This window comes from Sceloporus occidentalis, unplaced genomic scaffold (assembly GCF_023333645.1).
Source record: "Sceloporus occidentalis isolate IW3139 unplaced genomic scaffold, rSceOcc1.0.p SCAF_22, whole genome shotgun sequence".
Lineage (NCBI taxonomy): Eukaryota > Metazoa > Chordata > Lepidosauria > Squamata > Phrynosomatidae > Sceloporus > Sceloporus occidentalis.
This window is the reverse complement of record NW_028317002.1, coordinates 2,020,272-2,092,360: the sequence shown is the minus strand read 5'-3', so window position 1 is coordinate 2,092,360 and position 72,089 is coordinate 2,020,272. Positions and strand designations below refer to the sequence as shown.

The window sequence follows — 72,089 nt, the reverse complement described above, 5'->3', positions numbered from 1 at the left end:
AGTACATGTGCAGATTATTCCAGATTTTATATTTTGCTGATAGGTTTGGAAGACTGATCTATACCTACAGGGTATTCCAAAACAAGAATGGATTGTACTCAATCCAGGTGAGCAAATGACACTCAAAATTATTATATTTATCTCCTCTAATGTTTTCTGTGTGCATGTTTTAGTTCTTAAACTCACATTAAAATATATTTTTTTTATATTTTCTCTTTCCTTCTGGTCACCTGGATGAAATACTTACATACTTTGTAAAAGTTCTAATTCAGCCTCACTGTACCGTCCCTCTAATATTATGTTGGACTTGAAATGTCTTAATCTGTTACTTATTTATCTATTACTTCTTGCAAGAATAAATATTTTAAATTACAAGTTAAAATAAGTAATACATTTGTCTAGGAAATATTCCAAAATATGCATATGCTTATTCGATATAGTCTTGCAAGCAACCCAAAAGCCAAACTAAGCAATATTATGTGCCTACAATTGCAGACTGCCAAAGGAGTTGAAGAACATATGTTTAAAGATATTAAAGATCTTATTTCCAACTATGAAAAACCAAATCAAGGTCTGGCACACTGTCTTCTTTATCCAGTAAATAAACAAACATCTCTGAAGCTTTCCTTGGAATCCAAAATCTTTGCAAAACAATCAAATGAAGTAGAAGAGACCTATGCAGGTAATTATAGTGTGCAAAGTAGGGATCAAAGTTTATGTTATCCTGACTCAATAGAAGTATGCAGCGGTATAATAAAATGGATTTTCATGTCATTATGAAAAGTATTGCTGAAATATTGTATGCGCTTGAGCAGGCTCGTAAAATATTCTAGGACCACACAGACCACTCTTACCCATGACATCTAATTTCTATCATTTTTCAGATCTGAGGCTAAAGTTAAATGTCCCAGTAATAGGGTGACCAACATATCTAGGAACTTGTGGGCTCCGGCTACCCAGAACCTATTATTGTGGGATGTGGCCAGGACTGCCCACTGACATCAGTGGACGTTCCCACCGATGTCAGTGCGCGTTCCCACCGACGTCAGTGGGCGTTCCCACCGATGTCAGTGGACGTTCCCGCTGATATGGTGGGAAACTCCCCCATTTAAAGGGGAAATGGGCGGGGAGTGGAGCATGTCAAGACCCCAATCCCACGACCTGGAGGATTTGGGTGTTGACCCGGAAAACCAGTAAAGGGGCGATTCTCCTGGCCCAACCTGGAGAGTTCTCAGGCATGGTGACCAGATTAGCCTTGATTTCCAGGACACATATATTGTTCACATATAGTTTATAAACACATGTAAACTGCTGCCATGTATAATTTGATATATAACTTGATGTATTACTTTGCATAACTCGAGTAACTGATTCCCTTTCATTCCAGATACTGCATAGCAGCACTTTATCTGTGCTGGTCAACAGTATGTAAAAAGTATGTTTCCTGGAAAAGTCAGCCAATGTGGTCAATATGTGTGGCCAATGTGATAGCCTAAAGTCATGTTAACAGTGCCCATAGCTCCCACCTACCTGTCCAGCTGAGCTGAATCACACTCCTGCTTTTACAGGATGGTGGGGGCTTTTTTGCAACACAGACCTCAATCGCAGCTCCAACAAGGCTGCTTTGTGATGCATGGAAACGTGTATACTGCGTCGCTAAACAAGTTACATGGCTTAATTAAAAATTCTGATAAAAATAAGGAGGCACTCTAAATACATATAAATATATTCTGGCTGCGGTGGCAATGTCCAATATCTACAGGGCCGGCCCAAGGCAAAATGCCGCCTGGGTCGAATTTTAAAATGCCGCCCCCCCCCCCCTCATCTACCCTTCCTCTCCCTCCGTCCCTGCCCCCCCCCATTATCTACCCTTCCTCTCCCGACGTCCCCCCCCCCTTGTACTTACCTTTCAGCAGTCCTGCGGCGAGTCTCCCTGTTCGGTCTCGGTGCCGGCTTGTAATGCTGAGCGCCGGAAATCTTTCGGCACTCAGCATTACAAGCCGGCACCGAGACCGAACAGGGAGACTCGCCGCAGAGGAGAGAGAGAGGGGCGCTGAGTGGGTACTGACAGCTTGGTAAGCGAAAACCACTCGGCGCCCCTTTCTCTCTCTCGCTTTAAAAAAAAAAATACTTCAAAAGTGCCGCCTGGAGCGGTTGCCCCACTTGGCTCCATTGTCGGGCCGGCCCTGAATATCTATCTATCTACTACAATACAGCTATTTTCGCATTAGATATGACTTGCATTAAGGTGCTTTTAGAGTTGCACACAAGTAGAAATATAATGGGAGAAGTGCAAACACTGTAGTTGCAAGTGATGTGAACAAACTGTTACAGACATGATATGTAATAAGCAAACTGTTACTATTGATCACAGAGATGTTTGCATGCAAAAATATAATTAGTGCATAAACTACTGTATTTGAGTTCTTCAACTAAAACAATTACATAATATTCTATTTTTAGAAATTAGTTTTGACCAGTTTCCAGTTTGCTTACCTTTTTTTTTTTGCAGAAATTGATGAGCGGGAATATGTGGATGTTTTGCCTTCCTAGGTTATGGATTGCCGCAGTAGACATAAATGGCAGAAGATCCAGCTTAAAGGAATATTAATGTGTGATGTAAAAAACACAATTACTGCACTTGTTTTGATGCAATCTTTACTATGAGCAAACAGAATGTCCTGAAGAGCTTTACATAGGGGAAAATACTGTTTCTTTCATATTATTGGATCATGTTCCGCAGAACGTGTTATTTCAAGTGTCTTTTTGTTGTGTAGATCTGTCACAAATCTGGCAAATTTGGCAATTCAGTAAATAAACCTATACAATATTGTTTTCAGATTCAAGTATGCAATGTCTATATTTTTATCAATAATAATCCCCTTAATACTGGACTGAAAGAATGTTCCCTTCTAATTACCAATGCTTACTGTGGGAAAATAAAAGACATGTTTTAGAAGTAGACGTGATACAAAATATAGATAATATAGGTATGTAATGTATATTTTTTTTAACAATTATGTGTCACATATGGTAAGAAGGAGTGCATGATTTGCAATGCTAACAGCTATTAGAAAAAACAAAACCAGTTTCTGGCACGCTCTGCAGGGGACCTGGATTCTCCACCTTGCAACTGGTGAACATCTGCGCAATACGCACATGCAACCTCCGCTTCTACCCGGTACTTCCAGCTGCCAGAGAGGAGGATCCAGGTCCCCTGCAGCGCTGTGGGGGATCCTCCTCAGTGGCAGCCGGTGAACGTCTGTGCTATGCGCACACACAAGCTCAGCTGCTGCCTGGCACTTCCGCTGGGGCTTCTATGGGGGAGCACCAGAAAGTTATATCACACCAGTGCGCCGTTATAGAAGTGCCGGACAGAAGCGGAGGTTGTCTGTGCACATCACGCAGACGTTCGCCGGCTGCCAGAGAGTAGGATCCAGGTCCCCTGCAGCGCTGCGGGGGATCTGGATCTTAGTACTATAGTCAGACCTCTATTTGAGGTCAGATTATAAGACGAGGGGTATTTTTCAGAGCATGTGCTCGGAAAAAAAACTCGTCTTATATTCGACCTAATATGGTAATTATTCCTGGTTTATGTTTTCTTCTTTCACATCTAAAAAACACTTAATCACCCTTTTTGTTAACCTTGCAATTTTCTCCTCCGTGTTTGTTTTGGCGCATCTAAGAATGTGTTTTGCCTTCCTAAGCTTAGTTTTATATTTGCTCCCACCTTCCTCATTTTTACTCATAAGTCTACTTATAGTTCCTAAAAGTGACTTTTGTTTCCTTCAATATATTTGCCACATCTGTGGAGCAACACAGTCATTTCCTTTTTCTTTAATTCTTACTAACATTTTTAATGCAATGTTCTGCTGCCTTTAGCAGAACATCTCTTAATAGATCTAGTTCTCCTGGACTCCTGGATAAATCTTTCCATTTTTGAAAAATCTATCTTTCTTAAATAAAAAACCTTAGTTTTAGTGTGGTGCAATGGATCACTGGAACCAAAACACTCTAGTACAATGATATCTCAAATCAAGTCTCCATTTGTAAATACTAAATCCAGCACAGCATCCTTCCTGGTTGGCAAGATTGCAAGCTTGCAGGCCCTCTTCTCCTTGTGTACCAGTTTTTTTATTGTTTGCGACTTTAAATTATTCGCTGATTGTAAAAGCGCTACAGAATCTGTTGGCACTATATAAATAAATGTAATGTGCTAATTATGTAAGAAGCGGTTCCTTTAAAGGAATTTAGGATGTCTCTACTCGAGGATGGCCCAGCTGTTTGTTTTTTCCAGTCTACATCAGGGAAATTAAAGTCCCCCATAAAGATAACCTCACCTTTCATTGACATCTTAAACCACAACTAAATCCACAGTATCACTTTGTTACCAATGCCGTAGGTTTGGGGATCTTATTCCCTAAATTGCAGGCATTTCTACACGTCATGTTGTAATTTAGCTTTTTTTATATCTATGCTAGAGTAGAGTCACTCTTCCATTACTGTGCCCCTGGTGTTGACATATGCAGCTATGGGTAGAAATGGACTGTGTTGCAAACATTTCATTACATGTCCTTAGGCACCAATGACTTCCAAAGGACTTTCTACAGGTTTGGGCAGACATTTTGCCTATGCCTGCTCTGAATAAGGTTGTGAAGAACCATGTCTGATCTTCACTGTTATTATTATTATATTTATTTGTACCCTGTTTGAATGTGGCTGCAGCTCCAGCCTTCAAAGAGACGATCCTATAATCTGGCTGGGGCTCTTAATCAGCCAGCACAGCCCTGTCTGCCCAGATGGCACCCGCACTATAGGGGGGATAACACAGATGGGGGAAACCCATTGTATCCCTTAATCCCCTCACCTGATACATCCCCTGTATACCGATGGGATTTGTGAGGGGATGTGGCTGATAGGATTGGGGGTTGGGTTCGGTGCACAGTGAATGGAGATTGTATATAAGTTCTGTGTGTTTGTAATAAAGAGAGTTCTGTTTTAACTAGACTTGGGCACCAGGGGGCTCTTCGTGTTCGTCTTCGGGGAAAAAAAAACTTCGTATTCCGCGAATATTCGCCTGGTCCTGTCTTCTCTTCGGCCGAATATTCGTGGACATTCTTCGTGTTCGTTTTTTCTTCGTTTTCCCCAGTTAAGGGGTTAATACGGGGTTAAAGCCGCTCTGGCGCCAGGAGTTTAAATGTCCGTATGAGCAACTCTACTGGTCGTCAGCAGGGGGCTCGTCTGCCATTGGTTGATGGCAGACGAGCCCCCTGCTGGCGACCAATAGGGTCGCTCATACAGACTGCTAAACTCCTGGTGCCGTAACTTGTCTGGCAGATCCCACTGGTCTCCCTGTTCTAGCATTTATTAACTGATAGAACAGGGAGACCAGTGTGATCTGCAGGGTAAGTTGCAGCATTGGGGTTTTAAAAGTCTGTACGAGCGAATCTGTTGGTCGCTCGTACAGACTGTTAGGCTCCTGGTGCTGTAACTTACCCGGCACATCCCACTGGTCTCCCTGTTCTATCAGTTAAATGTCCGTACGAGCGACCAATAAAGTCGTTCGTACGGACATTTAACTGATAGAACAGGGAGACCAGTGGGATGTGCCGGGTAAGTTGCAGCATTGGGGTTTTAAAAGTCTGCACAAGCGACCAACAGAGTCACTCGTGCAGACTTTTAAAACCCCAATGCTGCAACTTACCCTGTCGATGCCACTGGTCTCCCTCCCTGTTCAATTAATTAAATGTCCGTACGAGCGAACAATAAAGTCGCTCGTACGGACATTTAACTAATTGAACAGGGAGGGAGACCAGTGGCATCGGCAGGGTAAGTTGCATTTAAAACCCCAATGCTGCAACTTACCCTGCAGATGCCACTGGTCTCCCTCCCTGTTCAATTGGTCGCTCGTACGGACATTTAACTAATTGAACAGGGAGGGAGACCAGTGGCATCTGCAGGGTAAGTTGCAGCATTGAGGTTTTAAAACCCCAATGCTGCAACTTACCCGGCACATCCCACTGGTCTCCCTCCCTGTTCAATTAGTTAGTCTGTGCCGGGTTAAATGTCCGTACAAGCGACCAATAAAGTCGCTCGTACGGACATTTAACTAATTGAACAGGGAGGGAGACCAGTGGCATCTGCAGGGTAAGTTGCAGCATTGGGGTTTTAAAACCCCAATGCTGCAACTTACCCTGCCGATGCCACCGGTCTCCCTCCATGTTCAATTAGTTAGTCTGTGCCGGGTTAAATGTCCGTACGAGCGACCAATAAAGTCGCTCGTACGGAAATTTAACTAATTGAACAGGGAGACCAGTGGGATGTGCCGGGTAAGTTGCAGCATTGAGGTTTTAAAACGCCAATGCTGCAACTTACCCTGCAGAAGCCACTGGTCTCCCTCCCTGTTCAATTAGTTAAAGACCAGTGGCATCTGCAGGGTAAGTTGCAACATTGGGGTTTTAAAACCCCAATGCTGCAACTTACCCGGCACATCCCACTGGTCTCCCTCCATGTTCAATTAGTTAGTCTGTGCCGGGTTAAATGTCCGTACGAGCGACCAATAAAGTCGCTCGTACGGACATTTAACTAATTGAACAGGGAGGGAGACCAGTGGGATGTGCCGGGTAAGTTGCAGCATTGGGTTTTTAAAACCCCAATGCTGCAACTTACCCTGCAGATGCCACTGGAAATCCAGAGGTTCGCTGTCAGGGGTTAACTTACAAAGACTGTGCGAGTGAGCCTATTGGTCACCTGCAGGGTCTTCCTCTGGCATCAACCAATTGGTTGATGCCAGAGGAGGTCCCAGTAGGCGACCAATAGGCTCATTCGCACTGCCCTGTAACCTGTGATGGCGAACCTGCGGATTTCCACTTCCGGGAACTGCCGCGATGCCGCGAAGACAAGGTAAGTTAGAAGGGGGGGGAGAATGGTAGACGAAGACGAAGACAATCACGAAGATCTTCGTGGTGTGTGTCTTCCTCTTCGCCTACGTTTTACCGCCGCCGTCTTCTCTTCGGCGTGTCTTCAGAACGAACACGAAAACGCACTCTTCGTGTTCGTTTTCATGTTCGCCCGAAGACGAATGCACAAGTCTAGTTTTAACCTCAAAGCATGAAGTCCTGTCTCATGATTGAGGGAAGTGCTGGTCTCTGACTGCTTTCTTCGGACAGCCACAGCGTGTCCGCTTACTGGGAGAGGGAAGGAGCTGACGGGCGGATGTGTCCAGTCTGGGGCACAGGACGATCCGTCACAGAGGTATATATGTAAACAGTAGACTTGTGCATTCGTCTTCGGGCGAACATGAAAACGAACACAAAGAGTGCGTTTTCATGTTCGTTCCGAAGACACGTAGAAGAGAAGACAGTGCCGGTAAAACGTAGGCGAAGACGAAGACACACACGAAGAATCTTCGTGATCGTCTTCGTCTTTGTCTACTAATCTCCCTTCCCCATCTAGCCTACCTTATCTTCACGGCATCACGGGAGTTGACTGAAGCGGAAATCCGCAGGTTCGTCGTCAGGGGTTACAGGGCAGTTGGTTGATGCCAGTGGAAGACCCTGCAGGTGACCAATAGGCTCACTCGCACGGCCTTTTTAAGTCCTGATTTTCGCTCCCGTTAACCCCTGCGATGCTGCGTTGGATAACGGGAGCAGAAATCAGTAGGGTAAAGGGTCGTGCAAGTGACCAATAGGCTCACTCGCACGGCCCTCCGTGCCAGCGACCAACAAAGTCGCCAGTACGGACATTTAACTGACACTGACGTTAGCCATATGTGGCAGTGTGCTCATTTGCATTTATTCAAATAAAATATATTCCCATGATCCTTTCGTCTAACAGTTTAATACAAAAAAACCCCAAAATAAATAGAAAAAAAGAGTTTGCAAGTTCGACAGAATTAATGTCTGCGAGTGCGGACATTTAACTGTTGCAGCGGGGAGACCAGCGGATCATGGGAATATATTTTATTTAAATAATTAATAAATGAAAATGAACACACTACCACATATGGCTAATATATCATCGGACAGAATGCTGACTTCTGTTGGTTTTACATTGAGTAGCATAATATTCTGCCAGAGAATATATTAGCTATATATGGTAGTGTGCTCATTGGTCGCCAGCAGGAGGCCCCCTGCTGGCGACCAATAGAGTTGCTGATACGCACATTTAAACTACTGGCGCCAGAGCTGCTGCGGTACGCGTTAACCAACATGCAGATTCTCTCCTTCTGTTACGTGATTACTCCCTGCTGTTCATTGCAAAGCTGATCTCTGACAGCAGGGGTCCCAGATGTCCATATTGTACTGTCATATCCTCGCTGTCAGTGTTCCTGTGTGTGTCTGTTTATCTTAATAAAGCATGACCCTCCAGCAACACATCTAACCTCACATCCTAAACCCAAAGTGGCCCTCTTTGGTCATGTCAAATGTTGGGAAGTATGGATGGGGTAACGGTTTAAGCTTATAGAAATACAGTACGATGGCGCTATATAAAACAATAAAATAATAATAATAATATACTCTGATAAGAGCAAGGTTATGATGTCTTAACAGTTTTGGGTTATAATGGACACAGCTGTTCTTTTAAAAGTATAAATTGATTTATTAATTTATATAATTCTGCATATTATCTTCATCGCCAAAGTGATTTTTGTGGTTAGAAGTGACTTTTTTCCGTTGTGGTTAATAGCTATAAACGCAAACAAAGAAGGATATGATAGTAATGACATTAATAGGCATTTCTTTTCCAGCCAAAGATACATTACATTGAAAGCATCAGAACATTCAGTACAATATTTATTGAATAGACCAACATTAGTATTACATATAAATACTAAATACATATTAATGAAACATAGAGCTTTTGAGATTTCAATAAACATATATGTTTCACTAGCGCCATCTCGAGGTTGCCCAGTATTGTTAACGAGTACTACCTCCGAATCTCTGGTTTCAATGTAAAACTTCGTAGAAATGTGGGCATTTGTAAACAGTTGGTTTTTCATCAACGCCGTTTACAGTGAATTACATTTTCATCATTTCTCCCCTTTGCAACTTATCCCAAGGGACAGAAACGGGAACCGTCCGCATGAGACACCTTTCTGAGCCCGGCTGGCCACCACCGTTCTACGCGTTTGACGTCATATCCTTCGCTCAACCAAAATGAAGGCTTAGGGCGCCAAATACGATTTGCCTGTCGCCTGTTTTGCTTCTAAGCGGGACCGGGATCCTGAGGTTTGCGTTTTAGTCATGGATCCGACTTCCTGTATGAAGACTCTCCTGATGGCTGCCGCGCAGTATAAGAGTGTAAAAAGCGACAACAACGCGGCAGCTCTGCAAAGACAACTGGAGGTATCGTAACGGGGCCTTAACAGTAATCATTTTATACAGTGACACAACGAATTCACCGCGATACACATGCACAATATACACACTGCAGCGAGGGTCGTGGGGACCGTTATTGTGACTCCTAAATTCTCCTTTTACCTGTCATTTACTACGCGGTTCTTTATACTTCACAAAAACGAAGTACTTTTAACATCTGACCGTGTAAACAACTGGCTACAGCATTAGGGTTTCTAGCATCTCAAATATTGGTCAAAACTGGTCCTTGTGCGGTTTACCTTTAACTACCCTCTAACATTTCAAAAGGGACACTTTTTAATCGCTCCTGCGGAACTCATCAATACAATTGCACTTTACAGTGCATCGCTACTTAAAACACGGTACATTTTTGTCAGCTCAGCCATGCATATTAAAAATAAAGAACACATCAAATTCCCAGTAGGCTCAGCCAGACATACTACTTCCATGATGCTGGCTGAGCATCATGGGAAATGCAGTTAATAGTAGATGTTAGCTGTGAATTACAATTCCCATGATGCTCGGCCAGCCAAGTGTCCACCATAATGCTGAATATCATTGGAAGAGTAGTCCACAACAGCAGAGATTAAAAAAAAAAAAAGGCTAATGGTAGCCACCCTTACACACTGCCTTTACACACACCTGCCCATAAACACACATACACTGTCCTTACACACGCGTATAAACATATACTGCCCTTACACACAACTGCCTTTACACATACACGTGCATTGTGCTTACACACACATATACACTTACACACAGCTTACAAATACCTATACTGCTCTTACACACACCTGTCCAAACAAACACATACATTCAATACACTGCCATTACACCCATTTCTCCCCATCTCTTACCTCTTCCACCATCCTTTCTCCATCCTGTGGTGGGAGCGCGAGCCCTGTCACTTCAGACCTGACTGTCGGGGCTGTCCCACCCCAATTGGGACAGTTGGGAGGGGCATGAGTTTGTCAGGCCTGGATAGTCGTTAATGCCCATGCCCCTGGGAAAAATATGTGGCCCTGGTTATGCCTCCCCTAATGCTCCACACCTGGGTACCACTTATGATCTGCAACACCAGATGGTGAACGAGTGCTCTTCGGATGGCCTGTTCTGGGGCATACACAGACCTAATAGCATCATTGGCGGTTGCTGTGGGGACCCTACAGAGAACTTCTGAGAGTGAACCAGGGCATCTGTCCCCTTTTGCCCACGAGGAGGCATCCCCTGTGCCTTATTGGCAACTGGCCCTTTAGACTTTGGAAGTCTGTGCCTAGCCCCCCAGTCCTGAGGAAGAATGCAGGGGTATGAAGTGCCCCTGCGCAGAATACAGAGAGCACTAGGAAGAGAACCTGGTCCAAGGTTAGCTCTACGGTAGCGTCACTCGGAAATATACTACTTTCGAATTAGGGGGAAAAATCCTTATCTGTGTTTATAGTTGTTTACATAGAAATCTTATATATACACATGTTTTATCACTAAGCACCAAGCTAAAATGAAACATCAAATTAAAAACACATAAATAATTAGTAAGATAATGACTTAAACAGATTTGGTACTTCGGGCAACTGTTTGTACTGGGGATCTGAACAGCTAAATTGTGTTTTGTAGGTTTAACCTATTGTCTGTAATTTATTTCTAGGTGATTATTGGATTGAAACTGAACAAATTATTTGCGTCCAGTCAAATATTACCAAGTGAATGTTTAAGCAGTCTTGTGGAACTTATTGAAGATCCAAACACCAGTCCAGCAATAACTGTGAAGACTCTTAATCTGCTCTCTAGTTTAGGTATGCTCTCACATAGTGGTCGACCAACTTGTTTTGGATCTATGAGCTAGCCAAAAAATACAGGAGCCAGTGGGTTTTTTTTTTCCTGTTCAATCATGTGTTTTTAGTTAACGTTTTAGTTATATCATATCTTTTCTAAGGTATGCTCCGCCGTCATACCTCCCATTAATATAAAATGTTATATAAATTGTAATGAATGGAAAACATGTTTGATAAATTTGTGTTTAGCTGCAATTTTCTTTCTCGTTTAGTGCATTCATACAAAAAAAAAATTCAGGCCAAGAAGGGCTTTCTTTAGATACCATTATTTTAATTATATCTAATTTACTAATAAAAGTAAAATAAGGTTAAACATTTATAGAAAAACACTTGTTCTGACTTTTTCCACGGCTACAAAAGCTAATGAAAAAAAACATGCTAAATAGATTCTAATATCAATCCTGATTTTACAAATACCCAATGTTTTTATTTTATTTATTTTTTTTGCAGTTTATAGGGTGATAAGTACAAGTAGTGTATTCCTATTGCAAAACCATTTTTTCCCAAATCTGCCCATCCTTTGCCCATTGTCCCCCCCCCTTCCACACACACATTGTAATTTAGGTATGAGTTATACTCCTGCCAAACACCAATAAGTGGTCAGCAGCATCTCCTGAGTACAGTGATACCACCCATGCATAGGTTTGTGAGGTTGTTTGGGGCTTTATAGGCCACATTTGGTATTTGCTCATTATTTCTGGTGGTAGAATTAGTGCCTGGGAATCGTTTAAAATGCCACCATTTTAAATATCTGGGTGTCTAGTTTAAAAAAAAAATATGGTATGTATGATATTTCTTCTTTAATTTGTTGTAATATGTTTAAAACACCTAAAAAAAAAAAAAAAAACCCTCAAAATTCACAGGCAGCAAATGCTGGGTTAAAACTCCATTCCTTGCCAATAATCACCATTAGATGTTGCTAGTTGCTTCCAAAGTTAATGCCAGGAAAAGGGCAGCACCATATTTAAAAAGGCAATATGGCGCTTGTGATCACTCTGGAGATCACTTTGGGTGGGTGAAGAAAGCAATCTTTGTATACACTCGAGTACACACATGCTAACACTATACACTAATATACCCTCTCTAACACCAGTGTGCGGTCAAATTCCACCATTTGGAATATCCTGGTGTCTAGTTTTCAAAAATATATGGCTGGTTTGATGGGGTAAATTGAATTGGCTGCCTTCAAAGATAATAGAAATAGGACATGGGCAAAGGATGACCAGATTCAGGAAAATGGTTTTGAAATAGCAATATGCTACTTGTACTTTTTGCCTTTTAACTGGCAAAAAAAACCCCAAAAACATTGGTTATTTCTAAACTCAGGGCAAGTAATCTATTTAGCCGTTTTTTCCCCATAAGGTTTTGTAGATAAGTAAAAAAAAATATATATGTATATATTTTTACCATATTATACTATTTTTTTAATTGGAAATTAGATAATGGTATCTGTCTTCTTGTCCTGGAAAAAAGCCCAATATATAATTTTGTGTTGGTTCAGTAAACGAGAGAAGGAAATTACAGCTAAACACTAACACTGCAGGAATTCTAAAACCGCCATAGCCATGAAGGATACAAAAATTTGAAAAACGCCCGGTCCCTAAGGGGTGGAATTCTTTAACACAAAATTAAAGGATGGCAAATATCACTTATTTAATTTGTTGTCTTATTCAGCATTTCTTTTCCCTTTAACAGCTTCTGACATTGAGACAAAACAAGCACTTCATTCAACCTACCATCTCACCAATGTTTTAGCTGGAGTTGTTCATCGTTATAGCTGTATACTTAATGATCCTATTTTGTTGCAGGTAGGACATACACTTTGAAAGTATCTGGACTGTACTTCTCCATATTTCCATATTGGACTCTAGTAATTGTTGTCATGACACACCTAGATTTTTCCTTATTTTTTTTTTCTTTTAAATGAAATAATGTACTGCCTAGTTGCTTTAACCTTGTCAGTGCTGTCCACATATGTCCCCTTCCTGAACTAAAATTTTTAGTTTGTAAGCTATAGAGAGCAGGGACTCTGTCTGCCCGTGTAAATATTTGTTAAATGGGGGTCTGGAAGCATGGGGATCCACAGCAGGATTGTTCTTCTCCCATACGTCATGTCTACCTTTTCATTACTACCTTTTTTCCTTTTTGTTTCCTACCCTCCCCTCATTTTTCTGATCTCTCCTGTCAGTACATACATAGTTATATTTCATAACAGCCCCAGTACTTAAGTAGATACAAATTTAAGAAACCTATTAAAATTCCTGACGGTGGGGAGTGTTCCTGTCTCCTATAACCTTTCATTGCTTGATACTGAAAGTGTTATAAAAAAACTTGTTCAGATTGAGTATTTATTCATTTCAGAGTATTCAGCTGCTGCAGAGATTGACATATAATGTAAGAGTTCTGCATGCAAGTGTCAACATCGAGGAGCTCATAGTATTTCTGATGAACCGTATGTAAGTAAACTTACATAAGGGATGTAACTATTTTATTTATATTGTTACTTTTATGTTAACACAAAATAAAAAAAACATTTGGTAGTACGTAAGTTAAGAACTGGCTGTTGCAGTATGGTGTATCCCACAAGGTACTTCTTCTGTGCCAGAGTGCTTGTGAAAAAACACTTGTTCAATCAGTGGCAAGGAAGCGCTCCCAGTCTGCATATTCAAAGACACAGGTGGACTAGAAAAATATTCTAATAAATAAAATGAATAAATGAGAAATAAATTAAAAGCAACATGTTGCAATTTTTATGGTTCTATTCTCTTAATGCATTTCCATTTTATGTTATAAACTACTAGCACTACTTTGCACTATTTAAATTAAGCTCACTGGTGCGGGTTTGTAGCACAAATGAGACTAAAGTTCTGGGTTAGGTTACCTGAAATCAGACCTGAAAGTCCTGATTTTGTCTGACTAGAGTAGACATTTTTATGTATAAATGTGGTTAGGAGAAAAAAAAGTGTTAAATTGGAATCACTCTTTCATTAAGCAGGTGGTTTGTTGAAATTCAGTGTGTGTAAGTTTCTGGCTTTGTACATGCTTTAAATGTATTGGTGCATTTTTCACGGTTTATCCATGCTTTCTTTTGCATAGTTGTTCTGCAATCAATTATATACTTCAAACCCTTTGTTTACTAGACAGCAGGACCAGTTTATACATTTTTATATATTCATTCACGTTTTTTTTTCCTTTTTAGTCAGTCTTCAGAAGATGAACTAAAAATGCCATGTCTTGGTCTCATGGCAAACCTTTGTCGGCATAATATTTCTGTCCAGTCATATGTGAAATCTTTGGTAAGAATTTGTTTAATTGAACAAGTATTGAACCCCCCCCCCCCCATATAACTCTATATTAGCTTAATTGTTATGGCTTTTATTGTGCCATCATATACTAATTTAAAAATAAATTTAAAAAATGTGGGTTAGGCTTATTTGCCTGATTTGTAAGCCTTTACCTGTATATGTATAAAGCTGTCTGGATTGTACACTTGTGAACAAAAATACAATTGCAAGTTTTCAACTTAATTATTAATAGTAATGCTAATGTGAGTCTGTTCTCACAAAGCACTGAACAGATAATGCTAGTAAGACTCTGGGACTATGCCATGAACACATGATCGCTCACAGAACAGAAAACCTAGCAGTAAGTTCTGTTTGATAAAGGCAATGCATTTTTCAGTGCTAGTCTCTTTCCCTATGTGAGCAAAATCAGGTGATTTTGGTGGGTATTCTCTCAATTATTCAATCACTGCAAAATGAGGTGCTATATATATCGCTATAATCATAATTACTGTGATTAGGAGTGCTGGTCTGCAGAGCCTTATTACAAGTGACCAAATCAGAATGATAAAGGGGGATTTAATAAAAATAAGGGAAAAAAATGAATGTGATATGATTCAGGGATTCCCTCTAATTACAATAGATGCCAAGAGGATGTTTAGTCTTTAATACTGCTTTCTGAAAAAGAGCAATGCAAAAAAAGCTGAACAAAATGTAAACTTTTGTTCTTTAACTGGACAACTTGTACCCCTCCCCATAGATGTATAAAAATATACCATTTTGAAAAAAACAGAATGTTTCAGATATGACAGCATGGTATATGAAATTCATTGCTAGGTCATATGGAACATGGTTTACCATATTTTTTGAAATAGTTAAGCCGTAGTTGCAATTATATCAGACACTGATATTATATACTAATATAATAGAATATATATATATATAATAGTGGAAGTAGCATCATTGTTTTATTTCCAAAACCATGTGTAGCAAACGATTATCGGCTGATTTTCTAGTTATTTTTTGCCTTCTTTTGTACAGAGTAACGTAAAGGCGTTCTTCCGAACGCTCATTAGCTTCCTGGCACACAGCAGTTTAACCATTGTGGTGTTTGCTCTCTCAGTACTTGCAAGCCTCACGTTAAATGAGGAGGTTGGTGAGAAGGTAAGATCCACATTTCAATATTTATAAAGTTGTCTATAGACCTGAATAAACTTATCTAGCCTTTCTGAAACACAATTATTTCAGTAGCCGCAAAGGTGATGTTTGATATTAGGAGCTATTTCTACATATCTTTTTAAATTTGGTTCTGCCGAATATAAATATCAAATGTTTGCATGTATGTATAGATATGTTACTGTGCATGAAAATAAATTTTATAAAACAAATGGAAGAATACAGCTTGTGACTTGTATCTGTTGGCTTGGACTCCAGGCTTCTAAGCACTGCTGTTTATTTTAGAACACTGGCCAGTAGCCTATCTACAAGGACTTAATTCTAGGTATGGGGAGCCAATGATAAACAATAAGGTACTTCAAATTTCTCTATTTCTGGCAGAACTTTTAAGTTCTTATTTTCCAGATTCATTAGTTTAACTTAATGCTCCTAACAGATCTGAGACTTGGTATAGGTATATATTTGTGTGTGTATGTGTGTATGTATGTATATATATATATGTGTGTATATATATATATATACATAATCATTTACACATGCAGTGTTTGTGGTGAGCAAAAACCTGATAAAAGCCCTACAGCGTACAGCAATCTTAAAACAATCTTGCGTGTCTCCAACTGGAATTACTTACCTAGAATAATGCGTTGGAAACTGCTCTTATGAATTCGGATCATTTAAATGAAGCTTCTTGGCAAAATTTGAAACTCCCTACATGTTCTGGAATGCAAGCTGCTGTTATTATATTGTTGATAGCAGAACACTGTGTGATAATTTCTTTTGGCTTTCAACTTGCTTTCAATTGTTTCTGTAAAGCAAGTGTTATGAATTGGAGTGAGTGGAGACTGCAGACAGCTGTCACTATAAGGTCAAGCCTCTCTTCACCATCTTCTCTGTTACTGTGCATAGGTCGCTTGTCTCCTTAATGTCAAGGAGTTTGAAGTGATTCTCTATTAATTCATCTTTCGCACTCACGTCGCTTGCTTCACAAAAAAAAAATGTTTTTAGAAATTGAGCCCTTGGACATTTAAAATGGATTTTCATAGTCTCGTAAATGTTACGCTCCCATTTAACAATGATGTTTAGGTGTATTGGACTGCTTTACGCAGCATTGCAGAATGAAAAAAGCTAGTCACTACAGAAAATAAAGTAATTTATAATTTTTTATATTTTTTTTAGCTTTTCCATTCAAGGAACATCCATCAGACTTTTCAATTAATATTTAATATTCTTTTAAATGGAGATGGAACGTTAACTAGAAAGTACTCAGTGGACCTACTGATGGACCTCATAAAGAACCCCAAAATTGCAGATTACCTCACCAGGTAGGAAATATTGCTTTGTGGTTTATATAGTTACAAGTGGTGGTGTTGTGACAATAGCAGCTGTTTCTAGCCCATTCTTGCCTTATAATAACAATTTATAAATCACGGACTAAAGGACAGATGTGGTTTAAGGTTGAAAGGGCAATTTGAATTCCAAGTCCTTTTAGTAAATATTTCCTTTGCCTTGGCTTTTGACAATGAAATCAATGTGTAATTGTATGTGTGTATATATAAATTTCTGCACTAAAAGCAGCTTAATGCATGCTAGTAACCGTTTCAATACATCACAATTGCACACAGCAATAGGCAATGGTCTCTGTCAAAGTCTATGAATTGTTTTTCCTTAGAATTAAGTCTGTCTATATTTACTATTAAATTCATCATATTACAGATGCCACCCACATAGGCCTTTTACTTGTGATGTCTTCCATTGAATAACCAAATCTCTCAGTGCTTTACCTTTTGATAACCCCAAAACTGCTCTGTTTGTGTTTTCACATAGATATGAACATTTTAATTCTTGTTTAAATCAAGTGCTTGGTCTTCTTCATGGCAAGGATCCGGATTCTGCCCAGAAGGTACTTTTTTCCATTTATTTTGTGGCGACGTATATTCAATTGTAAAATATTATTTTTCCTGTATTTTATATGTCCTCTATTCCTATGTGGAGAAGTCCATAGGTACCCCAATCTCTGGTGACCACTGGTTGTATGAATGGTAGCTTCACGTTATTTTTTTTAAATATTTGTTATGTTGGTATATTTTTCAGGTTTTAGAATTGTTGCTGGCTTTCTGTTCCGTCACTAATTTACGTCACATTTTACGGCAAGCGGTATTGGAACAGTCTGGCATTTCAGGATCGGGAAATGGAAGACTGGGACCCCGTGCCAAATCCACAGAAAAGCTTGAACCAGCTGTTGCACTTGTTCATTGGTCAAGCCAACCGCTGGAAGCACCTCATAACTGCACAGTGTTGGCCCTTGAGCTCTTCAAAGAAGTTTTTGCGGTGCGTGATATTTTAGCATTTCAAGGCTTATAGCTGCCCAGATCATGGCTTTGTCATATCTTTCCTCCCAGGGTTTCATACACACACACTTGAGTCTCCAAGTGAATGAAGTTTTTTTTTTAATCTTATTTAAAGTACTGCCAACTACAGCGACATTATGAATCATATCCATGGTATATGGTAATTCAGCAGTAGACACATCATCTGCACCATTTTCACATCCGCACCTATTTTATTAGCACAGTTTTTCTAAAAACTTGCCGCCTCTTTCCAAAAACGTTCATTGTCGTTCACTTAAAGGAAACTGCACGGTGTCCCTATTTTCGCAGTATAGTGCTTTAAAAGGAAGTGGGTGTATTTTCTCTGTACATATGTGGCATGGCTTGAATTTGTGGCATTACTTGTTAAGAGCAATAGAAATACTGAACATTTTTGGAAATTACTGTTATTTTTGGTAAGGTATTTTTTATTTTTAAGGTGCTTTTATCTGTGGCTTTTTAGTGTTCCTTTTTATGTCTGTTATTTTTTTCAGTTGCTGTAATGGGTGGGGCAGGTCTTTTGGTTTAAAATGGCAAAAAAATAACTTTTACCAGTGGTAAAACCCGTATAACTGATTATCTTGTGCTGAGCGCTTCTCCTACCTTCTCCAAAGATTGCCTTAGACAAATATTAGACTAATTTCCTCTTCCAGGATTCAATTGACATAGCCAACGGACATTCAGTGGAGCGAGTTGTAGATCTACTACTGCCGGTTATTCTTGAGCACCTCCATATTCCTGATCAAATGTTGGATGAAGTCTTTGCAAAGAAGCGATGTGATAAAATAGCCAAAGCCACAGAAGTTTTAATAAATATCCTTTTAAAATATGTTTACATATGTTTCTAAAAGCAAAATAATGCTACAGATCGATTATTATGGGGAGGTTCCTACTAATGGTCCACACAATGTTCCAGCGTTTCAAGTATCTCCTCGCCGGCATGGGGAGAGAACACCTTGTGCTTGTTAGACAACAGCCTCGGTATTTGTGGGGGGATATCCTCAAATTTATAGTTTTGGTTGTATTATATTGGGTAACTCTACAAGAATTTTAAGACTGAATTCTTAGCACTTCCCCTGTTTTATCTGAAAATAGATTTTCGTATTGGATAGAATTTTTTTACATTAGTTTTTTTATTTTATTTTTTTTTTTAACCTTCCAATAAGTCATTGGGTAATTTGATTGTTTCAGTAACATTTCTACTACAACACTGTTGCAATTATGCTCCTTAATCATGTCTACTTCTATGTGGTGATGACAGTTTAAAGTCCCGTGTTGCTAAAAAGATTTCTGTCAACAAATGTGTTTCCTTGGTGGATTATCAATTCTCATCCAGTGGTGTGGATTCAGGATTTGGTACCCCAACGATAGATTTAGAACTCTTGTAAGTATAGACTTGGTCTATGCAACAGGCAAAGTACTTGGGTTTTAAGTGAAGAAAATGTTTTGGTTCAGGCAGCTTTTCGTGAGATATGGGAGGTAACTTCAGAAAAGGAAATCAGACGCAAGTCTCCACTGTCTCGAGTTAAGTTTATACAAAGATTAGGTAGTTCTAATAAATTTACTTTTGCTAAAAACTATGACAGTGACTTCCCTTTAGACTCTTTGCTACTACCTGAAAAGAGTCTGGAAAAACGTTCATTTGAAAAGCTTTTCAAATGTTATGGGGTAAGGTAAGAATGGTGGATTGGTTTGCTGAGCTAATAAATATTCATAATTTTTTAAGCAAAGTTTCTGCAGATGTTCTTCTGAAGATATTGGATCTGATGAGTCGATTAAAGCAGTTGGTAACAAACATGGAAGCTGCCTTTTACAAGATACTTCAGGTATGAATTCACTTGCATATCAGATTGTGTTGACAAAGTACAAACCCACCAAAAAGTCTATATATCTGTTTCTTTGGGTTTGTTTTTAAGTGCCTCATTAAAGGTGAAATTGTGTAATTTCTCTCCTCAGTATATTTGCAAATGTATTAGAATTACGAAGACCCATCAGCAATTCATATGACTGTTAAACCGAGTTTGGTATTCATTTAATGACACGTCTTTGTGTTTTTAATCTATTTGCTTTTCTGGTTTTAGGACCATCGCCTAATCACCGCATTGTCATTTGCATTAACATCCGATAACAGAGAGAGGGTCCAAGCCGGTCTAAGGATACTGTTTGAAGCTGCACCCTTGCCTGACTTTCCTGCCCTCCTGTGAGAAAATACATTTATATTTACCTGCTGCAGACTTGTGTAATTTGTCCCCTGCCTTGCTTTCTTTTCTGGTTCATTGTTTTATGGCTTAACAACATACAGAATATATGTATTATTCACAGTTTGAGTTGTTCCACCTGTAATGTCTATCCTGTTGCAGATCATTGTATCATCTGCAAAAAAAATCCATTAAGTATTTCTGTAATATTACTAGCAAAAATATTAAAAAGTACTTATCCGTGAGGTACCCCACTAACAACAAGTTCTCCCTCTGAATATACACCATTAATTAGAACCTTCTGCCTCCTAGCACACAGGCCTTATCGATGCAACTATTCTGGCATCCAAACCCAAAGATTGCAATTTATTTCTAAGTCTCATATGAGGGACAGTGTTGGATGCATTACTAAAATCTAGATGAAAATTCAACAGCTCCTCCTTGTGGGTTCTCCAATATGGCCTTTTCTTTAGTTTTCTGCCCTCAAAACCTGAATGCAAAGTATTAAGTACTTTTAAAATGCATTCTTCAAAAACTATAGCCCTCACATAAGGTAAAAGCTGCAGCTACCCTACTCTTCTGTGGTCCAAAGGTTCTCGCTACTGATTGGCTGTTTCAAAAATCAGTGGCTGGAAAGTGCTCCCTTATAAATCAATGGCAGTGAATCGGCTGTGTTTTAAATGCAGCTATCCTACAAATGCTGTAGTGTATAATGCCAAAAACCTGGGTTGGAGTTCACATTTTGAAAGTGTTAAACTATTATACCCCCAAAAGAAATAACTTTTTCAGTAACATTAGTAAACTTATTTTTTAGCCTTGGCGAAAGCATTGCTGGTAATAATGCGTATATACAGCAGGAGACAGATCACCCTGCAAAAAGATTTGGAATGCCTATTCCTGCCAACAGCTGTAAAAGCCAACACAGCTCTACTGTGCAGAATATTGATATTTCAACCCCAAACATCCAGGACCTTATACTGAAGCTTCAAAATGGAATGGAGGTATGAGAATCAGAATTTTTGTTGATGTAATTTACTATCGGCAATATATGTAGAAAGTCGCAAGTTGTGTTCATAAAGAGCAAAGTGCCAAATGTGGAACCATCAGGAAAAGCATTTCAATGGTTTGCTTTTCATAAATAAGGCCCATACATGGTACTTGGAAGTACATGACTTCTTTTGTTTTGTATTGCATTTTAACAATTTATTTTTAAAAATCAATAATTTGTGTGTTTAGCAATTGCGAAGACCACAAGAAATACTTTTTGTTTTCTTCTTCAGCTGAAAGAGCAAGTAAATAATGTAAGGATTTCCGATATTATGGATGTGTATGAGCAAAAACTATCGGCACTTGCTGTAAGTATCTGGCTTAAAATTGTTTAGATTATTATTCCCACCTATGCATAAATGAATGGATGAGGCATACGTCCTGATATTATGCAGTATTGTACTCTATGTATTATGTGTAAGAGGACAGGCTACTCATTAAAGAACCTTGATAGTTGCAACGGTCATGTTCAGTATTTCTGATGACCAGTCAGGGTGTCTCATGCTGCCCAGGTAGACCAAAGCTGCCTCTGATACTGCCATTGTAGCAAATAAACAATTTGTTTAACCCCTTCGTGACAAAGGCTGATTTTACCTTTTGTACCCTTCGTGACAATCGTTGATCGCCTCCTAAACGCTTTTAAAACGGGCGTCTGCCACCATACAATGTATGGCGGATATTGACGCCCCGGGTGCCGATCGTGGCGTTGCTGAATGCCTTGAGGTCGAGGCATTACAGCAACACCGTTTGGGTGCAGAAAGCGAACGTATATCGCTTTCTGCACCCGTTTAAAGTCATGACGGTCCTGGTACGTCAATAGTCATTAACCGTTCATTTTCGGGTGACGTGCCCGGACCGTCAATTGTCATTAAGGGGTTAAACTTCCTTGGAGTTTGACATTTTGGCAAAATATTTGTCCCTTCAAATTGTCTGAAGGGTTTACCTTTGCCATCGCTTACAAAATAAAATGTATGGTAACACAGCAGAGCAGCTATCATGAATCTGGTGTAGCAGTTACTTTGAGGCACCCAGCGAGGTCACATAAGGTACGCTACGTGACCCCGTCGAGTACCTCATGTCACTTGCTTCATCACACACTGGTAGGGAAGCATGGTGTGCCTGAGTTACGATGGCAGAAGATAGGCAGTGGCGTGGCAGGTGATTGGGGAAGTAGTGTGTGCGTGCGTGCGTGCGCGCTCATGTATATGGCGCTAACGTGTATGGTGTTTGTTACAGATTCATGCTAATGCCATACTGTATGTCGGTATATAGTATGTATTAGTGTATGGTGTTAGCATGTGTGTTACTGTAGTGCGTTTGTGAGCATAAGATTTTAGCGTGTGTCTGTTACTGTATGTTAACGTCTATAAATTTGTTAGTGTATGGCAAGGATTGGCAAACCATTGGCACCAGAAAAAAAAAAAAAAGCTGGATCCTAACTTTGACTTGATCCTAGATCCAAACCAAATTTGTCGACCTCTGGGGTTTAATATTAAAAAAATCTATACTGATGGAGCCCTTTTTCCTTTATATTTTTTACGTAAATAGATATCTATCAATAAGCTTTGCCAAAAGCTTAAGGTGATAAATTGAGGATTCTGTAGTAATGTGCTTTATGTATTGTATTCTTTTCTTCCCAGTCTAAAGAAAGTCGGCTTCAAGATCTTTTGGAAGCAAAAGCACTGGCCCTTGCTCAGGCTGATAGGCTGATTGCTCAGTACCGCTGTCAAAGAGCTCAGGCTGAAGCAGAGGTGAGGAGACTGCATTCAAGAGTTGTCTGTCAACACCTTACCTTAGATGTACATGTTAAACTAGTTAACTTTATAATTGCTTGTGGCTTTCTAGCACAATACTTGGCTCAAGCATTTATATGTCTTGGCAAAGTTTATAATTGTAGTGTCCTGAGCATATCTGGAATTTGCAATATTGCCAATTTTTTGCAGTGTGTAACTCATGTACGACATTGGCCAATGTACAATTAAATGTATGTGTTAACAAAATGTAACAATGAATTTACTTGATTGGTTTGACAAAGTTGTATATATGCATAATGTGTTTAGAAGTCAGGATAGAGGCATATTAAGCATTCTTAAAGGAGCTAGAAGTAACTGTCCTTACTTTGTTACATTGTAGGCAAGAAAGCTTGCTGTGATGCTGAAGGAGACAGAGAGAAAGAACGAGGAGCTGAGTTTGCTGTTGAAGTCTCAGCAGGTTGAGTCTGAGCGGGCAAAGAGTGACATTGAGCAGTTGTTTCAGCACAGCAAGAAGCTGCAAGCTGTTGCGGAGGAACACGAGACATTAAAGATCTCTTATGCCGATCATCTTGTGAAGTAAGCACAAAGTTTTTGTGTTCTCTAAATTAGTATTTTAGGACAACGTGTATATAGCTTTTTTTATTTTTTATTTTTTTCTTTTTTCAAAAATGGTTTGAGGTCACCCAGCAGACACATACATTTAGGTTGATCTGAAAGTTAAAATGATGTAAAATACATTCACCTAATTTTTCTTTAGGTATGAGCTTTGTGAGAAGCAATACAAGGAGCTGCAGGCATCATATAATGCATTAAACAAGCAAGCTGAAACGATAAAAAAGTTAAATGATTCCCTCAAGGTGCAGAATGAAAAGTAAGTTTTATGTTTCCTCATTTTATATACTGAAATCATTACAAGAAGAACAGCTTATATTTATATAATATTTAAGCATATTTAACATACTTCATAGATTTGGAAAGGGATCATTGTCTTGCAAAAAGTCAGTGTCCGGGCTCAAGTTTGATTTTGCTTGATCGTTTTCAGGACCATTTCACAGCTAGAGGATACTGAAAACCAACGGAAAGATTTGGCCAAACAACTACAAGACAGAGATACTAAAATACTGAGTAAGTATTTTCCTTTAAAGAAAATCGGACCATTTCACTTTGTGTTCATAGATTTTTAAATTGTGGAGTTTACCAAACTTCATATACACTAACTCTAGAAAGAAATTACAATTTCAGTAAGTATTTTTTACCTAATTAATATGCACACAAGTTTTGAAGGATGAAAGTAAAACCCCTCAGGTGACACATTACTTTGCCTTCCCAGTGCGACATGTGGTGTTTTGAAACCAAACTCCATGTAAGGTTGTAGCCCGCTGCATAACACAAGTATACGTTTGTAGTATGCCCCCATGGCTGCGGAAAGGCCACTTTACATCAAAAATTTCATTTAATGTTCCTCACATCTGGTATGTGGGATACATATCTTTTGGTAATATACATTTGACAAGCAAACAATTTGTTTTTGTAGATTTGCAGCAGAAGGTTAAGACGTTGGAGGAGAAAATAAAGTCCAAACAAAAAGAGAAGGAGGACATGGAAGAAACCATTGACATTCTGCGGAAAGAATTAGGCAAAACAGAACAAGCGAGGAAGGAACTCAGCATTAGGGTAAAAGGGTCACATGTGACTAAACTACAGCTAAACATTCATACTCGCCAGCTCCTCATAGTTCTATTAATATTGGGTAATGAGAGAGGTGTATTTTATTGCAATCGTATTTTGCTTAGCGGTTCCCAAGAATGGTATCTTGCGTAGCTAGCAACCAGTGGGATGTTAATACTACTACCATTCCAATGGTTGCTATGGTGATAAGGCCACGCTTCAAATAAAGGGAGATTTATGAAAAGGGATTTTAAAGCAAAGTTTTAAAAGTGGTATTATTACTATACCAATCAATGAAATGATCAAATCAGCTTATTATGCATTTTTGTTTTATATAAAAATAACTTTTAAATGTTTTAGAATAAAAAGTATTGTGATGTTCCCATTATTTAGAAACAACTCCAGGTTGTGCATAATATGATGGTTTCAGGCAACTGCATATTAGTTTGAGATCACGTTCTTTGTCCAGGTTCCAACCTAGTTAGCCTAATAGGAGGATTCCAATGAAATCTTCTTACATGAAATAACAAGTGATGGTTTTCCAAAGATATATATTTTTTTTTTATATATGCTATGGCAAATGTAGTAAATAGAGCTTGGTGTTTTTATTTGTTAGATTGTCTTCATAATTTGCTCTGTATATCACAGGTATCCTCTCTAGAAGTTCAAAAGACACAACTAGAAGCACGGTTGGAAGAAAAGGAAGCTTTGGTGAAATTACAGCATGAAGAACTGAACAAGCACTCTCACATGATTGCTATGATACACAGTCTCAGCGGTGGTAAACTGAACACAGAGAATGTGAACCTCAGCCTGTAGACATCTATTGATAGCTGTGACATTTACTGAATAGCTGCAGGGCAAGGACTCGGGAGCCCCGCTTTCCAACTGATTAGTAGCTTCCAAAGAGGAGCATTTACTATGCATGGTAAAAGACCAACATCACTGAACATTTTCTGCTAAAAAACAGTGTGTGTTAGCCTTGCATAGCTTGTGGCTAACACACCAACTTTTTCTTAAAGGTCTTCTCCCTGATTTATCTATGTGCTATACAGAACCAACACAGCCCTTTATTTATTAGACACTAACTGGGGATTGCATGGTAAACAATGAGTTAAAATGTTTAGCGCTCTTGCAATAGAATAAACCCAATAGAAGAATATAATTTTTTCTCTCACCTTTTAGAATAACTTACCCAGCAGTGTATCTGTCATCATCGGTATGTCATCTGTATACATAATAGGGGCAAATTAAATATTTAAACTGTAAGTCTTTTTAACCAGTAACTAATGTACAGATATTTTTAAAACTATTTTAGAAACTGTCATGCTAAATAATTTCATTATGTATCACTTGTATGAAAAGTCTAAATTTCAGTGTGTGGCCAAATGTATTGCACAGCTGAAGAATAAATTAACTGTATTGCTATTATGTGTATTTCTTTCCCCCAAGATAACGTTTTGGATGCACTTTTTGAAAAGATACATTAATAAAATAAGTCGTATTTATTTTAGATCCTTTTTCCCCATTTAGTTCACTTGTACTGACACTAAACCAGCTATTTGTTTACGAAACAAAATTGGTGGTAGACTTTGACATGGTTGACCACAGTTTGACACGGTTGAACCCTTCATGCTCATGGCATCCGTGGCATAGCGTCTTCCTGACAAAAATCTTACCTCTCTAACCGTACCTTTTTAGTATCTCCTCTGGAACGTGTTCCTCTCCCATTCAACTATCTGTTGGTGTTCCCCAGTGCTCTTTTCTTAGGCCTCTATGCTTCTCCATTTGCACCTTTTCCTTTGGCTCCCAATGACCTAATCCACATTTCCTTTCCTGACATTTTTACTCTCTGTTTTAACTCACCTCACAAGTGTCTTTCATGGAATTGCATTATGGATGGTGTTGCACTACCTGAAGTCTAAAATGTCAGACGTATGCTTATAGTTAATTCTGCCATCCCCTCTGTATGCAGTTTGACATCTCTATTACTGTTGACATTTCCACAATCCAACCAGATGACCAAATTTGCTGCCCGGCTCCCTACTTCATCTCTCACATCCTGTCCCTTATGAAATCCTGCCACCTTCACTTGAAAAATATCTCCCCCGAATTCGTCCATTCCTCGCACATGAAACAACCAAAATATTTATTTATATCCCTTATGATATCCCATCTGGATTATTGCAACCCCCTACTTAATTGGTCTCTAAATTAGCTTAACTAATATTTCTCTGTCACTGTTCCTCATCTCTGGAAACCCACCCTTTTCGGGAAGCATATAACCTTTCTTCTTAAGACTCGGGCAGCATCCTTATCAAGCCATCTGAACAATCAACAACCTCTACAGATCACTCTGATGCAATCAACTCATCCCTGTCCATGCAGTCTTCTACCGTTTCACTTCCACCATAACCACCGATTGTAAGCTCGCAAGAGCAGGGCCCGCTTTTCCTTTTGTACCAGTTTTATTGTGTGTGATTTTAAATTATTTTACTGACTCAGCGCTACAGAATCTCCTGGCGCTATGTAAATAAATATAATGAAAATTGTTAGATCCATATTATTTAAAATCTTATTTGTATAACAAAACTGGCTGATTATATTAAATTAAATAAAACAAACAAACTTGGAAGTATATTTAAAACTATGCAGTTTGATCTACCTCATTTTCGTTTTAGTTTTCTATTGCGACTTCTGATGCTTAGTGGAATAGGATGTATTTTAAAATACGTTGAAATGATTTGATTTAGTAGAAACAAAGAAAACTTGGAATTAACCATGTCCTGTAGTCTTCAAATTCGAGTAAGCATACTTCAAGTATACTGTCCATAATTGCACAGTAACGCAATACTCAAATGGATACAAGCTGAATTTGCATGCAGGTGGAGCAGATTTACTACTACATATAACTAAAACATTTGTTTTCTAAAAAGCGCCCCTTATAAGTTAAAAAAAATGGACAGCATGGAGGTGGCCCTCTTGCAAGAATATTATTTCTATTTTAGTATAATTTGTGCAGGTTCATTAAATATGGGAAAAGGGAATCATGGTTTAACAAACATGGTGAAAAATGAAGGGTTTTATACTGCCTTCATTAATGGAATCGGACAAGAGAATAAAAGTCATAAGCATATTAAGTTAAATTTATAACTTTTTTTTTTGTTATTCTTTCCCAAGCTGGCGCCACAGAGTTGGAACAACCGGTCTGCAATGTCTTTGTATGCTGTAGCATTAACATGACATTTCACTGGAATTGTCATTTTTTATATTGGCCAAATCTGTTTCATTACATGTTTTGTTTCAGGAGATATCGTAAATGATGTGCAAAATATTTAATGGTGCCAATAATCTTGAATGGTTGGAAGCTTATGACTGTGTGAGATCTAGCAATCCCAAGCATGCCACGGTCAAAGTGAATGGTTCTTATGTAGGCTTAACAAGATACTTTTCCTGGTGTGCTTGCTTGAAAAAAAGACTGCAGAATATGTAAAATGACAGCCAGAATAATAGGAACAACCATTGTACAGCGCTACGGAATTTGATGTGCGCTATATAAAACAATAAATAAAATAATAAAAATGTGTGTCGTTACTATGGACCTGCTCTATTGTCTGTGCATAATCCCTACCAAAGGCAATGAGTGATATACTCTGCCACAGCACATTAAGGGGCAGCTACAGCAGTTGCAAGCAGGGCTCATGAAGGCACCAACACGTGTATGGCTGAGAATGCAATGTGGGCACCATGCCACTGAAATGGACATTTTATAACATCATCGCAGATGCTCCCTAACAGGACTGAACTAGGGCTTGCTGGTGGTGATGGTAAAAAGTCTGTGGGACTTGCTGCCAGAATATGGCTACATCAGTTACTCAGAGGATCATCTCATCTGTCACGCAAGAGGTGATCTAAAAACAGATAGGACCATAGGTGTCCACAGAACTTGGGAAACATATTTGTACTCTGCAGGAGGTGCACAGGCAGAACTAGAAAGCTTTCTCAGAGAATTTCCTGAAGGAGCCAGCCCTCGCTTTACGGATGCCTATGAGTAGGTTCACTGCTTGCGAGTGATGGAACATTTGAGTACAGGCAGTAAAAAGTCTCTGTCTCGACTCGAAGTAATGTTTAGCCCAGTAAAAACATTTAAGCTGCCCACCAGTTAGCACATTATTCTCTTTCTGTGAGTTTCTCTGTTTGTTTTTTTTTTTGTTTGTTTTTTTTTTTTCAACTCAGCAACACTGCTGTTTCGACAATCTGTGTGGCCTGGTCTGCTGCCTGTGGATTTAAGATCTGTGCCAGGTCCCGCACAAGTATTCTTTTTTTGGTCATTTTCTGGTCAGGGAGTTTCATTAATCAAAATTAGAGATTCAGGGGCAGTGGCATGGTGTAGTAATAGCCTTGGTGAATTTTGTAGCCTGCCTGGCAGCCTAAAGTTGCATGTTTTTTTCTGGGCCAAACATTTCTGAGGCCTCGACATCACAAGCACATTTTTTTAAATAGTTACATAATTACAAAGGCTGAAAAAAGACATGTCCATAAAGTTCAGCCTTTCCCATATCTGTTAATTTCTTGCTGTTGATCGAAAAGAAGGCAAAGAAACCCAATTGTGGCTCTTCCCAATTTTGCACAAACTAGGGAAATAAAATTCTTGACTACAGAATGGCAGTCAGATCTCTCCTTGGATCAAGAAGCTGTTTCCCCATAATTTAAAAATGATATCCCTGAATATGATGTTTTTGCAAGTATTCATCCAATTGTTGTTTAAACGTCTGTACAGACTCCGATAAAACTACCTCTGCAGGCAGAGAATTCCACATCCTTATTGTCCTTACTGTAAAAAACCCTTTCCTCTGCCTTAGACTAAATCTCCTTTCTTCCAATCTGAATGCATGACCAGGTGTCCTATGCATAGTCTTGTTTATGAACAGATTTCCACACAATGGTTTGTATTGGCCCCGAATATATTTATATAATGCTATCATATCCCCTCTGAGGTGCCGTATTTCTAAACTTAACAGATTTAAATTTGTTAACCTTTCTTCATAACTATAGTGCTCCATTCCGTTTATTAATTTTGTAGCCCGCCTCTGCACCCTTTCTAGTGCTATGATATCCTTCTTTAGAATAGGTGCCCAAAATTGCACAGCATATTCAAGGTGCGGCCTTACCATTGATTTATACAGAGGCAAAATTATATTTTTATCCTTCGAATTGTTGCCCCTTTTTATACACGACAATACCTTACTGGCCTTAGCAACTGCTGACTGATATTGCACATTGTTGTTTAGTTTGTTGTCTATAACAATTCCCAATCCTTCTCATTTGTTTTTATCCCTAATTCACCAATTCATTTAGGGTGTAAGTTGCTTGTGCATTGCTTACCCCAAAGTGCATAACTTTGAATATGGGGGGCGGGGGGAGTCAGATGGGTGAACTGGAGTAGGGTATCCTATGCATACTGTAGGGGTTTTTTTGGCCCAGTTTACACGCAAACACACATAGTTCTTATACTGCCTGACCAATTGACTGTCTCAGTCATATTCAACGAAAGGAAAGCAAGAATTCAGTGCATACCCAGCGAATACCATTTGAAAAACAACTTTCTAAGACGTATTGGGGATCCATTCGCCCTACATATATTGTTTAGCCTGCCACTACATCAAAGTACCCCACGTTTGGCGAGTACTATCTCCTTAAGTAGCATTGCCTTAATTAATTAGCTGAGTGTGATGTTTGAGTTTGGAGTGTAACTGAAATGTCTCCATTGTAGGTACTCAATGTCATGGTATGAAATATAATTTCATGGCATTGGCTATCTACAATGGCTTCCTCCAGTTTTGGTGATACAGCTCACTGGAACATTGAAACAAAACCCTGTTATCTTCAGTGCTACAGTGTACTGTATTCAACACTATACAATGAAAATATGAGACCTTTACCTTTGTAAAGGTTAAAAAAAACATATCAAATGTGTGTTTTTTGTGTGTCTGGGCACATATTTGTATAGCTGAGCCTGTTCGTGTTATTGTCCAGCCAGTTTTGTTGGTATTGTACTAACAGAATTGTATGAGCTAGCATAGTTATGAGAAGCATCTTAATAATGTTGCTTCATCACAGATAAAACTGTCATCAGTCTTTCCTCAAAGATTGTTTTCTTTGGTAGAAAGCACTGTACTCATAAGTGACAATACACAAACCTGTGTTTGATGGGACTTAATGTACTTCTGGAGCAATATTGTGATTTTATACATATGTATAATATATATACAGCTGTGATCAAAAGTTTGCATACTCTTGGAGAATTGGTAGTATATGTACATGAGTGAACAAAACACATTTCTTTTATTTCTTATGGGATTCATATTAAACTGTAGGTTATAACAGAATGGCACAATCATAAAACAAAACATGGCAACAAAGAAAGAAACTAAATTAGCTCTGTTTAAAAGTCTGCATACCCTTAGTACTGCATACCCTTAATACCGTGTATTGCCCCCTTTAGCATCAATGACAGTATGCAGTCTTCTGTAACAGTTGTCTATGAGGCCCCAAATTCTTGCAGGTGGTATAGCTGCCCATTCATTGTGGCAAAATGCCTCCAGGTCATGCAAAGTCTTCCGTCGTCTTGCATGAACTGCTCGTTTCAGATCTCCCCAGAGTGGCTCGATGATATTGAGGTGAGGAGGCTGTGATGGCCACTCCAGAACCTTCACCTTTTTTCTGCTGTAACCACCGGAAGGTCAACTTGGCCTTGTGCTTTGGATCATTGTTATGCTGGTAAGTCCAAGAGAGTCCCATGTGCAACTTTGGTGCGGAAGAATGCAAATTGTCTGCCATTATTTTCTGATAACTTAACACGGAGGGGAGCTTTTGATATAAGGCTATATGGGACCTTATTTAAAGGCAGTGAACAGACAAGTTATCTCCATTATTTAAAACCATATTTTTCTTATGGTTTTGTTTAAATTATGATTATGTTTGATACACCTTTAACATAACCAGTCACCTGTCAATATTCTAAATGAGTAACAATGTCATGACCTGCAAAAGAGCCTAAGATGTGTATAGCAAGCTACTACCCCACTCTGATAGTTTACATTATTTTGGAAATTACATTTTATTTTGTTTTGTATGCACAGATTATTAAAGGAGAGTTGCTGCAAACTGCTATAAGTATATTTATGGATTTCTAATGTGGCTCCCTGTTGCTTTTAAGCATTGATAACATGAAAACAATAAAGTGCATGTTATTTGGACAAGGTCAAGATTAAAAGGCAGCTCAACAGAAGTTTGGCAACTACATTGTGCATTATCACGCTGTTAGACTAGATATAATCCATGTTTCCACATTCTTTTCCTACATGCTGTTTTATGAAAATAGCCTCATGGGAGTCTCATCAAATATAGTCTTTAGAATCTGAGAATCTACTTATGTTGACTTCCAGAGGACACACAAACCATGGAGTGTTTCTAAACTGATTCTTGTGGACAGTCACACTAGCCTATAATCCCCATATTCAGTGCATACACAAATATTTAGTTCCAACACAAACATACATAATATATCTATAGCTACCTTTTTTCTAACTATTCTAACTCTAGTCTCTACACATTTATGGTTTATTACATTACTGAACCTGACAATTTGTGGTCCAATTGAAGAAAAAGAGAGTTTGTACAGAGCCACAAAAATTAATATAACAGGACAGAAAACCGAGGTGCAGCGCCCTAAGGAGCCCATAGAAAAATATGAAAAATAAAAAAAGGAGGTGCCTGATAAAAGCTGTTTTGCTAAAAGTTGATGGATCTCCACGAACTCGTCACTGCTAGTGCTTGTTTTTGTATTTTATATTTGCCTGCTGGTGTGTGTAGTTTTTACTTTATATACTTATTTTTCTGTACATTGTTGCTTTTTTTTTGTACTGAATAAATAACATTTTTGCATAATTTAGTGTGTGCATTTGATCAATTGTTTTGTGGGTCTGTGCACTTGTATTATTTTGATTGTATTATTATTAACAATAACAATATATTTATTTTGTGGGGTTTGATACATATACAGATGACTTTTAGCTACCATTATTTCTAGAAAGTGTTACTAGAATCATACCTGTTACGTACCTGGCTGCCGGTTCCTCCGGGTCTGCGGATCTTCAGCCGCTGCGGAGAGGAGGGAGACCGCCGGCTTCACCGCAGCGGCATCAGCTGCCACGGAGGAGGGGGAGACCCCCCACCTTGCCGCAGCAGCCTCTACCGCCACGGAGAAGGGGGAGACCCCCCCGCCTTACCACAACAGCCACAGCCGCGGAGGAGAGGAAGACCTCCCTCCTCCGCAAGACAGCTTCTGCCGCCGCGAGGACGGGGAAGACCCCGCAGCTCCACACGGCGGCCGCCGTCTACTGGAACCCGGTCCGGACCTGCCGCGTGTACTCGTTCTTAATGCCACCTAGTGGCGCCAGCCGGTACTACCGGTCTTTTTAAGAATTTGAGACCTCGCCAATCCCAAGATGGCCGCGGACCGGAAGTGACGTAACGGCTTTTTGAAATTATGGCGGGAGAACACTAATTGATGTCTGGACTTCCTCTTCCTATTTAAGAGCCTCAGTAACCTTTCAGCTTTGCCTTCTGATGGTTGTACCTATCTTGCATTGTGTCTTCTCAGTACGCGTTCCTGTTGATTTCCCGTTACCGACCCGGCTTGTTCCTGTTACCGATTTCCTGGCGTTTGACTCTGGCTTTCCTCTCGACGATTCTGACCTCTGGCTTCCTGACCTCGGCTTACCCTGCAACGATCCTGACTTCTGGCTTCCTGACCTTGGCTTGCTCATTGGCTATTCTATACTGGACTTTGGTGTTCTGTCTATTGGACTTGCACACGCTGTTCTACCTGATTACAGGTTCTACCATACTCTGTGCGTGACAATACCATGACACTTTTATAATATGACATAGGTAAATTTCATTGTTCACCATGCAATTATTCTCGATAAGGCCAGAAATCAAAATTGGAAACTTTACCAAAACTAAACTAGCCACAAAGGAATAGCTAAATTACCAAATTTGTTTTTTGGGGACCACGTGAGATTATGTTAAAAGCAAAATATTAAGATCTCTTAAAGAGAAAATCAAAACATAAACTACCTGTATATTTTGAGGGTTTTTTTGCACTCGCATTGTTTTTGCAAGTAGTAGTTTTTTTTTTCCCTCGCGGATGTTAAAATCAATGGCAAAAGGTGGCAGGACTAGCACGCCAATGAATTTTCTGTTCTGTTACCAACAGAATACAGGATTATTCATATTTGGGAAAAGTGATAGACCCACTTTAAGTTTGTCATTAATGCTGAAGTGTTGTTCTGATAACAGAACGTTTAGGAGCCAGGGAACACATATCAAGCCATGTGTTTTTGTTACATGTGATTTGGAAAATAAATTTGCAATTCCATTAGGTCATGTACTAACAATGAAGTGATGAGACAGATTAGAAGAGGGATAAACCACTCCCCCCGGAATTGCATGTATATTGTCACTGGAGCTTCCATTCTCAGCAGATTGATTTCGAATCAAAGGAAAGGTGCTTTGTTTGAGTGACCTTGACTTGATATAAAAGTCAATAGTATCCAGGGACTAACATCTGAATCATTTACGTAACCGGGTATGTATATTAAACTTTATATTTTTTTTATTTAAAATCTTATTATATACAGCTAGCTTTTTTTTAGTATTAACCAACATATGCTTAATTATTTCAAAATATATGTATATATTTTTAAAGAAAATTGATTAGGTTGTCATGTTTCAAAGACATTTCTTTGTATATTTTAGTACCTGATTCGGAATATTACCTAAAGTTGCCAAAATGATGGACATGTCGGACTTTGGGGAGGCAGCTCCCTTCCTTAGGAAGAGTGAGAAGGAATTAATGATACAACAGACGGTGGCATTTGATGGTAAGTTTTACAAACCATTCTCATTCATTATTTTTGTATGATTGGTAAAAACCTATGGTATGCTTATAATATAACCCCAGTTATAAAGATATATAGATTATACTCCACAAAATAAAACACATTAATGCTGATATAGACATGTCTAAGACACACACAAAGACTCAAGGTATGTGACTTTCTGATTCTTTTACCAAGGGCTTCTCAATGTGCACTATTCTCTTGTTTTTAAGCCTTTGGGCATGGCATAGGGTTTAAGATGCATGGGCCTCAGCGTTCCACCGACATACAGCTGCTTCTTTTTTGATTGCAGGAGAAGAACAACTCTATTAAATTATAATTATGTGTCTACTGCTTAATATTAATATACACATTTTTTGTACTAACAGGTAAAAAGAAGTGTTGGATTCCAGATAATAAGGAAGCCTATCTGGAAGCTGAAATCAAGGAGACCAGCGGTGACAAAGTCACCGTTGAGGTAGCAGGTGGAAAGGTAAATATGGTCTTTTGACAGTCTTTAGTAATATAAATGCAAGTTGATTTAAGATAATTAAGGGATTATATTTGTTCTTCTGGTGTTATTAAAAGACAGACTCCTTACTTTTGTAGAATAAGTGTCACATTATGCTGCACAAAGGAAAAATGTAGGTTGCTTTCTTGTCCTGGCTCTGGAGTAGAACTGTCCCTTTAAAATACCACTTTGGGGTAAAATGTGCTCAGTCCTAGTTTCCAAGCAGTGATCAGTTTTAATGTTTGAGTTGATTTTTGAGATGTCCTCAATATTGGACCTGTTTTTTAATGCTTTAGCTGCATTCAAATATTTTATTTTATAAATTATTACAGCAAGTACCCTTGTAAATTCTTATTAATATGAAGTAATATGTGTATGAACAGTCTGAACATATATATATATCGTTGTTTCAGTATAATACAATATATAATAAAATATGCACAACATAGCATGTTCTGGCAATCTTTCAATCATATATTTTTCCTTAAAGCCTAAAGGATACACTAGTTATGCAAAGTTAATTTAAACTTAATTACTGCTTGCACAGTGCTGCAACCTATGAGGATGCTGTATAAATTAGAAAACAAGGCTAAGCATTAGTATGTGAAATCATTTAAAGGAAACCAAATAAGCTTGGAATTTGGTTTCCTTGACAATCTTTCATATTTGTGAGTTGTGACTACAAATATTTAACCTATTATTATATCATGTTCTTAACATTTTATAAAACTAGCATAATATAACAGCATAACATCGCCTTTCAATTCATAAAGGCCTTCGATTGTCTTTAAGCAGTGGACAGACTTGAGTTATATTGGGTACTTTTTCTCAACAGCAAGCACAAGTAGCTTCTTACAGGATATAGGAAACAATTGCTACTTTTAAGTGTAAGCATGTGGTCCAAAGCTCCCACCATTGAGTATAGCAGCAGAAAACCATTCTGCAAATATTAGCCCCATTAGCCTCTGGGATCAGCCCTAGAAGGTTTTCAAGAAGCAGTCCTCTCCTATTGTCTCACTTCCCACTCAACCACTGACTAGATTATAACCTCGCAAGAGCAGGGCCCTCTTCTCCTTTTGTACCAGTTTGTTATTGTATGTGTTTTTGTATGTGAAATTCTTCCATTGACTTTAACAGCGCTGCGGAATCTGCCGGTGCTTTATAAATAAGTGTAATGTAAATGTTATAAAGATCTTCAAATTGGTAGTCCTTGATATGAAGATAAGAGCTGATAAATTGCGAAGATTAGAAAATGTTTTACAAAAAGTGTCATATCATTTTCGACAGGAGGTTGACTGGCCCCAGCAATTTTGCTTTGCTGACTTAATTGTTTCCAAAACTAAGTTAAACAATCTCACAATGACGCTATAGACACGGCAAATTGATCATGAATCAATTCATTGCAAATCAATGGGTAGCCTACGTATTGTAGTATATAAAATTGTGCACTACATATCTTCAGTGCTCTTGAGACCATCAGTTTAATGACGTGTAAGAACTGCATTATTTGTATCTCTGTTTCTGTGTTTAGACTGTCATTGTGAAGGATTCAGATATTCAGCAGATGAATCCACCTAAGTTTGACATGATCGAAGACATGGCCATGCTAACGCATCTAAATGAAGCGTCTGTGCTATCTAATCTGAAGAAACGCTACGCTAACTGGATGATCTACGTAAGTTATTGGAGTTAGTGGAGATTTTCATAGCATCCAAAACCAGTATCTAGTGATGTAAATCATTTGTCATTAAAGTTCATGTAATTTTTTTTAATTCATTTTAGACCTATTCTGGCCTCTTCTGCGTGACCGTCAACCCATATAAAGCCCTTCCGGTCTACAAGACTGAGGTGGTCAGTGCTTATAAGGGCAAAAGACGATCTGAATCCCCTCCTCATATCTTCGCCATTGCGGATAATGCTTACCATGATATGTTACGTAGTAAGTGCATTGCTATATTATCCATTTAAATGAAACTAGTCATAAACTGTTGATAGAGGGCTGGAGAATGCTATAAACATGTCTTAATAATTGTGGGAAATCATTCAGTCCTTAACCTCACCTTTTGTTCAATATAACCTTATGCCTATCCTACACATACTTTACTGTTTATACTTGAAGTTCATGAATATTGTTTGCAGCTATAGTGCTAATTCCAAGTAATCCTCACAGTTATACCTTTCTTTTAGATCGGGAAAACCAATCAATGTTGATTACGTAAGTAAACTTTTTCATTTATTGTAAATTTGCTTGCAAACAAAATAGAACGAAATTGTACTTTTTACGGCAAATTGAGAATTGACAACAGTTCCTACTATTTCTATGGCTATCTATATGATTTCAATGAGAAATTAATCTGACAGCCCATGCATCTTACATCTCCATGCTCATACACTTGGCTGCAGAAGGCAGGAGAAAGGACATTCAAAGCCCAAACCTCAAACAAAAGAACAGACAACAATGGTAGGGTGGGAATGGCCACAGCTTTATTATATAAACATATAATAAACCACTTACCCATACCATGGATCAATTGCTCACAAAAATAGCATACATATAAATAACAATAATTACCAGAGCTGAAGCAGGGAAAAATTTCCCACCTTCAACCAGTGATAGCCTTGGATACCCTACACTTGAGATACCTCCTGGCTTTTTCAACCTGCTTCCATGAGCTTCCCTCCAGACTACATGTGGTACAATTTCAGAACAAACAATCACACAAGGTGAAAACATGGGTGAGGTTCTAACAAAATCACCCTGTTTACAATTCATTAAATCAATTGTCTTTCTCAGCCCCAAATAATTCCCCCTGCTTGCAGAATCAGGATCATCGGCTTAGGTGAATTATTCCTCATGTAAAACAACTCTGTAAATAACTGTGACCAACAAAGGCCCCCGTACACCATTCCACACCACCTCCAAATCCTGAAATCTTAAACAAGTACCTCTGGGATAAACAAATGGCCACCAATCCATAAGCATGGGGGAAATGACCTTCTTTGGATTTTAATGACAATAAAAATAACTGTGATGTCTTTGGTAGAGGCCAAGGCTATGTTTAGTTGGCCTGAGGTATATGAAATTTTCTCCAATGACCAAGCAAAACTACTTAAAGCAGCAATGTAAAGTGGCACTTGGCAGCATGTGAAATGTATAAACTAACAAAATGGAATCAGCTACCAAGTTATGCATGTGCTGGTCAGTAACGTGAAAAATATCTGTGTCCTAGAAGAAAAATGGCCAATATGGTCACCATATTATTACACTTTAAATATGTTTATTCACATGCTGCCAATGTTAATTTTAAGATTTAGATACTATCAATAAAATGTGTTGACAAAATCTATGTATGGTTTCAGTTTATTGATTCACAGCCAATGGCTTCTCTTTTCTGAAGTGCTAGCATCTCGTTAAAAATCATTATATGTCAATCACAATAGCTGCCAAGATACTCAAATAAACCTATCTACATAATTCACAAAGTGACCAGTGTCATTAGTGATATAGCATGTGCTAAACATGGTTGGGAATAGAAAACTATATGAAAGTAGAAGCAAAAATGAATAATGTTACAGGCTATAAGAAGATAAAAAAAAAACACATTCATGTTTAGTCTCCAAACCAGCGCACATATTTGAGAATCATATATTTTGATTCAAGAACTTCGTAATGATCTGTAATTGTTGTGATTTAACTACTTAATCTAAGGGGATGTTCTGCTAAAACAAAGTATTGGGGTCTCTAGCAAAAGAAATAAACTTTAGCGGCTTTATCATTTTAGTCTTCCCACTAAAGACTAAAGCCATAAAAGCAACTTTCAAGGGGTTCTTCTGTGTTCTTCTGTTTCTGACCAACCTGACAATTAAGAAAATTGAGAAAATATGAAGGAGATAAAATGTAACATGATTAATTAGTTTCTGGAAAGGGTATTCAACAGTACTAGGAATTGTTTCCAATGCACCTTAAATATTGTATTATTCTGATGCCGTCTGGTTTTTTTTTATTACCAAGTTATCTCAGAGAAACACCTTTTACCATTACTACAATTTTAACTGCTAATTTCTGCATAACATGTAATGGTGTGCCTCTCTCGTTTGCTGTTAGTTATAATTGCATTTTAAAGGGAAACCATTTTGTGAAAAACTGTCATTTATTATATTTTGTTTACTTTCTTTAGTGGAGAATCTGGTGCCGGCAAAACTGTGAACACGAAACGTGTCATTCAGTACTTTGCCACTGTTGCTGCTATTGGAGACCCAACTGGAAAAAAGAATGTAAGTAGTACCATGTTATGTTAGAACATTTTTGGTCCACTTGTTATTCTGGTGTTTGGTGACAGGTGTCTAGTGTCACGTCAGATATTGATCCAGGTTCTACCTCCTAAAATGAAGGTGTATGGAACATGGTAACAGCTCAAACTAACATCTATGCTGCCCAGCATCTTGCAACAGGGAGCAGATGTCAAACCTGGCACCCAACCGACCCCTATGAAATTAGGAATTTTTGGGCCTTGATCCTAATCATTGGTATTTTAGAAAAAAAACCACCATGGACCCCTATTGGAACACATACCCCAATTTTGGCACATTTCACATATAGCATAGGCCTAGCGAAACACCCTGGCCCAATACACAGGAATGTTCTACCTTGTGTCTTGTGACATCCAGAAAACCAAAAGAAAACTATGCATGTGGGGCATTTCCATAATCAGGAGATGCAGCTGAACAATTGTGGCTGGATTCCCCTGCAACAACACATAACCTGTGAAAAAAAATTATAAGCAACACAAATGTGCTGGTGAAAAAATGTACAGGAAATTATTGCTACGGCTAACTTTGCCAGTGATTGGCGGCCAAACAGTTGCATGACAAGTGTCCAGAAATCAAAATACTCTAGGTTGTCTGCTTTCAGAAATATATAATTTTGTAGGTATTTTTTGGTTTCTCTAAGGCGTACATAATGCTTTCAAAACAAATTTATTTACATTTAGTATGCTGGGTTTCAGCATACTAAATGTAAATAACTTTGTTTTGAAAGTGTTATGTTTGCCTTATGATACAGTATGTGCCCTATAACCGCTGGGAAAGCATGGGAATTCTTGCCCAGCCGAATTTCCAAAACCAAGACACCTAAATTGTTACATCTTGAGGGTATTTTTCTCAGTTGAACTAATTTTGTGAGGATTCAAAGAAGAACATATATGAAGATGTTTTTGCTCATACTAAATATACTGTGTATTTAATGTAACTATGGCATCAAACGAAAGCTCTGTCTCTTCTCCAAAAAATATAGTTTACATGGGTACACTATTCACAGGAAAAGGGAATAATGGTTGCAATGGCATATGGGCGAAAAAATGGCAAAATAATTCGGGTATTTGAGGTACCGAAAAACCCGGGTAGTGAAGGGGTTTAAGAGTTGCCTGGGATGCTGTGATGTTTTCTTGATATCTCACAAGGTTCAAGGCACAGAAGTGACAGACTAAAGTAAAATAAATCGGGGTGAAAGTAGGGTGAGGAGAACAAAAACATTAAGGGTGTTTAATCATAGATTTTCTTCAATCATATGAGACCATCTCCCTGAGATTTAGGTGCTGCATGGTACTGGTTCTATGTGTGTGTTACAGGGGATCTGTCATTGTATATACATTTTATATGTTGTTATAAATGAAGCTCTTAATTATTATATTTTATTCTCATTCCAGCAACCAGCTACCAAGACTGGGGTAAGGAATTTTATTCTTAAACATTTCAGTAATAAAACCAAAAGCTGATGAATGTAAGGATTTTTTTAAAGAATGTAAACATTGCATGTTAAATAATATTACAATTTATATTACAAAAATGATATGCTCCTTCTGAAATATTAACTTTTACTGTAGGGAACACTGGAAGATCAAATCATCCAGGCAAACCCCGCTCTGGAAGCATTTGGAAATGCCAAAACGCTGAGAAATGACAACTCATCCCGTTTTGTAAGTATATTCTTCCCTCGTTATTTTCCATTCACAGTCAAACATTGTGTTCTCATACTCTGACATTTGCTCATCAGCTTGAGGAACTGATTTGTATACTTTATCAGTAATTAACCTATGCCTTATAGGTAAAGGATGGCACAACGCTAACAATGTATATCACTTTACCTGACGCAGACACAACTGGAAACCCTTCAGTAAAACCTTAAATTAATTGAATGTTTTTGTGGTCCCCGTGTTAAAACATTCCATTAGTTAACCTAAATAGGGTGACCACATTGTCCGTTACTTTGCATGGACTCATTAGCAACATTTGAAGTGTTTATGCGCAGTGGGAAAAATGGCTGATGTCGCCCAAATAACGTTCATATGGACATTCAGTTTCACCCATTCTTCATCTCCTTTTCACCCACATTCATGCAGATTTGTGTTGATTTTGATTAGCAAAGTATGTTGATTATTTTCCATTTTGTGCTGCTTAGGGTAAATTCATACGAATCCATTTTGGCACTACTGGCAAGTTGTCATCTGCTGACATAGAAATTTGTAAGTTTGCGATTCATCCTTGTTTTCAGAACATTGGCCTGTCAGAGAGGGTTAACTATATACTTTGTATTGAATTCAAAGTTATCACCTGTGATTTGCATAAGTGACATACCTGCAAAATTTTATTTTATTTGTTATCTAAGTTATATATGTGTCCATTCTGTTAAATGACTCACTCACAAGGCCACATTTGATAATTTTCCTATAGATTTTGCTTAATTCATGTATGAAATTAATTAATCTTGATATGCAATCCCCCAGTATCTAGAACACTAAATATTTATAATGTTTATCTAAGTGCATTGTTGTTTAGTACATTATATAAGTCATATCTCTTATTAATGTAAATCCTATTTTTCCTTTATATTGTCATGCAGATTTACTGGAAAAATCCAGAGTAATTTTTCAGCAACCTGGAGAGCGAAGTTATCACATCTTTTACCAGATAACAAGTGCTAAAAAGAGTGAACTGCAAGGTATGGCCCAGTTTGTAGCCATTGTAACATTAGAACGTGACATGCTAGAGAAGTTGTTCCTCTTTATAACAACTACTTATGGCCTATATGGAGATTCTTTTTAAAGTTGCTAAAACATTTTAGATCACATTTGTACTCTTTTACATTTTGTGAAGTGGCAATATACCCTGTCGGAAGACAAAAGATACATTGTAATCATAATTCATTGAGGAACCAGTGTCTAGAGGAGCTACAACCTTTGAGGGAACACCATAAACCAGAGGAGTCCCTGAGCAGCCGCTTAAGCTGTTTATATTATCTGATATGATATATGATATATCACATCTGTACACATTTACTGTATATTATTAGTTAAACTACATTTTTGGGCATTTATTTACAGATTTGTTGTTGGTGAGCACAAATCCTTATGACTTTCACTTTAGCTCACAAGGTGTGGTCACAGTGGATAACTTGGATGATGGGGAAGAGCTTTTGGCAACTGATGTAAGTAGTGTATTTATTTACCCACTTGGTTATGAAGGTAATGTTGACTGTTACTTTTACTGCACATTGCTAATGGAACCGGGGCGGGTTGGGGAGATCATGGATCTCCCTCTAATTGCCCCATTATAAAAAGGAGCATGAGGTCTGTTCATACATATGTCATGTCCCAGCACTCAGCACTCAGCACTGAAGCCACACTCACTGTGATGGAGCAGTAAAACTAAAAAGAACAGACCTCATGCTAGAAAACTACAGAAAGGTAAGAGGTGTGGAAAAAGGGAAAAGATGGATAGTAGGAACACTGAGAGATAAAGAGAAAGATAACGGGGAAAATAATAAGAGAGATGGGGATTAAGGTTAGAAAAAAGAAATAAAAGGAAAGACGTGAGGTGGAGATAAAGGGGGGAGGATAATGAGAAAAAGGAAGATAATGAGAAATGGAGGAAAGATAAAGAAAAAAGAGAGAGATGAGAGAAATGGGAAACATAATGCGAAATGGAGGATCAAAGCAAAGGGAAGAGATGGCAGAAAGGGGAGTGGTATTAAGAAAGATGAGAAATAATTAAAAAAGGTGAAACATTATGACAAAAAGGGAGAGAGAAAGTGTGTGTTTGTGTTTTCAGAGTGGTTGTTAGGGTAAGTATGTCTAAGGGCAAGCAAGTGTATGGATCCAAGGGCAAGTGAAAGCCCGGATGTTTATATGAAAGGACAAGCGTGAATATGCATGTGTATATATGGCCAGGCATGTGTGTTTATGGACAGGCATTTGTAAGGATAGAGTATATGTGTGCATTTTAACAATCTATCCATTACTGTTAATGTTTTGGTGATATAAAGGATATGGAATAAATACAGGGTGCACCTTTGCTAGACTGAGAGGAGAGCTGAGGATCATTGTGGGTACAATCTGGTTGCTAAGTAATTCCTGTGGATGCAATCAGGGCAAGTCCTGCATCTGTGTTTAATCTGAGTGCTGGTGCAATTCTTGTGGGTATGATTTAGGTTCTGAGGCAAGTCCGCTGGATGCAATATGGGTGCTGGGGCAAATCCTATGTGTGCAATCTGGGTGCTGGGCAAGTCTTCACGGATTGTTAATTTCTATATACATTTCTATTCTTACTTTTTCCAGCAAGCATTTGATATTTTAGGATTTATTCCTGAAGAAAAATATGGTGCTTACAAGCTGACAGGTGCCATCATGCATTTTGGAAATATGAAATTTAAACAGAAGCAAAGGGAAGAACAGGCAGAGGCTGACGGCACAGAGAGTGAGTCCGCTCTAAAGTATATTTTAATGGCATATAAAACACGTGCTTTTATTGGAACGATACAATAACCTTCTCTAGGTTTGTAGCGTGATAAAACTATAAACAACATATATTTGCTATTCTTTATAGATATATCAATAGCTATTTTGACCAAATGCACATCTAACAAAACACTAAGACATACGAATGAAATGAGCATATTACAATTAAATACCAGTGATAAAAAAATACGCTGTAACCACACAAAATAAAATACAGGAAACAGAAAAGCTTGATACCTGTTCATCTGGTAAAGCCACATTATATGTACGTAGGAGCGTTCTGTAAAAACAAATAACTTTCTGCACTTTATTTTCTGTGGTTGTTATTCTTCTTTTTTTATGTTTTTGTAGTAGTGGTGCTGCAGTTTTGTCATTTTTCTGGTCAGTGAGATAAAAGAATGTTTTCTCTCATAAAAAGTTTATAGGTTGCATTGAAATGCTTTACATGAGTCGGCTGTTAAAATATTTTTAATAATGAGTTTCAATTGTATTTAATATAGGATTTGAATATTTCTATATTAAATCTTACTAGCATACCTGGTATTTTTTTTTTATAATGTCCCTATTAAATGTCTGTGGGTATCCAGTATTATTTACATGCAGCAATAGTAGATATGAGCTAATCTGAGAGTTAAAAATTGAAATTCTATTGTTGGTTTTCAAAGTGGTAAATATGTATGTATCTTTAGCCAAGGCTGACACAATTAAATGTCATACAACAATGCATAAGGGGCACATATTTCTATTGTCTACTTTTTCTGATAGCACAAGTAACTTTCTTTACTTCTAATCCTGTTAGATACTGATAAGGCTGCCTATCTGATGGGTATCAGCTCTTCTGAGTTGGTAAAGGGCTTAATGCACCCCAGAGTAAAAATTGGGAATGAGTACGTGACCAAAGGTCAGACAGTAGAACAGGTAAGATCTGGTTCTGTAATGATAGTCCAAAAAAGGGTCAAAGGTAGCTTGAGCTAGAGTCAGATCACGCTAGTTGTATTAGTCATATGCCATGACACATTTTCATTCTAAAGTAAAGCAAATTACTCATAATTTCAACCGACATTAAAACATTGTCAAGTTATCAGATCCAACATTTCTTAACTGGAGCTCTCTTTGTCTCACCTCTTGATTGCATGATCTCAATAGTTTTTAGTATCACATATCGTCTACCCTTTAAAAAGTCTTATTAACAATTACATGCAAACTGTTTTTTCTGTAGGTTGTCTATGCAGTTGGTGCATTGGCCAAAGGCATTTATGACCGAATGTTTAAGTGGCTGGTGGTTCGCATTAACAAGACACTGGATACAAAGTTACCCAGACAGTTCTTTATTGGCGTTCTTGATATTGCTGGATTTGAAATTTTCGATGTAAGTTTGTTAAATGAAGTTATTTTGCCTCAGACACACTGCAATATTTAAAACTATGTTTTGTGAAAGGGTCTTTAAAAATGAGATACGCAAAGAAGGATTTCTACCCATATTGGTATGGGAGGTTTAGCGATGTTCTATGAATGTCACAATACACATCTTTTATTTTAGCTGCAGTTGTTTAACACACAAGACAAATTCTGTTATTGTTTGTTTGTAAGAGTCCTTAAATCCTGGGACCCGTAAAGCTTATATGAGTTTTTCATTTTGACTTAATGTATTGTGTTTATATAATTTAATACGTATTATGACTATTAAAGGGTATACATTTAAATTTGAGCTTATAATATATGATATGCTGGTATAAACAGAATTTTTTTGTAAAGTAAGAATCATAGTATCATTTACAATTATGTAATTTATGTTTCCTTTTTTTTTTTTTTAATCATTTTAAATAATATACCATATTCCCTTCTGTGCAGTTTAACAGCTTTGAACAGCTTTGCATTAATTTCACGAATGAAAAACTGCAACAGTTCTTCAATCACCACATGTTTGTCTTGGAACAAGAAGAATACAAAAAAGAAGGCATCGAGTGGGAGTTCATTGACTTTGGGCTAGACTTGCAGGCCTGCATTGATCTGATTGAAAAGGTAAAGCTGCCTCATTGCTGCTATTTAAAAGATGTATATTTTATGTATGCATATGTATATTTTACAGATACAATTGAAGCACTTCCTGCTGTTCACTACCAAACTTGTCATATTTATATTTCTATAACTGCAAGTGGAAGAGTTTGTTTAATATCGGTCAACATTTAATGTGTAACTTGTCCTTACATTAGCCAATGGGGATCTTGTCAATCCTTGAAGAAGAGTGCATGTTCCCTAAGGCTACAGACATTACTTTCAAATCCAAACTTTATGACAACCATGTTGGAAAATCACCCAACTTCCAAAAGCCCAGACCAGACAAGAAAAGGAAATACGAAGCTCATTTTGAACTTGTACATTATGCTGGTGTGGTAAGTACCCTTATAGTACCACTAAAAGTTTACAAAACGCTTACTATCTAAATTTACTTAAATACATTTACTAATTGTAATAATTTACTAGATATTAAGGCTGGCTTAGTACACACTGCATATACTGGGAATTAGGTCTACTAAAGCATTCTATCATGTTATTCTTATTGTGATTATTGGCATAAACATACTGACCCCAAAGACCATTAAAATTATGTTTACGTTTGTAAATTAGATTGCAAAAAAATGATTCCACCAAATTTCAAAAACAGTCTTTCACCAAATTTAAAGGAGCTAAAAACTCCTCGGTTTCATTAACCTCCAGGTTACTTATGTTGTATTAGTAGGACTGCCTGCAATTTACAGAAGTGTACTGTGGTAATCTATGTTACTGTCCCTAATGTCTTTAAGGAGACAGTTTAGTGTTAAATGCTTATATAAATATATAACTACCTCCATTTATTAACATTTTCATTTCCTTTTACAATGGATTATGTTTCTTCTCTGTGTGGCTTTCAGGTACCATACAATATTATGGGCTGGCTAGAAAAAAACAAAGATCCACTAAATGAAACAGTGGTGGGTCTCTTTCAAAAATCTTCCAACAAATTGTTGGCTTGCCTTTTTGAGAATTATATCAGTTCTGATAGTGGTAAGTAACAAGACACATACATCTGCAATAAAGAATGTTGTCTTCAATAGAAATCTACATGTTAATGAATAAATCATTTGTCAATATGTAAGGTACTGTAACTTAGTTAGATATTTCAAATATGCTAAAAGATGTCTTTAGGTATAACAAGCCATAAACATCAAGGCAAAGGGGACAGTCGTTTAAGTTGATTTTGTGTCCCTTATTTTGTCCCTTGCCCATGTAGCAGATACGTAAGAAGGCAGAAAGCAGTCTTTAATTAACAAAATGCAGCATTAAAACCATTAATATTACTATTACTATTAATGAATGGTACAGAGCAAGTGTCCCTAAGAAAGAATCACAATGCCAGTGTCATGATTGACCAAAGGAATGGGAAATATTTCTTTTTACCCACAACAATGAAGTGTTCTTTGGAGGGGAGTCTACACAATTATGTGATCTAAATCAAAGTGAGGAGTGCATGAAGACTAAGTTAAAATAGGAAGCGGTGGTTTGAAATAAAAGAAGGTGTAACGGTGAGGGTTTTGCCCACCTTTGGAAAAAAAACCTGTAAATGTTCAGTGCATGATGTCTTAGAAGTAACAAGGGAAGGCAACAAGGAACTACCCAGTCCAAGCAGGACCACCAGCGGGTCCAACATGTAGAAATAAAAACAAAACTGATTTGTATTAGACTCTTGGATTTTACAAACCAACTTCTTTAGGTTTACTTTTTAAAACTTTCCTTTTAGATTTAGATGTTTCACACTCTGACTAGCTAGTTATCCCCAGAAGTCTGTATGTGAAATAGATTGCTAGAAAGTAAGGTTTATTTATGATTCTGCACTAGCATAAAGAGTTCTTAAAATGTTCTGCTTATGACTTATGGATAATAAGAACTGTTAACCAAATTTATCCTCCCTCTCTGTTTGGTCCGAGTGTAAAGTTTTCAATATTTTGCACCCACATTGTGTTTTTAATGTCATATCAACATATTTACACTTACAATCTATTATTGAATAGTTCAATTTATACTGTAATGATTAAATGTGTTTTATTCATATCCAGCTGACCAAGGTGGTGAGAAGAAGCGCAAGAAGGGTGCCTCCTTCCAAACAGTGTCATCAATGCACAAAGTAATTGAATTTTTTTTTTTTGTGCCAAAAATCTTTCATTCTTTCCTTGGTGTCTGATGCCAACACCACCGTCTATCACGTGCAAATGTTGATTCAACAATAAAAAGTTTTTCTTTGCCTTTTATGTGATGTGACCCTTGAACAATGAATATTATATTCATATATCTCTCTCTCTATATATATAGATATATGTGTGTGTATATATATATATATAACAAATAAATTAAATAAAGATCGTGATTCAAATTTCATTGTATAAAGTAGGGCATGTTTTAAATGTGGTAACATAATATTTAACCACAAAAACAATTGCCCTAAAAAAAAGGTTGCGAGTACTTTCAGTGTTTCTCATGGAAACACAGCTTACAATTTGAAAATGTTGGAAAACGAAGATAACCATTTGGCTTGCCCTTATTAAGAAAGAGAATTAATACAACTTAAAGAGTCACTAAATTGTGACAAATTACATGTAACCACCATTACATTAGAACTTTTGCAGGGATTAACATATAATTAGTTCTTAGTAGAATTATGGATAGAAGTGTGTTAGCCTATAAATATAGACAAGTTAGACTAACACCCAGAAACAAGAATTATTTTATTTATAGATTTATTTAAAATGCATTTGTTGAACTAATTCCTCACTCTTTTTTAGGAAAATCTGAATAAATTGATGACCAATCTTAGATCAACTGCACCACATTTTGTGCGTTGCATTATCCCCAATGAAACAAAGACCCCAGGTACCCTTGCAACTATCCATCAATATGCTGAAACAGTCTGCCATGCAACAATAACACAATGACACCATTTGTATCTTGCTACTACACACACACACACATATATATATGTATACAGTATATATATATATGTATATTTTTTTCTGTTAGAAACCCACAAATTGAATGTAATTTGGTAATTAAAGGTTGTGTTAACAATATTGCTTCATGCAATGAGGTTGCTACATTTTTTTTCATACAAGGGGCAATGGATCCATTCCTTGTTCTTCATCAGCTACGCTGTAACGGTGTCCTGGAGGGAATTCGTATTTGCCGTAAAGGTTTTCCAAACAGAGTAGTGTATGCTGATTTCAAACAAAGGTATTTTTACATAAATAAAAATATCGATGCTACAATGTTTGCCATCTCTTTATCTCACAATCCCTGAGTACACATACATACAGTACATAACACTACTACTACTACTACTAATAAGATAGCAACAGCTTAAGGGTACATTGTCTTCTCTAAGTAGAACAGTACTTTTAATGTGAATCTATCCTTTTTTCACTTTTATTCAGATATGAAAAGGTTTTTCAAAACAGTAGAATTCTTTTAGAGGTATCGGTTATTCTTTATAGACTACCTTCTGTTAAATTGCAACACTACATGTTTTTGGTTCTCTTCTACTCAACCCCTCATTGGATATAACTGCTTCCACAGTTTCAATAGATTGTGTTAAAAGAGGACAATTCCAGATATGTAGCGTATTCAATACTAAATGTTTCAACGCACTTTTTCGGATTTAATGGTGAAATTATTTAGAATATAGTCTGTAATATTTGGATTTTCAATGGGAAAAAAGTTTATTTGTAAATACTCAACGACATGGCCATTTATAGCCTACAAATACTCGTTACTCACTCTTTCTTAATAACTCTGTATTTGCATGAGCTGGCATACATGTACCTAATTATAAACTCACTTGTTCTATCAGATACCGAATCCTCAACCCAAATGCTATTCCTGAGGACAAGTTTGTAGACAGCAGAAAAGCCTCTGAAAAGCTTTTGGGCACTTTGGATATTGACCACACTCAGTATCGTTTTGGACATACTAAGGTAAAACCCACATTGAGAAATAGACAGGCTGATAGATAAATGGATATCTAAGTAGATTGATTGACATATATAGACATAAAGAGATACTGTAGAGTATATACCTATATTTATTACCACATTATATAATAAATGTATGTAATGAACACAATGCATAAGATAATATAATATTATATAATATTTGTATTATTTCTTTCAAATGTAAAGAAAATATGTGATGCAAAATGTTAAAAAAAAGGATCTTTTTTATAGCAATGAGATGGTAAGATTACAGCATTCCTTCTGTGGCCGTAGTGATAAGACCAGATTTTCAAAACCTTGTTATATCTTATATTATTATGTAATCACTATATGTTATAATACAGGTATTTTTTAAGGCTGGGCTCTTAGGCCACCTGGAAGAAATGAGAGATGAACGATTGGCAAAGATTCTCACACTGATTCAAGCAAGAGCCAGGGGTAAACTAATGCGCATTGAATTTCAAAAGATCTTGGAAAGAAGGTAAAAATCTACATACCCTATTGTAATTTGCATCTGAGAAACCTATATAAAAATATATAAAAAATGTGCTATAATAATTTGCCTATATCCATAATCCTAAATTTTGTTTCACTTTCTGTTGCATTTTTTTATTTTAAAATATTTATTTGGTGTTGCACCTCTGAGGTTGTTCCTCTAATAGTTCTTGATTATTTTTATTACAAATGTAAATTTCACACCTAATTTCATCCTCACTAGGGATGCACTGCTTGTTATTCAGTGGAATATCCGGGCTTTTATGGGTGTCAAGAATTGGCCTTGGATGAAACTGTTCTTCAAGATCAAACCTTTATTGAAATCTGCAGAAACAGAGAAAGAAATGGCAAACATGAAAGAAGAGTTCTTAAAGCTGAAAGAGGCTTTGGAAAAATCTGAAGCAAGAAGGAAAGAACTTGAAGAAAAACAAGTGTCTTTGGTGCAGGAGAAAAATGACCTAACCCTTCAGCTGCAAGCAGTAAGACCATAGATACTTTATTATGTAACGTGTATATTGAAGTGTAGAGAGAAGGGTGAGCGAACAGTATCGGGGTCAAACCACGTTTTTAAAATACTTTTAAAATATGACATGTGGTCACATAATGACACAAACACTGTTGGAACAAAGCAAGGAGTCCATGCCCTGATTTGGCTGACAGTTATTAAATAAGTTAATTAATTATTTAACTAACTGTCAGAGAATGGAATTAGTATTAAAAATAACCTATTATTTAGAAAGAACCTCTCAGCATGGGAACCACCAGGTTCTGCAATAATTAAACAAAATGTACACTAAGGCTACAATGACTAGCATTTGTCTCCCAGGAGCAAGATACTCTGGCTGACGCAGAAGAGCGATGTGACTTACTCATTAAAACCAAGATCCAAATGGAGTCAAAAATCAAAGATCTCACAGAGCGCATAGAAGACGAGGAAGAAATGAACTCAGAGCTAAGTTCTAAGAAACGAAAGTTAGAGGATGAATGTTCTGAACTTAAAAAAGATATTGATGATCTTGAAATTACTTTGGCAAAAGCAGAAAAGGAAAAGCATGCTACTGAGAATAAGGTATATCACTGTGTTCATGCTGGGCAATTGGAGGAATATTATTTTAATATTTAAATAATCTTGCCTTTTCATGTTATTAATGCCATCGATGTGGTGCTTGTTTATAGCTCATTTACATGATTCATTTTGAAATCACTGCTTTTTCTAAGGTGAAAAACTTGACAGAAGAAATGGCAGCTCTTGATGAAACTATTAGCAAATTAACTAAGGAGAAAAAAGCTTTACAGGAGGCTCATCAGCAAACTCTTGATGACCTTCAAGCTGAAGAAGACAAGGTCAACTCATTGACGAAAATGAAAACAAAACTTGAGCAGCAAGTGGATGATGTAAGGATGAATCAAATCCACTAATCTGTATGATTGTATCGGTTCTAATATCTCCAGATATGGGTGATTAGCCTTATAGACAAAAACTAAAAACTAAATAAATAAAAGCATGCATTGCTCTTTTTTATACATGCTATTTTATGTCCTTACATGCATTATAATTTCCTATGCATTCTCCATTGTCCCTTCCACGTTATAAAATCCAATCAAATGCCATCCTCTATTGTATACTCTATTGTATACTTCTGTTGTCAACCAATCATATAAAATGCAATTGCATGGGCATGTAGGTTGCACATCCAGTGTCACCTAAATAAGTTTTGCCCACAAACGACTTTTTCATCCTTGTTTATACTCTTGATATTTATTGTTAGCTGCTGCTTTAAATCATTATTGTGCGTACTTATTTGTCTTACCATGTTCAGCTTGAGGGTTCACTAGAGCAAGAAAAAAAGATCAGGATGGATTTGGAGAGGGCCAAGCGAAAGCTTGAGGGGGACCTAAAACTGACACAGGAAAGTCTCATGGATGTTGAAAATGATAAGCAGCAAATGGAGGAAAAGTTTAAGAAGTAAGTTTATTTTGGAATGATGATTATGCAATATACAGTATTCCTGCCTATGCATTATTTGATGTGTTAATAAGCAAAATGAAAAACAATATCTTATAGGTAATCTTCATGGAATAAATGTTTTTTCCCCGAAATGCAGAAAAAATTACCAGTACTCAAATCCAAATCCAAAATAAGTCTTTAGGCCCAGAAGGTCACTTGCCTCACTAAGACATTAAGGGTGGGTTCCAACTCACATACAGTGTCACTATATCAAGACAAAGTGGTTGGGCGTCCAAGGCAAGCATCTGTGATAACAAATTGCTGGAAACTCTTAGGGTTTCGCCAGTAGACTCTGGGTGAAGCACCGCTTTTCTGGGTCACTATGGTGAAACTCCAGATTGCAGGAGTGGCATTGCGGCCATCATTGGGACTGCCCACCAATGTCAACAAAACTCCGCACCAACGTCAGCAGGACCTCCTACCACCCTTTAGGGTTAATGTATTTCTGTCAATACGGTACATTCTTTCCTTTCTTCCAAGTATATCTGCACAGGTAGCAGGTATTGCATGGTTATTATATGGTACATATAAGGCACACTAAATGTGTTTTTTTTTTTCTTTAATTACTTTGACAGAAAAGAGTTTGAAATGAGCCAACTAACTTCCAAAATTGAAGATGAGCAAGCTATAGTGATTCAGATGCAGAAGAAGATTAAGGAGCTTCAGGCAAGGAGCGTTTCATATTTGTTAATTGCTTTGGAATTCCTGTTACAACTGTGCAGCCATAAATGATTTTCTCTACAAAAATAATATCCATGGCTGTGTTCTAAAGCACTTGTAACTTTTTAAACCCTTTGGAATAAAAGACTAATGTACTCATTCCAGAAATAAATTTGCATGAGTAGTACATAACCTCTTTATTTTCTGACTATTTTCTCCAATGTGGGAATGGTAGCTTGTAGGCCAGGGGAAAGCCCACAAAGTTAGTCCAGTAATATAGCAACTGTTCAATGCGCACCAGGACACTTTCACAAGCAGAAATCCCATAAAAAGCTTAGGAAGGATTCAGTAATTCAGTGTTGCCTAAAGTCTATTTTCATTTTAGGTAAACATATATCTATATTTCAAGTTACAGGTAAAACATACCCCAAAAACATCCCACATGCAGATCTGTCACTCTGTAATTGTAATATAATATAATATAAATCTATATAATGTAATTATATAAAACCCTTAGTCCAAAACATGTGCAACACAGTTATTGAAAGTTTCTAAATTGATATTATCCAGATCTCTGTTTTTACCAATTTATTGTTTTAGGCTCGTATAGAAGAATTAGAAGAAGAATTGGAAGCAGAGAGAGCAGCTCGAGCAAAGGTAGAGAAACAGAGATCTGATCTTTCCAGAGAGCTGGAAGAATTAAGTGAACGACTTGAAGAAGCTGGAGGGGCAACATCTGCCCAGTTGGAAATGAACAAAAAACGGGAGGCAGAATACTTAAAATTAAGGAGGGATCTTGAGGAAGCAACTTTACACCATGAGGCCACAGCTTCAGCCCTTCGAAAGAAGCATGCAGACAGCGTGGCCGAGTTGAGTGAGCAGATTGACAATCTACAGAGAGTTAAACAGAAACTGGAGAAAGAGAAGAGTGAACTGAAACTTGAAGCTGATGATCTGGCTTCAAATTTGGAGCAGCTAGCCAAAGGAAAGGTAAAACTATTCCTAAAAACAGATTTTAGTGATAAATATATTAAAGAATGTAAAATGATACTCATTGGTGAATATGTAAAATAACCCATTTAAGCTACATATTCAAAAAGACACTCCGCCCATCATGTGCACTTTAATCTGTTTTGCAGATGCATGGGAGTCTTCTGCACAATCCCCCAAATGCATTTGCTCCCCCCTCCCCAGCTAAATGCCCTGCAGGAGATCAATTTGTCAAATGCTTCTCCAGCACTGGCTCTGCTGAACAGTACATGGGGTTTAGCCCCAGTGCCCAAGTGTAAAGTCTTTTCATCAGTCAGGAGTTAAAGGTCCGTATAAGCGACTCTATTGGTCGCCCGCACTGAGCTCTTCTTACATCAACCAATGAAGGTTAGCTGCTATTCATTGGTTAATGCCAGAGGAGGTGTCTGCCGGCAACCAATAGAGTTAATCGTACGGACCTTTATCTTCTGGAGCCATGTTGCTCCATGGTGTACCTTGCCCTTTTTCACAGAGACTGAAATCCTCATTCCAGCCAAGCTGCTCAGAGCAGTTGTGTGAGACAACTGCTCGGAGCAACTTGGCCTGGGGAGCCTAATGGCTTTGGTGCCAGGATTTTAAAGGTCCGTAAGAGGAACTCTAAGATGAGCCCCCTGCCAGAGACCAATAGAGTTCCTCTTACGGACCTTTAAAATCCTGGCGCCAAAGCTGCTGCATACTGTTACCACATTAACCCCGTATTAACCCCTGCTAAAAAAACAAACACAAAGAATGTACACGGATATTCACCGAAAAGAACATGGGAACGGGCGATGAACATGAAGACGAACACGAAGACGTTCACAAAGACTTGGCAGGCACCCAAATCTAATTATAACTATGACCGTAACTGTAATTCTTTCCTTTATATTCTATTAAAACTATTGTATCTTTCACAAGCCTCTAAAACTCAATGTGTCATGTGAATACAAAAATTTCTGCTATTTTTGATAACATGCCACCAGGATTGTAAAACAGGTTTTGCACCAATTGAGACTGGCTTGTCCTAACATTGGAAAAACCCTTGCGTCTGTTTTCATAATTGAAATACACACATGCAGTAACTAGGATCTATAATATGTACTTTACAGAGACAGGGAATCTGTTCAATTATATAATTATAGTCATATTTCCATGTATTTCTGTTTTTATATATTTCTGATAAAAATACTATGGCAGTGAAATAAATGTATTCATCGCACTGAAAGGGCGAAGGTTTTCAATAAAAGAAAAACAAAGAAAAATCAGCCAAACCCAGGGATTACAACATTCGTTTTTACTCCCTATCATTATATCTTATATAATTGTTATGTAATGTTTTATAAGTCATATGTTTTCAAGATGGATGTAGAAATTGAAAAGCAACCAGGATGTCAATGGTTTATTTAATATTATTATGTAAAATATTTTCAATAGTACTGGGTCTGCCTGTATCTGTTTCTAAAACAACCGGAATCCTTTCTTTTTTTCCTTCTCTTCTTCGTTTCTTGAAGAGACCTCTTAGGTTCCAAAAGGCTATGTTACTTTACATAGTTTTCTATTCCATCCCAATACGAAGTATCAACTTTGACTAGAGATTCCATTATTTATACAGAAATGACAGACAAATGTGTTTGTGAGATACTGTAACCCATGTAATTACATTTGATTATTCAAACTATATGTTGTTTCAATCAATATATAGCTGCAGATATAAACAGGCTGGCACATAGATAATTTAATTTAGCAAGACCTTAAAATTAATGTTAAAGTTTTGTAAAGTATTTTCATATAGTGATGCAGATTTGTAATCTGGTTTTAAAAGAGAAAATGTATCACCTCTAATAGAACGAATCAAAATATCTCTCTTTTAGGGTATATCAGAAAAGCTTTGTCGTACATATGAAGACCAGCTAAATGAAACTAAGGCAAAGGTGGATGAGATGTCCCGCCAGGTGAATGAGCTGTCCAGCCAGAAAGGAAGACTCCAAACTGAGAATGGTAAAACCATCTTTAAAACATTGTCAGTGGGTCATTATATATATATATATATATATATATATATACCGGTATATATACACACACATATCTACTGCCCGTATATAGATAGATATGTAATATCTATATAAGTATGTGAACAAACTATCAAATCTTATTAAATAAAACTAACTATGCTGGTTACATCGAATACATGCCTTATCTAATGTGTATGTGACTAAATATAAAAACAAATAAAACATTGTGTGTATATTCTTGTAACAGGAGAGTTTTCTAGGCTTCTGGAAGAAAAGGAATCTTTAATAAGCCAACTATCTCGGGGAAAATCTTCTTTCACACAACAAATTGAGGACCTTAGAAGACAACTAGAAGAAGAAACTAAGGTAATTTTTATAGAGTTGTATATATTTTTTTTAGTTTTCCATGTATTTGACATTGAAATATCTGTTAATTATTAAGCAGTAATGTAAAAAATTGAGATATAATGTGTCTACCCTATTTGCATGAAAGCACCACATATGTAGATGTTTTAAAAGTGATTTATCAAGTATCAATAAAAGTGCAATCAATATTTATTCTTACAGATTTATTCTATAATATGTGTCCAGCAGCCACATACTAAATATATACTTCAATGGTGTAAATATAAATATATACTTTAATGGTGTACTGGCACTCTCGACAAATGCCAGTACACACGATCTGTTGACATTAAGCACTGTCATTAGACAGCCTGATCTCACGTGTAATTTCCACTGCAAAATAGTCAGGACATATGTCCTAAGGGGTCTTGTCACCCTTTGTGTTGTAGTACCTATACGTCAATAGGGACATGAAGTAGTTAACTGAGTCAATCTTATCGTATTCATAATTTTGCTGGGACACATATTAATGTCTTGTGACACTGAAGCAGACACTGAAACTGAAAGGTTTTTTAAATATCCCTGTGTTGCTTTTATGTACAAGAGTGCACATTTTTTTTGTCTAAGTAGAATAGAATCTTTAATCAATGTCTATATATTTTTATTATGTTTGGCTTTAAAATATGGTTTGTTGTAGGCCAAAAATGCACTAGCTCATGCTCTGCAGTCTGCAAGACATGACTGTGATCTTCTTCGAGAGCAATTCGATGAGGAGCAGGAAGCTAAAGCTGAACTCCAGAGGAGCTTATCAAAAAGCAATGCTGAAGTGGCATCATGGAGAAATAAATATGAAACAGATGCCATCCAGAGAACAGAGGAGCTCGAAGAAGCAAAGTATGATAGCTATCTGTGTATTTCCAGTTTCTGTGGTAATTATAAATGACTTATATAGGAACCAACCATTGTGCTGATTCCAAATCACTGTATGTAGGGTTTGTAACTGCATTTGCAATACATGAGTCAAAGTCTGAGGCATACTGTTAAATTGAAATTGTGCAAAACAAAAAATCAGATGGCAGAGGAGCTCCCTGCCGGCGACCAATAGAGTCGTTCGTATGGACCTTTAACTCCTGGCGTTGAAACCCCACCTGGGGGGTCTCCCTGCTCCAGGAGTTAAAGGTGTGTCTTTGTGTACGTTTTGCCGCCTTGTTTGTTTCTTCGGTATTCGGGCTGAACACCTTTCGTGTTCGTTTTCATGTGCGGCCTAATACGAATGCACAAGTCTAATTATCAGTCTTAATCCCTTACCCTATACCAGTTAGAAAGGAAAGGTATAGTTGTATCTTAAACTTATATCTACTTTTAATAGGAAAAAGTTGGCTGCGCGTCTTCAGGAAACAGAGGAAGCAGTGGAGGCAGCTAACGCTAAGTGTGCCTCTCTGGATAAAACAAAGCACCGTTTGCAGAACGAGCTTGAAGACATGATGATTGACTTGGAGAGATCAAATGCTGCAGCGGCAGTCATGGACAAAAAGCAGCGTAATTTTGACAAAATCATTACTGACTGGAAGCAGAAATTCGAGGAATGCCAGGCCGAGCTGGAATCCTCTCAGAAGGAAGCACGTAGCCTAAGCACTGAGCTGTTTAAGTTGAAGAATGCTTATGAAGAAGCCCTAGATATTTTGGAGACTGTCAAAAGAGAGAATAAGAATCTTCAAGGTAAAAACAAAAAAACGCCAAATGGATTTTACACCATAAACTTAAAGGGACATTCAAGCCACCATTGCATGGTCTCTTTAAATGTTCATGGTGCCTCACTTGCAAATTGAATGCCACTAACCTACTTGAAGGGCAATTACAATGAATATATTGTTCTGAAAATCGAGCAAATACAGTATATTGTCTGAGCTGCATGTACCAAATATAATTTTAGGTTTATAACACAGATCACCAGATCACTCAATAACGTAACTTCTGAAATAATACCTTTTTAGAGGAAATTTCAGACTTGACAGATCAGATAAGTGAAGGAAACAAGAGCCTCCATGAGATAGAAAAAGTGAAGAAACAAGTGGAGCAAGAAAAGTCTGAGGTGCAGTTAGCTTTGGAGGAAGCAGAGGTAAGAATTGAGTTACTTACAAAATTTCCTTGCATGTGAACTGTAGACTTTACATAAACACAATCATGGGGTGGTCTTATAATTGAGCAAATGTGGTGTTTCTTCTCACCAGCAAGAACTACATCATATTTCTATATATCTGCTTTGGTCATGTGCTCAACTGTGTTTTCTCTGTTATGTTAGAGGTCCATAATATGATCGTATGTGATTGAGTTCAGCAAATTAAAAGTTAAACTTGTTAAAACAACTGACTTTTTGTTTTTGTATTCATCTTATTACAAATTACATTGATATGTAATTTAAAAAAGTCATATTTCTCACTGGTTTTAATTTAAGGGTGCGTTGGAGCACGAAGAAAGCAAGTCCCTTCGCTTCCAATTAGAATTGTCTCAGATCAGAGCAGAATTTGAAAGAAAACTTGCAGAAAAAGACGAAGAAACAGAAAATATAAGGTGTGAATCGATACCTACTGAACCGAAATTTTAATGGTGTGTCATTCTCAGCCAGAGAGGAAAAGTGTATTATCATAAGCTATTCATGTAGTGATTTAAGCAGCACTTCTCCTATTGTATGGGAAATCAACACAAGTTGTTTATAAAGTTTCAACACCTCTTTTTAGGAGAAACCAGCAACGTATCATTGAGTCACTACAATCCAACTTGGAATCAGAGGCCAAGAGTAGAAGTGAAGCAGTTCGAATTAAGAAAAAAATGGAAGGGGATTTGAATGAAATGGAAATTCAGCTAAGTCATTCTACTCGTCAGGCAACAGAAGCCACAAAGGCTCTACGTACTCTTCAGGCCCAGATCAAGGTATTACCAAATTTCAGGAGGAGATATATATTATTTATTAAATTCTGATATATTGTAATGACAGGTCAGATTTCCATGTATTCAGACTAGGCATGTGTCTTCATTGACATTTTGTTTAGGAGTGCCATGTGAGCTGGACTTAGTAGAAGTCCAGGCTTCTCCCAACAACAACACCTGTTGTGTAAACATCCACTCCCATCCTGTATATTTTCTCCTTATTCACTGCCTGTTTAATGTCTACACCCTCCCGTCAAAGTCTCCTGAAAAATACTAGGTATGACATGGTAAGAAAATGAAATAATTCTCCTTCGTGCTGGCAGCTGATGATTGATCAGAAAATAGTTGCAGAAATAGTTGCTTGATACTTGCTTACAATCAGAAGATTCAGAGTAACCTCTTTAGCTTTATTTTAAATTAATGAACTATGTAAACCAGAAAAAGCTTTAAAACATTAGCTTTCATGTTTTAGCTTGTATTTTAAATTGCATCAACCAAAAGTGTTTTTGTTTCCTATAGGATCTTCAAGTTGAGCTGGATGATTCCATTCACTTTAGTGAAGACCTGAAGGAACAGTTGGCTGTTGGTGAGAGAAGGAACACTCTCCTCCAGTCTGAGCTGGAGGAACTTAGAGCCGGCTTGGACCAAACAGAGCGAGCTCGGAAACTGGCAGAACAAGAACTTCATGAAGCTACAGAGAGAGTTAATTTACTCCATTCCCAGGTGATGACAATACATTGCTTAGAATCAAATTTGTATGTGAACAAAAATCTGTATGTAAACCTTAACTTTAACTTTAATATCAAGTAATACATAAAACAGCGCAGGGGAGAAAACCCAAGAACAATAAGGTGGCTCAAATATCATGGCAGACAAAATGAACCAAGTGTGCTATCCAGCCCTGGCCAAAATATATTTAGACAAAGAAAAATCAAATTGTTAGAGTTTGTTAGAATTAAAATTGTTAGACTTTCTAATCAGACCAGCCCAGGAGGTGAACCGCCTTCCCTCCCCTGTTAGTGCCACAACTGTTTTGAATATAGTATAGTCTAGTGATCAGCAGGTGGTGTGGTAAGGTTGCCCAATTTATTTTAATATTTAACATGCTTTTTCTGTATTATATTTTTAATGTATGATACATAAGTACATATGGTTTTTGTTTGCATTTTGTTGCTTTTTCACTCTCACATTCTCTCACAATCTTTTACGCTCTCTCTCAATGTCTCCCTACCTTCTCCAGTCTCACTTTCGAAAGGTCCTTTTCTTCTCTTGCCTTTTCTTGTTCTTCGGTCTTCTTTCTTCATCTGTTTTTAACCGGTAACAGCTCTGTTAACCAGGCCTCCCAGAGCACTTTGGCAGAACGAGGGAGAGGCTGTCCTTGTGGCCTTTTGCGGTAGTACTCAAGAGGCCAGAATAATGCAGATGGATTCACAGAGAAAGATGCAGAAATGCTTCCGTTTCTCCTTGGATCCATCTGCATTATTATTATTCTTTGCTCCAATCAGGAGATTGTGTGAGAGTATGTGTGGAGGCTCCACCATTTTGCCAAAGTACTCCAGGAGGCTTGATGAACGCAGCTCATATAGGGGAGAAGCCAACAAAGAAAGAAGACAGAAGAACAAGAAAAGGCAAGAAAAGAAGCGGAGCTGCAAAAAAGGATACAGGGGCACAGAAGTGGTTGGTGGATTAGGTAGGGAGACATTGTGGGAGAGAGAGTGAATGAGAGATTTTGTTTACGCTTGAGAAAACCCCTCCAAATTGTGTCCGAGCCGAGAGGGCAGGAAAACTAAATTCATTGTCCAAAAACGAATGGACCAAAAATTAAACAAAACAATATATTGTGTGACATTTAAACAGCAATGTAAAGCTTAACCATCTTGATTTTTTTTTAGAACACCAGCCTGATTAACCAGAAGAAAAAGTTGGAGAGTGACCTTTCTAATATGCAGAATGAAGTGGAAGAGGCAATTCAGGAATGCAGAAATGCTGAAGAAAAAGCAAAGAAAGCAATCACTGATGTGAGCCTAGTAGTTTTAATTTTACTATGTAAAGCTTTTCCAGTAGAATATTCTATTACACAACTTTCTTAGTAAAGAAACAAGTTTCACGTCTCTAACATTGGGGTCTGATGTTTTTTATAACTGCAACATCACCAGATATTCCTACTATGAGATATGTGGTTTGAAACAAGCCTCGTCTATTTTAAGGCTGCCATGATGGCAGAAGAATTGAAGAAGGAACAAGATACAAGTGCTCACCTTGAAAGAATGAAAAAGAACATGGAGCAGACAATCAAAGATCTGCAAAAGAGGCTGGATGAAGCAGAGCAGATAGCACTGAAAGGGGGCAAAAAGCAGATTCAAAAATTGGAGTCCAGGGTATGATGCTTATTTTTGTGTAGTGTCACTTTAGGGTCTATTTACCAAGACATGGAGTGGTCAGTCGAATCAATTGTTAATACCATTCATGCTAACACTTGCTAGAGAGTGCTGGAGGAGGAGCACTCACTACGGTGAAGGCGTTCAACTCAAGTTCAAAGGGCTCTCCTTATTACCAGGAGCTCAGTGTGAGCTGCACCCACCACCAGATAAGAAACAATGTGTGCGTGTAATCTATGTGTGTATGTGACTGTGTTTGTCTCTTTGTGTGACTGTATGTGTGTAATGTCTGATAATGAAGGGTGAGAATTGTCTGAGACTACTCATGTGTTTGTAAGTATCAGCTATTGTTATGCTGTTTGTTATTGACTACCCAAAGGAATGTATTGGGAGATTTGGTATTTCGCAGTCTACTTCTTAAATACCTTTTATACAAAACCCATTCATGGACAATCACTGCAGAACTGCCATTACTTGCGGCAAACACGTCATCTCTAATGGTAGTTATTTAATAATAAGGCGTGAAATTATCTGTTGGAGCCATCAAACATCATTTAGATATTCACTTTTTATTTGCCCTTTACAGTTACTTGACATTTTCTGTAGTAAGCAACACCTCATTGCTTTGTGTGTTTAAAATCCAGTTACTTATCACATATTTCCATTAAAGTATGTCACATTTGGTTAAATAACAGTATTGTGGTAGGGGCATAAGGGTAGTTTGACCCCAAAATTTTATTAATTTAAGATATTAGATGATATGCCATTTAGAAATTAAAATGAACACAAAGGAGTAAAATCAATAGTAAAAAAGTGTGCTTTCATGTTTCTGGCCTTTACATAGTTTCTTGTTTTGTTGTGCACAATACCTTTAGTGCAGCTCCATCCTGGTTTGTTGTATTGGTGCTATGGCATACCAAAAATGACGCATGCACTGCTCTACAGTTTAGAAATCTTGATCAGTTCTATAATAATTGTCCTTGACTTTAGGTACGGGAGTTGGAAAGCGAACTTGAAGTGGAGCAGCGTCGTAATGCGGATTCGCTGAAAGGAGTGCGCAAGTTTGAAAGACGCATCAAAGAGCTTACATACCAGGTTGGGCCACTACTTTGATCTGTGAGCTGAAATGGCAATTGTGACATTTACTCTACTGAAAATGAAAGCAGCAGGGCTTTACTGTCCTATACTTGCAAATATGTTAAAACAAAGTTAGTGATCTAGCAATTTAGGTTTCGTCAACATAACAAAAACTTAAAGGAAAATATTCTGCTTTTAGCTCCTTTATCTGAGGACCTTAAGCAAGTAGTGAAAAAGGATAATTATATAACACAATGCTTATCATAAAATATAATGTCACTCTTACATTTAACCCTTTATTGTTAATTCCAATAAATAGTAGTAAATTCTTCCATGACACAGGACAAGAAAACAAAACAAAACAAAAACTAAAGCCAAATCCTCAATGGAGTAGTGGTCACTGACACGTTTCTTCCATGTTGCTGGACAGGTGGTATTTATAGCAAATGTTTAATGAGGGGGTGTGTATAGCTTGGGCCACTATCCCACATCATTTAAAACAATTACAAGTAAAATAATAGAAATAGAAAAATAATAGAAATAGAAAAATAATATTTAAATAGGATACTAGGACCTATTAAGTATTTTTACATGGTATGCATTTATAGAAAATATGTGAAAAGATAAATAAACTTAACCAATAAAATAATGTTGGCTCCTATCTATAACTAACGAGAATGTACTATGACCATGTCTAATAGCCAATGCAAAATCTATATAATAGTTGGGTAGTAAAAGAAATTACCTAAATTCCATTCAGAATTTAAACCCACTGGTATACGGGTACCTAACTCAAAAATCCAAAAGATCTCCCTTTGACAAAGTAATCTCATCCTGTCACCACCTCTGATAGGTGTTCTAATTTTTTCTATTATTTGACATTTGAAGGGCTTAGTCTGCCTTCCAAATGGCTGTGAAAATGTATACCCACTGGAAATATTCTTACTCTGGATTTTTTTCTTCTCTTGTTTGTTTGATCTAATTGCATCAGGCAGCATACCCAGAAGGCAACAACTACTATTGGAGTGGGGTTGCTATACTTAATATTATCATAAAATGTGTCTAATAAAACAGGCACATCTAAATGACAGAACGGGACCCTAAACAGGTCTACTACTAATATAGTAATATGGCAACTACCTCTGCCTGCTGCTTTATGAGCCTTTAGCCAGCAGTGTTCTACTATAAATGTGTAACAGGATGAAGAAACAGTGGGGTATGTTGGACATTGTCATACCAACCATCAGGACTGGCCTTGGAGCTCTCCTCTGCCTGCTCCATGGGGCTGGAGTAATGCTGCACCAGTAGTGTAGCCACAAACAGAATTGGGGATGCAGGGAAGCCAATGGGAAAAACATGTGAACTACTGTTCAACCCAGTGATTGAAAGCTGTCTCAGAGATGCAGTACTACAGCCTGGTGCCTGGCTAAACCTAGAGATTTTAATTAATAATTCTACACGGGTACTATGGTCTATGTTTTAGATACCTAAGGGAAAAAAATGTTAAACAAAACTAAAACGTGTATTTTTGTTGTAACTCTTTGAAAACCTGCATACGCTTTCACAATATAATTGTGTTTTATTGTTACCTAAATTCAGTGATCTTCGAATAGTATATATATATATATATATATATATATATATATATATATATATATATATATATATATATATAAATACAAAAAGGAAGCACTCACCTGAACTAGCATTAATTATAAGGGGGTGCTGCTGAAGACCAAAATCATACACAATCTCTAAATCAGCGCACACACATCAAATAGATTATAAACTCTCATGACTGTAGTTAAACTACTTAAAAACACCTTTCTAAGATGACAAAATTGGAGTTTTAGTCACATTATATGGCCATATTATGCTAAGCCCACCGCTACGCCAAAGTACTCCAATGTAGGAGGGTCCTAACCTAAATACTGTTGCTTATATGGAGCTAAATCTTTGCAAGTACATTGCTTACCAGGAGCCAAAAGGCCTTCCTAAATACAGACACTCCTGCAATTTATAGGTTTCCAAGGACCATTGGAGTACTTTGGCGTAGTGGTGGGCTTAGCATAATATGGCCATATAATGTGACTAAAACTCCAATTTTGTCATCTTAGAAAGGTGTTTTTAAGTAGTTTTAACTACAGTCATGAGGGTTTATAATCTATTTGATGTGTGTGCGCTGATTTAGAGATTGTATATATATATATATATATATATATATATATATATATATATATATATATATATATATATATATATATAAGACATAAGTCATAGGGAGAAAGAATTGGAAAAAAACCCTAGACTTTCCTACAAAGTTGTGAATTATATTGTTCGATTACGTTTTGTTTTTTCTTGTAGTCAGAGGAAGATAAGAAAAATCTAATTCGTATGCAAGATCTGATCGATAAATTGCAACTTAAAGTAAAAAGCTACAAACATCAATGCGAAGAAGCGGTGAGTGACTCAAGCGATAATCTATATTCAGCAAAGGAATTCTACTTTTACTTATATTGAAAGGTCTAGCTTGGGTCTTAAAGTAGACCAGTCACTTGCTCAAATCATTCATGCTGCAGTTCTGGACAGTCTAAACCATTTACTGTTGGGATAGCGTAATGTCCTGTTTGCAAGATCTGCATGGTAATCATCTCTATTAAGTTACCTGTTCCCTTTTGTTAATTAAATGTAATGCAATATACTAAACTGCGGGTCTGCTTCGACATTTAAGGTTCAAAATTAATGTTACATAGCTTTCATTAAGAGCGGTTTATATAAGAACACTGCAGGACTCTGAAGATGAGGACTGTCATTGTTCTGCATTTTTCTTGTTACATATTTAAAAAAAAAAATAAAATAAAAAAAATAAAATAAATTGGAATGTGAGCGTTCTTTATAATGTAGGTAACATTACTGGGGCTCAGATCTCAATTGGATATGCCAGATCTGCTCTGTGCCACAAGGAACATATTCCATTACTAGTGTGAAGAGGGACAAAATCCAAATTAACTAACTGTATTTTTTCCACAAAAATAATCTTATTTGTATAGGAAGAACAGGCCAACCAGTATTTGGCTAAGTACAAAAAACTGCAACATGAGTTGGATGAAGCCCAAGAGAGGGCTGACATTGCAGAGTCTCAAGTAAATAAACTCCGGAGCAAGACAAGAGACGCTGGAGGAAAGGTGATTTTTCTTTAAATTTAATAGTATTAATAGTATATGATAAACCTAAAACTCAAGAATAATAGTGGTGAAAAACTGTGATGATAGAAAAGTAATCTCAAAAATTGTGTTTGCCTTCATCTGTATGGTATAGTTGTGTAAGTGAATGAATGCAGTGAATCGCTCATACCACTGGAACACAAGGGTCAACAATAAAAAACAATCATTGTCATAAATGCTATGGAATCCTTACATCTATATAAATACTGCATCACACCCTGTCGAAGAGTGATTTCGGATTCCACCGACATAGATCTTACTTCTGCCATCTGAATGGTCAACACATTGCTAGGGACTTTAGGAGTGGCATTATATGAGGTCATAACCTGGCAGTTCCTGTTGTTCAGCATTGGCAGGTTGGGTGGAGTACAGCTATTTGTTCTAAAGTCTGTCTGTCCCGTACATTGCTTGTGAACATTAGATTATATTACCTATATTACACTTCTCCCTGCTAAACTACCAGTGACCGATCTTTTTTAAATATTCATGTCTTTTGCTTGGTAATGGTGCGCTTGTCAATGTGCCCAGTGTGCAAGCATCTATTAAGAGCCGCCAAACATAGTAAGGGGGTAAAGGAGAGAGTATGTATGTACAGTATCTCACAAAAGTGAGTACACCCCTCACATTTTTGTAAATAGTTTATTATATCTTTTCATGTGACAACACTGAAGAAATGACACTGCTACAATGTAAAGTATTGACTGTACAGCCTGTATAACTGTAAATTTGCTGTTCCCTAAAAAAGAACTCAACACATAGCCATTAATGTCTAACACCTTGGCAACAAAAATGAGTACACCCCTAAGTGGAAATGTCTAAATTGGGCCCAATTAGCCATTTTCCCTCCCGGGTGTCATGTGACTCGTTAGTGTTACAAGGTCTCATGTGTCAATGGGGAGCAGGTGTGTTAAATTTGGTGTTATCGCTTTCACACTCTCTCATACTGGTCACTGGAAGTTCAACATGGCACCTCATGGCAAAGAACTCTCTGAGGAGCTGAAAAAAGAATTGTTGCTCTACATAACGATGGCCTAGGCTATAAGAAGATTGCCAAGACCCTGAAACTGAACTGCAGCATGGTGGGCAAGACCATACACTGATTTTACAGGACAGGTTCCACTCAGAACAGGACTCACCATGGTTGACCAAAGAAGTTGAGTGCGCATGCTCAGCGTCATATCCAGAGGTTGTCTTTGAGAAAAAGACATATGAGTGCTGCCAGCATTGCTGCAGAGGTTGAAGGGGTGGGGGGTCAGCCTGTCAGTGCTCAGACCATAAGCCATACACTGCATTAAACTGGTCTGCATGGCTGTCGTCCCAGAAGGCAGCCTCTTCTAAAGATGATGCACAAGAAAGTCCACAAACAGTTTGCTGAAGACAAGCAAACTAAGGACATGGATTACTGGAACCATGTCCTGTGGTCCGATGAGACCAAGATAAACTTATTTGGTTCAGATGGTGTCAAGCGTGTGTGGCGGCAACCAGGTGAGGAGTACAAAGACAAGTGTGTCTTGCCTACAGTCAAGCATGGTGGTGGGAGTGTCATGGTCTGGGCCTGCATGAGTGCTGCCGGCACTGGGGAGCTACAGTTCATTGAGGGAACCATAATTGCGAACATGTACTGCGACATACTGAAGCAGAGCATGATCCTCTCCCTTCAGAAACTGGGCCACAGGGCAGTATTCCAACATGATAACAACCCCAAACACACCTCCAAGACGACCACTGCCTTCAAAAGAAGCTGAGGGTAAAGGTGATGGACTGGCCAGACCTAAACCCTATTGAGCATCTGTGGGGTATCCTCAAACGGAAGGTGGGGGAGCGCAAGGTCTCTAACATCCACCAGCTCCGTGATGTCGTCATGGAGGAGTGGAAGAGGACTCCAGTGGCAACCTATGAAGCTCTGGTGGCTACACAAAATATTGACACTTTGGGCCCAATTTGGACATTTCCACGTAGGGGTGTACTCACTTTTGTTGCCAAGGTTTAGACATTAATGGCTGCGTGTTGAGTTATTTTGAGGGGACAGCAAATTCACACTGTTATACAGGCTGTACACTCACTACTTTACATTGTAGCAGATTGTCATTTCTTCAGTGTTGTCACATGAAAAGATATAATAAAATATTTACAAAAATGTGAGGGGTGTACTTACTTTTGTGAGATACTGTATATTAGCATGTGTGTGTGTCTAAGCGTGTAAGTATGAGTGTGTATTCTCGTAACGACACATTCATTAACACATATACGTATTTACTCTCACACTTATACAAACTTATGCTAACACACACATACTTACACATATGAGCTCATGCTAATTGATACACACTTCACCGTGCCAGTCCACTCTGACATTGTGGCTTATAGTGTAAGATGGCTTGTTAAGAGAATATTCATGAGTCCCTCCATTGGATGCTTTTTGTTTCATTTTGCCACTGGGTTCTAATAGAGTTCTGATTTTCCAGGTGCGTGAAGAGGAATGAAGATACTGCAACCTAACATTGTGTGTGCTTTCAAGTAGCACAAGGGGAGCTTAATATAAGCCCTTCTTCTGAGAATCAGGAGATACAAAGTTCAAAAACAGCTGGAGATCTTCCTTTAAGGCAACCCTTCTGTTTCTTGTGCACTTTGAGTTATAAAACCAGCATTGCAAAATAAAAATATCAATCATTGTTGTGCTGCTTGATACTGACTACACAAATAAAGGCTAGCTCTGCAGCCAGCTGCATAGTTTGGCCTAGGCTGGGTATTTGGGTCTGCAACTTTCCAGTTATAGGCCAAATCCAAACTTAATTCAAATCATGCAATAAATGTGGGCATCAAAACAAATCGTAACTTGAATCAGCCAATGAGAGAAAAGGCAGAATAAATAAATGGCAAACAATTAGTTAACAAAGAAAAACGTATGACACACTTAATGGTTTTCCAAGCAGTACTGCTGTGATATTATTGTTGGGAGGCAGTCCCCAGGACTAGACTACCCAGTGCTGATGGTGCAGTTTGACAACCCCCTTCCCCTTCAGTTGGACCTTTGGGTACATATATTTGCTACACTAAAACTAAAGATGTTCCAGAAATGATCTAGGTAAGCTATAGTTAGATGTAAAGCCATGATTGGTACATAGATTATTGTAGTAGGACCCGACACCATAACCCAGGGACTAGAGATGATCATGGTCATAGACAATCCAAATGCTGATAAGTGCATTCTTTGTCTCACATTTATACCCTAACCTGTTCACTGGGCTTCTGTGCCACTAGCACTTATGAGGTACCATTGGGTTCAGTTTTAAACCCTGCTGCCCTGTACAGCTTACATTTTATAAGGCCTGAGATCATTATCAATGAGTCTCCAGGTAAATCTCTCATGTGGGACCCGAACCACCAAACAGCATCCAAATGCTACCCACTTCATTTTTGCCCCTTTTATTTTAGCACCTCTTTTCTTTCCCTACAGGCAAAACAGTGCTAACCTATATATAATTCAAGTAGAAAATAAAGGGCAATCCTTTCCACAGTCTCACGTTATTAGTTATAAAAATACAAAAATAATAAATGGTGGTGCCCATAATCCCCTACATTCGTAGTACAGCTGAAGGACCATTTGGACACACAACATGTGCATCCCCCTGCTTTGGCATCCCTAATTATAAATAATATTAATTAAGGGCACAACTGCACAAATTTATTTTGTGGTCTGCAAAAATATGAGGTGCGGCCGTTGTTTGTTTTTTTTGTATGTGCAGTATCTCGCAAAAGTGAGTACACCCCTCACATTTTTGTAAATATTGTATTATCTTTTCATGTGACAACACTGAAGAAATGACACTCTGATGCAATGTAAATTAGTGAGTGTACAGCCTGTATAACAGTGTAAATTTGCTGTCCCCTCAAAATAACTCAACACACAGCCATTAATGTCTAAACCTTGGCAACAAAAGTGAGTACGCCCCTAAGTGGAAATGTCCAAATTGGGCCCAATTAGCCCTTTTCCCTCCCCTGTGTCACATGACTATTTAGTGCTACAAGGTCTCAGGTGTGAATGGGGAGCAGGTGTGTTAAATTTGGTGTTATCGCTCTCGCACTCTCTTATACTGGTCACGGGAAGTTCAACATGGCTCCTCATGGCAAAGAACTCTCTGAGGATCTGAAAAAAGAATTGTTGCTCTACATAAAGATGGCCTAGGCTAAAAGAAGATTGCCAAGACCCTGAAACTGAGCTGCAGCACGGTGAGCAAGACCATACAACGGTGAAAATGTTTCGCCCCTCCTCTTATGGGGGACACCTCTCTTGAGCCGAAAGCCTCCCGGGAGCTCTTGAGTAAACCTAGAGTAAATCTTGAGTAAACACTAACACAAGGTGTTCGTTCTCAGTCACTTCTCAATTTATTCATTGTTGGGAGTAGGTTTAAATACTGTTTCAGGGAGACTGCTACAAAAACAATCACAAAGAAACCTGCAACACACGCAAGCATAAAGTGGGTACTACTAATCCACATCAAACACAGGCTAAGGTCAAAAGTTCTTATTTACACAAGAGTAAATATTGTCCTAACATACGGACAAGTAAACATATGTTATCTTGTTACTTAAGGATGAGAAAGAAATAATTAACAAGACTTGTCTACATTGGCAAAAGTATCTATAACAAGATGTATATTTAATACAAAATGGTGTTCATTTAAATTCCACAATCCCTCCTTTTATCACAACGTGATAACTTTACTCTCTATCATCGTATTGAAGCATAATGTCTTCAAATGTAACTTTTGGTCAATCCAGGTGTCAGGAACCACTTTTTCTCTGCCTGAACCATGGCTTTTTTTTTATACCTGTGGTGTTTAAATCTGCTACCACTAGTGGCCGCCCTCTGGAGCACTCAGGTGTGCCTTGTTACCTGGGTTGAGCCCTAGCCAATACATCCAGCTGGGCCTTGTAACCTGGGATTACCCTGCCTTTATGAACCTGCCCTGCCCTTCGGTCAGGGCCTTTGTATTGAAGTCTATGGACCTTTCCTGCTGTGGCTCTGCACCTGTACTGTTCCTGGTTCCCTTCTTTGTGTCCTTCCAAGTGGACTCCCTTCTTTGTGTCCTTCCAAGTGGACTCCCTGCTTTGTGCCCTTCCAAGCGGGCTGTGTGCCTTTCGTGCCCTTCCAAGCGGGCTGTGTGCCTTTCGTGCCCTTCCAAGCGGGCTGTGTGCCTTTCGTGCCCGTCCAAGCGGGCTCCCTGCCAAAAGACTTATTACCGGTATTTTATTTTGCCATACGTTTCTTGCTTGGACTGTATTACCCTTATTTGCTGGTCCTGTTATATACATAAAATACACTGCATTACCTGGATTTCTGCTTGTGGTGTCTTTGTTTGCATAATCATGCACCGTGGGTTACAGACTGAACCCCAAGTATCCCCTGCGCATAGGCTCCTACCCGACCTGATCACCCGAGTCCTGACACCAGGCTTGACTTGAAATGTGTTACTATTACTGTACATATCACTCTGGGTGGTAAGGCCAAATACCTGTGTGGCCATAATAATAGCCACAACTATGATAGCCATCCCACTGATTGTCCAGATTATGTAATTCGAGACTTTCTTATCCCTTTCTGTCATGGTAGAAGTCCTTTGACTCGTGAAGCATGGATCCATGATGGTGACTCTTCTGTAAGGACAGTAGTTCTTGTTACAGCCAATATGATGGTTGGGTTATCCGTAGGGTGGTTCCAGACACTTTTTCGTCAACCGCAGTTTCGTCTCCAGGCTTCAAACTGGGCTGCTTGACTTAAAGGTAAAGGAAGAGACAGAGAAACATCACCATAGATGCCATTCAATTTCTCTATCAAATGTTGTACATAACCTTCCTGCATCTGTCCTAAGTCCCCAGACCCCACTGGGCAATACTTACCATTAGCCCCAGGTGTTGGGAACGGCCTCCCCATTAACACTTCATAAGGTGCTAGTTTGGTGGTGATATTAGGGGTCATTCTTATTTCAGCCAATACGG

General features: G+C 37.9%; 2 protein-coding genes across 2 annotated transcripts; both read left to right on the top strand.

Moving 5' to 3' along the window:
- Nucleotides 1-9,248: 9,248 nt before the first annotated feature.
- LOC149300881 (protein CIP2A homolog L-like) lies at nt 9,249-25,503 on the top strand. The gene is made up of 21 exons (XM_089484623.1): nt 9,249-9,350; nt 11,008-11,155; nt 12,890-13,002; nt 13,556-13,650; nt 14,394-14,490; nt 15,517-15,639; nt 16,828-16,973; nt 17,476-17,551; nt 17,743-17,979; nt 18,671-18,830; nt 19,260-19,401; nt 19,744-19,843; nt 20,099-20,217; nt 21,030-21,216; nt 21,496-21,570; nt 22,903-23,013; nt 23,396-23,592; nt 23,774-23,887; nt 24,059-24,141; nt 24,551-24,690; nt 25,333-25,503. The coding sequence occupies exons 1-21, from the start codon at nt 9,249-9,251 to the stop codon at nt 25,501-25,503; spliced, it is 2,736 nt and encodes a 911-aa protein (XP_089340749.1).
- A 9,040-nt stretch (nt 25,504-34,543) lies between these two features.
- On the top strand, nt 34,544-68,670 carry LOC149300880 (myosin-7-like). Its single transcript, XM_089484555.1, has 42 exons — nt 34,544-34,634; nt 35,021-35,124; nt 36,674-36,817; nt 36,925-37,081; nt 37,330-37,357; nt 39,321-39,417; nt 40,848-40,868; nt 41,025-41,117; nt 41,600-41,663; nt 42,041-42,139; nt 42,522-42,625; nt 43,755-43,893; nt 44,734-44,852; nt 45,154-45,303; nt 45,786-45,956; nt 46,148-46,327; nt 46,847-46,979; nt 48,029-48,096; nt 48,752-48,839; nt 49,079-49,196; nt 49,813-49,936; nt 50,299-50,435; nt 50,673-50,928; nt 51,276-51,518; nt 51,668-51,844; nt 52,270-52,415; nt 53,033-53,123; nt 53,718-54,107; nt 55,997-56,123; nt 56,385-56,503; nt 57,180-57,376; nt 57,852-58,201; nt 58,477-58,601; nt 58,938-59,053; nt 59,221-59,413; nt 59,930-60,133; nt 61,303-61,428; nt 61,618-61,788; nt 62,779-62,883; nt 65,230-65,325; nt 65,916-66,050; nt 68,555-68,670. Exons 1-42 carry the CDS (start codon nt 34,544-34,546, stop codon nt 68,570-68,572), a joined length of 5,814 nt encoding a protein of 1,937 aa, XP_089340681.1. The 3' UTR covers nt 68,573-68,670.
- The last annotated feature ends 3,419 nt before the right edge of the window (nt 68,671-72,089 follow it).

What these genes read in the sequence shown, in the direction of transcription:
- LOC149300881 (XM_089484623.1), top strand. Translation starts at nt 9,249, where the DNA reads ATGGATCCGACTTCCTGTATGAAGACTCTCCTGATGGCTGCCGCGCAG. An exon ending in AGTCATATGTGAAATCTTTG is followed by an intron (nt 14,491 to 15,516) that starts GTAAGAATTTGT and finishes TCTTTTGTACAG; the next exon opens with AGTAACGTAAAGGCGTTCTT. An exon ending in CAGAGATACTAAAATACTGA is followed by an intron (nt 24,142 to 24,550) that starts GTAAGTATTTTC and finishes TTGTTTTTGTAG; the next exon opens with ATTTGCAGCAGAAGGTTAAG.
- LOC149300880 (XM_089484555.1), top strand. Translation starts at nt 34,544, where the DNA reads ATGATGGACATGTCGGACTTTGGGGAGGCAGCTCCCTTCCTTAGGAAG. An exon ending in TTGTACATTATGCTGGTGTG is followed by an intron (nt 46,328 to 46,846) that starts GTAAGTACCCTT and finishes TGTGGCTTTCAG; the next exon opens with GTACCATACAATATTATGGG. An exon ending in ATGGAGGAAAAGTTTAAGAA is followed by an intron (nt 52,416 to 53,032) that starts GTAAGTTTATTT and finishes TTACTTTGACAG; the next exon opens with AAAAGAGTTTGAAATGAGCC.